This window comes from Phyllobates terribilis, unplaced genomic scaffold, assembly GCF_046119375.1.
Source record: "Phyllobates terribilis strain yellow unplaced genomic scaffold, ASM4611937v1 Scaffold_1__5_contigs__length_1240528914, whole genome shotgun sequence".
Lineage (NCBI taxonomy): Eukaryota > Metazoa > Chordata > Amphibia > Anura > Dendrobatidae > Phyllobates > Phyllobates terribilis.
Window position 1 is genome coordinate 98,995,560 of NW_027362761.1, and position 71,724 is coordinate 99,067,283.

General features: G+C 44.5%; 3 protein-coding genes across 4 annotated transcripts; 2 read left to right on the forward strand and 1 right to left on the reverse strand.

Annotated features, from left to right (window-relative positions):
- Positions 1 to 7,829: 7,829 nt before the first annotated feature.
- On the forward strand, positions 7,830 to 12,534 carry NDUFB6 (NADH:ubiquinone oxidoreductase subunit B6). The gene is made up of 4 exons (XM_073664912.1): positions 7,830 to 8,141; positions 9,304 to 9,396; positions 11,633 to 11,677; positions 12,374 to 12,534. Exons 1-4 carry the CDS (start codon positions 7,962 to 7,964, stop codon positions 12,443 to 12,445), a joined length of 390 nt encoding a protein of 129 aa, XP_073521013.1. The 5' UTR covers positions 7,830 to 7,961; the 3' UTR covers positions 12,446 to 12,534.
- An 11,649-nt stretch (positions 12,535 to 24,183) lies between these two features.
- SMIM27 (small integral membrane protein 27) lies at positions 24,184 to 26,817 on the reverse strand. 2 transcript variants are annotated; one of them, XM_073664946.1, is made up of 3 exons: positions 26,566 to 26,817; positions 24,958 to 25,076; positions 24,184 to 24,830 (listed from the first exon to the last, which is right to left on the reverse strand). In XM_073664946.1, the coding sequence occupies exons 2-3, from the start codon at positions 25,045 to 25,047 to the stop codon at positions 24,723 to 24,725; spliced, it is 198 nt and encodes a 65-aa protein (XP_073521047.1). In that variant the 5' UTR covers positions 25,048 to 25,076; positions 26,566 to 26,817; the 3' UTR covers positions 24,184 to 24,722. The 2 variants fall into 2 exon arrangements, with proteins under 2 accessions (XP_073521047.1, XP_073521057.1); XM_073664956.1 differs by lacking the exon at positions 24,958 to 25,076 and having other exon boundaries at positions 26,566 to 26,808.
- On the forward strand, positions 26,572 to 44,084 carry TOPORS (TOP1 binding arginine/serine rich protein, E3 ubiquitin ligase). Its single transcript, XM_073664873.1, has 2 exons — positions 26,572 to 27,001; positions 40,974 to 44,084. Exons 1-2 carry the CDS (start codon positions 26,918 to 26,920, stop codon positions 43,896 to 43,898), a joined length of 3,009 nt encoding a protein of 1,002 aa, XP_073520974.1. The 5' UTR covers positions 26,572 to 26,917; the 3' UTR covers positions 43,899 to 44,084.
- Positions 44,085 to 71,724: the final 27,640 nt, after the last annotated feature.

Below are 71,724 nucleotides of genomic sequence, written 5' to 3' on the forward strand. Positions count from 1 at the left end.
CTCAAAAGGAGTGTTTCTTTCTGGAAGCACCTCATTCCAGGAGGAGTTGATTGAATTTCGGGTATTTGTGGATTGTGGTTCTACACTCAATGTGATTGATGAGGGTTTTTTGGTAAAATTTAAATTAGAATCCAAACTTTTGTCATCTCCTATTTCTGTTGTTGCTGATGATAGCTCTCCCTTGAAAGGTATTACTCACAAGGTTTTTGAATTTCCCCTCACCATTAATGGTATCCACCAAGAGAATTTGGATTTGGCGGTATTAAATAATTTGCCTGCTCCAGTGGTTTTGGGGTTACCTTGGTTAAAATTGCACAATCCTGTACTGGACTGGTCTACCAATGAAATTAAGTCTTGGAGTCCTAAGTGTTATGATAGATGTTGTAACGGTCGCATTGCTGCTGTGGAAAGAGGGGAATTACCTGTACCTATTCAGGATTTTTGGAAGGTTTTTTCTGAGGAGGAGTCGCAAGTTTTGCCCCCTCATAGGGACTATGATTGTACTATTGAGTTTGTCCCTGGAGCAACTCTTCCCAAGAGTCGCTTATTTAATCTTACTATCCCTGAGAGAAAGGCCTTGGAGGAATACATACAGACAAGCTTGGGCGCCGGTCACATTAGATCTTCTAAGTCACCTGTGGCTGTTGGATTTTTTTTTGTAAAAAAAAAAGGACGGCGGTTTACGTCCATGTCTGGACTTTCGCGAAATTAATAAAATTACAGTACGCAATTCCTACCCACTGCCATTAATTCCTGACTTGTTCAACCAGTTAGTGGGGGCCAAGTGGTTCTCTAAGATTGATCTCCGGGTGGCATACAATTTGTTACGTATGAAGGAAGGTGATGAGTGGAAAACTGCTTTTAACACTCCAGTGGGTCATTTTAAGAATCTGGTTATGCCCTTTCGTCTTACCAACGCACCAGCATTTTTTCAGAACCTTATTAATGACATCCTAAGACCGTTGATCGGTAAGAATGTGGTGGTGTATTTGGATGACATTTTGATTTTTGCGCCGGATCTGGAGTCTCATTGGCAGAGCGTACGTGAGGTATTGCAGTTGTTAAGCGACAATTCACTTTTTGCTAAGCTGGAGAAATGTGAGTTCGCTGTGCAGAGAATTAGTTTTTTGGGCTACATTATCTCCAGCGAGGGCTTTGAGATGGACCCGGTGAAGGTTCAGGCGGTGCAGGAATGGCCTAGGCCTATTGGTTTGAAACCAATACAGAGATATTTGGGTTTCGCCAATTATTACAGAAAATTCATTAACAATTTTTCTATAATTGTTAAGCCGCTGACCGATCTCACCAGGAAAGGTGCGAATACGGTCCAGTGGACTACTGAGGCCATTGAAGCTTTTGTGTATCTCAAGGAGAGGTTCAGTTCTGCCCCCATCCTTATGCAGCCTGATGAGACCAAGCCTTTTTTGGTCGAGGTTGATGCTTCTTCGGTGGGGGTCGGTGCTGTTTTGTCTCAGGAAAACAAGGATGGAGTACATCCCTGTGCTTTTTTTCAAAAAAATTTTCTGAGACCGAACTTAATTACGATGTCGGTAATCGGGAATTGCTGGCGATTAAACTCGCATTTGAACATTGGCGTCATCTCTTGGAAGGTGCTAAATTTTCCATTCAGGTTTTTACTGATCATAAGAATCTGATCTATCTTGATGCTGCCAAGCGCTTGAATGCCCGTCAAGCTAGGTGGGCACTTTTTTTTTCGCGGTTTAATTTTTCTGTTACTTACATCCCGGGTACCAAGAATGTAAAAGCTGATGCTTTATCTCGCAGTTTTTCTCCCATGGTTGGTACCGAGGAGGAGGAGAGCATTTTACAGGAAGGTGTTGTGATAGCAGCATTGGACTCCGTTTTGGAAGATGGGATTCTGAAAGCCCAGGAGGATGCCCCATCTAACACTCGCCATGGGAATTTGTTTGTGCCTAGGAACTTTAGGAGAGATTTGTTTGTGGAGTGTCATGAGTCTCGGTTGGCAGGTCATCCAGGAAATTCGGAGACTAAGAGACCTGTAGGTCGCAGTTTTTGGTGGCCTGGGTGGCAGAAGGAAGTCATTAAGTGGGTGCGTCAATGTACTGTGTGTGCTAGATCTAAGTCTTCACATGCTCCTGCTGCGGGGTTGCTTTGCCCTCTGGAGGTTCCTAGTGCTCCTTGGACGCATCTTGCTATGGCTTTTATTACTGACCTTCCTGCCTCTGAGGGTTTCACTGTTATCTGGGTGATCGTGGACCGTTTTAGCAAGATGTGTCACTTGTTTCCCTTCATCAAACTGCCCTGTGCCAAGACACTCGCTAAGGCTTTTGTTAAAGAAATTGTCAGGCTCCATGGCGTTCCTACCGACATTGTTTCCGATAGGGGACCTCAGTTCGTGGCTCGTTTTTGGCATGCCTTTTGTGACAGGTTGGGAGTCCATTTGTCATTTTCGTCTGGTTATCATCCGGAGTCTAATGGACAGACAGAAAGAAAGAACCAGGATGTTGAATAGTTTTTGCATGGTTTTGTGGCTGACAATCAAGAGGGGTGGTCTGAGTTTCTGCCACTGGCTGAATTTGCTCTTAACAACCATACATCCTCTTCTGCTGGGTGTTCTCCTTTTTTTTGTTGTACTGGGAGACATCCGTCGTTTGGGTCATTCTCCAAATTGGTATCAGCTGTGCCGGAGGAGGAGAATTTTTCCGGTGATTTGGAGAGAGTTTGGACTGATGTACGTCGTAACCTTCAAGAGGCTAACAAAAAATCCAAGAGGTACTTTGACAGGAAACGTCAAGAGGTTTTGTTTACTGTTGGTGACATGGTTTGGTTGTCCTCTAGGAATCTACGGTTGAGGATTCCTTCTAAGAAATTGGGCCCGAAGTTTGTAGGTCCGTTTAAGGTGCTTCAGGTAGTTAACCAATCTGCTGTTAGGTTGGAGGTTCCTACCTCCTGGAAGATTAATCCGGTGTTTCATGTTTCCTTATTGAAAAAAGCTGATGTTTGTGATAGGGACGCCACTGTCTCTGTTCCTCCGGTGGAGGAAGACGGTGAATATGAAATTTCTCGCATTCTTAATTCTAGATGGTATAGAGGGATATTGCAGTATCTCGTCGCTTGGAAAGGTTTCGGTCCCGAGGATAACTCCTGGGTAAGGGCGGATGATGTCTCTGCTCCTAGACTTGTCGGAGCGTTTCACAGGAGGTTTCCTGATAGACCTGGGCCTGGAGGATCCGGAGGATCCTCATAGAAGAGTGGATACTGTTAGAACCCTCCTGTTAGTTTTTTCTATTTTGCTGGTCACATGACTTTTTGCCTATATAATCCAGCTCCGCCCTCCTGGCCTTGCTGGACTTCAGTGTTACTTTTACTCTTAGGCTAGCCACGTGCTTTGTACCTTTCTCTGTAGTTTGCTTGGTCTTTGACCACTTGTACTTTTGTTTGTTTGTTTGTCTTTGCTCTGCTACAATTTCTGCTAGGAGGTGTCCAACTTTATCCCAGTCCTTAGTTCTTGTAGGGACCCTTCCCTTATATCTATAGGTCTGCGTTCAGACTAGCCGAGGACTTAGGCTGGTCTGTTCACAAGGAACAGGTCCCCCGCTGCATCGTAGGGAATCAGCTTAGTCCTATTGTAGGGACAGTTTTCCTATCTTTCCTTAGTGTTTGTAGCAGTTCATAACAGGTTAGGGTTAGGGTTGGGGTTAGGGTTGGGCTAGGGTTGGGCTAGGGTTAGGGTTGGGGTTAGGGTTGGGCTAGGTTTAGGGTTGGGGTTAGGGTTGGGCTAGGGTTGGGGTTAGGGTTGAGGTTAGGGTTGGCGTTGGGCTAGGGTTAGGGTTGGGCTAGGGTTAGGGTTGGGATTTTTTTCAAAAGTTAAAAAAAAAAAAAAAAGATGACGATATGGCAACTACTGTTGAGCGCAAGTGCTCGCTACTTGAGTTTGCATCGGGTGCTCGGTTATGCATTGAGTATCGCGGGTGCTCGAGTGACATGCTTGAGTCTCCGTCCCATATGCTTCGTGGCCAAAAAAACCTTGCGGGGATTGCCTGCCATGCACGAACGATCCCCGCATGTTTTTCTTGGGTGTCTAATAACCGTGAAACATGCAGGCGGGGACTTGAGCATGTCACTCGAGCACCCGTGATACATGGTGCATACCTGAGTACCTGATGCAAACTCAAGTAGCGAGCACTTGCGCTCAAGACTAATGACAACTTATTCAATATGATGGCCTAATGTTATCAAATTCTGTGTCGTACCTCTGGGTTGAAAATGTTCACTATACCCCTTGAGGGGTGTAGTTTCCAAAATCATGTCACTTGTGGGGGGTTTCCACTATTTAAGCACATCAGGGCCTCTCCAAATGCGACATGGTGTCCGCTCTCGATTCCAGACAATTTTGCATTCAAAAAGTCACACAGTGCTCCTTCCCTTCTGAACTCTGCCGTGCGCCCAAACACTGTATTTTCCCCACATATGGGGTATTGGCGTACTCAGGAGAAATTGCACAAAAGTTTTTGGGGTCCATTTTCTCCTCTTACCCTTGTGAAAGTAAAAAAAATTGGGGCTAAAACAATTTTTGTGGAAAAAGTTTGATTTTTTTATTTTCACGGCTCCATGTTATAAATTTCTGCAAAGGACTTGGAGGTTCAGGGTGCTCACCACACATCTAGATAAGTTCCCTGAGGGGTCTAGTTTCCAAAATGGTGTCACTTGTGGGGGGTTTCCACTGTTTAGGCACATCAGGAGCACATCCACTAATTATTCTAGCAAATTTTACAATCAAAAAGTCAAATGGCGCTCCTTCCCTTCCGAACCCTGCCGTATGCCCAAGCAGTGGTTTTCCCCCACACATGGGGTATCTGCTTACTCAGGAGAAATTGCACAACAAACTGCATGGTGCAATTTCTCCTGTTACCCTTATGAAAATGCAAAATTGGGGGCTGAAAAACATTTTTGTGGGAAAAATGTGAACATTTTATTTTTATGGCTCAATGTTATAAACTTCTGTGAAACACCTGGGGGTTCAAGGTGCTCACCACACATCTAGATAAGTTCCCTGAGGGGTCTAGTTTCCAAAATGGTGTCACTTGTGGGGGGTTTCCACTGTTTAGGCACATCAGGGGCTCCCCAAATGCAACATGGCGTCCGCTAATTATTCAAGCAAATTTTACATTCAAAAAGTCAAATGGCGCTCCTTCCCTTCCGAACCCTGCCGTGCGCCCATACAATGTTTTTCCCCAGGGGAAATTGCGCAACAAATTTTGGGGTCCATTTTTTCCTGTTACCCCTGCGAAAATAAAAAAAATTGGTTCTAAAGTAACATTTTTGTGAAAAAAGTTAAATGTTCATTTTTTTCTTCCACATTGTGCTGATGTAAAGTAGACATGTGGGAAATGTTATTTATTAACTATTTTGTGTGACATATCTCTCCGATTTAAAGGCATAAAAGTTAAAATTTTGAAAATTGCAAAATGTTCAAAATTTCAGCCAATTTTCCACTTTTTTCACAAATAAACGCAAGTGATATTGAAGAAATTTTACCACAATCATGAAGTACAATATGTCCCGAAAAAACAGTCTCAGAATCAGGGGGATCCGTTGAAGCGTTCCAGAGTAATTACCTCATAAAGTGACAGTGGTCAGAATTGTAAAAATTGGCCTGGTCATTAACGTGCAAATCACCTTGGGTCGTAAAGGGGTTAAAGGTTCTATTGCTAACTTCTTGTTAGCACTTATCAAAGTATACCTTCAATGTCTTGTGGATTTCATTCCTCATCAAGTGTAAGCTGTGTTTTTATGCCAGGAGGGGATTGTACAAAATATAAGGCAGGCAGCTTTAATGCATACAGTAGTTGGCATGTGTTGGTGCCGCATGTCTGGAAGGTAAATGAGTGTGTATATGAAATGCAGCATCAAGTACGTTCTGACCCCTTAGGCCCCCTTCAAATGTGCGCAAAAAAAACGTCCATGTAAGACATTGCATTTTTTTATCAGCATCCGTGTGTACATTTTTTCAATCCGTGTGTCATCCATGTGTACATGTGCGGCATCCATGTGCCACATACCACAATATAATGTATTCAAGAAATTACTGATTTTTAAGTGTTAAAGATGTGCAAAGATAATAGATCCGCAGCGGGACCCGAAGGTGGCTGTTGGCAAAGGCTATGGAGAGTCAGAACGACGTCATCGCGCCCGCGACGTCAGACGCAAAGGGGGAATGATGGGAGAGGGAGCGTCAGCTGACGTCCCCTCCTCCATCATTGCTTTCAACTGTATCCTGGATGCCGATACAATTGAACTTGCGATGAAGGACGGAAGGGGACCCCCGGCTCACGGGCCCCATGGCAACTGCGTGGTCTTCTGCCACAGGCGGTATGCCACTGCTATGTAGTATCTATCTATTATCTTTGCTCATCTTTAACACTTAAAAATCAGTAATTTCTTGAATGCATTATATTGTAGTACGTGACACATGGATGTCATTCATTTAACCTCTTCGATACCATTGTCAATCACGACAGCAGAATTAATGGGGTTAGGCACAGGAGAGGTCCTTCCAACAGCCAACGTCCCCCTCTCTTACCAGCAATGCAATCATAGAGTGACTATGTACAGTTGAAACCAGAAGTTTTCTTACTGTATGTAAACTTTTGACTTTGCATTAAGTATTAAAAATGCCTTAAAACATTCTCTCTCTCTCATTATTCTGGCATTTGGCAAATATTAAAAATTATGGTAATCCTAATTGACCTAAAACGGGAAAAGTTTATTCTGATTTCATGTCAGATATTGAGAAAAACATGCATATGTGTCTTTTTATATAGTGTATGTAAACTTCTGGCTTCAACTGTATACCTTTTACTGGACTTCATAGGGGATCAGGAATCATACAATAACCTGCAATACTACAGTACTATGAGTATGAGTGATCACAGGTTTAAGGGGACTAAGAAAAGATATCAAAAACATTAAAAAAGAACGTTGGGGAAAACAAGTAGTAAAATGTTATTAGTGACATCTAAAGAAATAAAAAAAATATTTGGCCTCACTGTGTGCACAATTGTCCTAACTAATACAATTAAATCTCTCTCCTATGCGGTGAATGCTGAAGTAAAAGAAAATAGCAAAATCACATCACAACCTTCAAATAGAATAAAGAGTTCAGGAAGTTATTTGGACCCCAAAATGGTACCCGTAAAAACAGCAGCTCACCCAGCAAGAACAAGCCGTCAGGCAACTTTAATGGCCAAAAAATGAAAAAAGGTTATGACCTCAGGATATGGTGACAGAAGCCATTTTTCTTTCGTAATTTTTTATTATTTATTTGAGTAGTAAAACAAAAAAACTATAGAAGTTTGGTTTAAGTATAACCATACTGCCCTATTTCTCTCCCACTTGCGTTTTTCCCATTTTCCTGAACATTTCATGGTAAAGTGAATGGAGCCATAGGGAAGTACAAGTCGCCCTGCAGAAAGACGCGTCCTCATATCACTAGGGAAAAATACAACATATGGCTACTGGGAAGAGGGGAGAAAAAAAACAAAGCGGAAAAAACAGGCTTTTCCTGAAGCCATAATTGGAGTTATGGTTTGTCTGTGAGGTATAGGAAGCGAAGTGTCCCGCTTCACTACTGTGCACCCCCTCCATTTTGGGGGCATTTTCTGTTAATACTGGGGCGTCTTTCTACAAAACTCCAACATTTGCAGTTTATATGGCCATAGCTGCTCCACCATGTCACTGCCAGTTCCTCACTCAGTCTGTGAAGGTCTGTCCCATGCACGGCCTCTCACTATGCGCTCTATCACTACAGCAGAGCATAGCACTGCAGTAATACCAACGAACGAGCAGCAGAGGGAGACATCGCACAACTTGCATGGCCGTGACGTCATTGCAGTGCGCTGAGCCGCTGCGTGCCCTCTGGAAGGCTCCGAAGTGTCACCGCATAAGGGCGCTGGGCTCGGTGTGTCGGGTGGGCAGATATGGCTGTTAGTCCGGCAGACGCGCAGCTCCGGCAGCAGCAGCTGAGAGCGCTCCGGAGGAAATGGCTGAAGGACCAGGAGCTGAGCCCTCGGGAGCCCGTCCTGCCCGAGAAGAAGCTGAATGCGGTGGACAGGTTCTGGGCCAACTTCCTGCAGAAGGACTCTCTGTGGAGGAGATATGTACGTGAGGGGAGCGGGGTTATCCTGGTGCCAGGCCTGGGTGTGTGCCCTCTGACTGCAGCTGAGAGGGGGGGCCTCCACAATAATGGGCACAGGGGATGGATGGGGGAGATGGGTGTATAATGGGCAGAGGGGATTTATATAATGGGCACGGGATGGACGGGGGAGATGTGTACATGACGGGCACAGGGGATGGATGGGGGAGATGTGTACATGACGGGCACAGAGGATGGATGGGGGAGATGTGTACATGACGGGCATGGGGGATGGACGGGGGAGATGTGTACATGACGGGCACGGGGAATGGACGGGGGAGATGTGTACATGACGGGCACGGGGGATGGACGGGGGAGATGCGTACATGACGGGCACGGGGGATGGACGGGGGAGATGCGTACATGACGGGCACGGGGGATGGACGGGGGAGATGCGTACATGACGGGCACGGGGGATGGACGGGGGAGATGCGTACATGACGGGCACGGGGGATGGACGGGGGAGATGCGTACATGACGGGCACGGGGGATGGACGGGGGAGATGCGTGCATGACGGGCACGGGGGATGGACGGGGGAGAGGCGTGCATGACGGGCACGGGGGATGGACGGGGGAGATGCGTGCATGACGGGCACGGGGGATGGACGGGGGAGAGGCGTGCATGACGGGCACGGGGGATGGACGGGGGAGAGGCGTGCATGACTGGCACGGGGGATGGACGGGGGAGAGGCGTGCATGACGGGCACGGGGGAGAGGCGTGCATGACGGGCACGGGGGAGAGGCGTGCATGACGGGCACGGGGGAGAGGCGTGCATGACGGGCACGGGGGATGGACGGGGGAGAGGCGTGCATGACGGGCACGGGGGAGAGGCGTGCATGACGGGCACGGAGGATGGACGGGGGAGAGGCGTGCATGACGGGCACGGGGGATGGACGGGGGAGAGGCGTGCATGACGGGCACGGGGGATGGACGGGGGAGAGGCGTGCATGACGGGGGATGGACGGGGGAGAGGCGTGCATGATGGACGGGGAGAGGCGTGCACATGACGGGCACAGGGGAATGCAACAGTTATATGAAGCGGTTGTGGATTTGATGTGGCACCAGCCTGGCAAGGACACATTGGTGCCCCATATTCCCAGTATTATTGTGTGTTTTTCGCCCGCAGACGTTCAGGACATATAACCTCGGTGTTCAGGGAGTGACAAGGATTCTGATCCCAGCTTGGATCATTCATTACTATATAAAGTATCACCTGGAGGTAATGTGTGCAAACCTCATTCACCAGATCTGAACCGTTGCCGTTCTAGCACATTGGATACAGAAGCTGCAAAATATGCTACTCACCCATCACTCTTCTAGAGAGGTTTCTTCTCCACAGGAGAATTGATTGGCTGCAGTGCTAGTGTCATGAGTATTCCACATGCTGCAGCCAGTCACAGGGTTCTTTGGTCCTCATAATGTAAGCAGCACAAGACCTGGATTAAGTGATTGCGCTGCTGCAGCCCCTAAAGTAACACTGGCAGAGAGGCATTTTTGGAACATGGGGCGTGAATGTAACTATTTTTGTTGCTTTTTTTTTATTTAACCTCCCAAAGCCCACAGTATAATAAAATGAAATGATGGAGAGCCCCACTGAAGCTTTCCTGCCTAATTAGAAATGCGGAGGTGTTTAACAGGCCCTGCAGTAGAGGAACACATGTAAACCATTGCATGTCACATTATTGGGGTGTCCTTAAAGGATTTACCCAGTTAGGGATCTCTCTACAACTTTATACTTCAGAGCGGTTCCATTATCTCTTCAGCAGAACTTACAATACAAGCTGATGAATGATTAAATGGATCTGATGAAGCTAATCGAGTTTGTATCATCAGAGGTTTTGCCTGACAGTATGATGCATTTTTTTCAGGCATAGATAGTTTTTAAATAATAAATGGAGGAATACTTCCCTCCTAGTACAGGCCGCTGTGGAGGTCTGCGCTGGCTCCTGAATATGTATGCTCTGTTTACAAGTCACAGGACCGCTGCAGCCTGTGGTTGGCTGCACTGGTCAGTTGACTAGAAGAATGAGTCATAAAAAAAACATCCGTGTTCTTCTAGTCACAGGCTACAACAGCTCTCTGTCATCCAAATGGAGCAGACAGCGGTTCTTGAGCCGCACAGGCATCTGGAGTGGCCTTTGCTGGTCCATGGGTGATGCTGGAAGTATATTTTTGATAAATTTTGCAACTTCAAAAATTCACAAATGATGATGAATTGGGCAAAAACCCTAAACTCTTAAATCACCTTGGTGAAATAACAAAAAAAACAGGTGGGCACATATAAAATAGCTGCAAATAGAAAAATTAAATATGGCGTAAAAAAAAAGTGCAACATTCTAAAACCTCAACAAAACAAACAGTGTAAATGCAATAATGAATCATCCCAAAGTCTTTTAAGCTAATTGGGCATCATCTTCATGAAGACTCCTACAGAGCAGAGGAGCAAGCTCACTTGGCTAAGAAGACCAGATTTCCATACAGGATAGAGGGAACGATATCTCAGGAACATTGAGGGGCATGAACAAAAAGGAAAAAAAACAAAACACCATTTTCAGATAAAAAAAAATTTACATACGACTTCGCTCTGGTGACTTAGTTTTTGCATCTTGGTAGGTATCGGTAAACTAAGTGAGCGGAGCCGAACTAACACTTAAGCGAACGCCATAAAAATACCTCACATATTTAAAAAAAATATATATATTTACATAGAGAGATATATTGGAAAAAGACATAGGTCCATGTCCATCAAGTTCAACCTTTCCCCACCAGTGATATGTTATCACTTTTTTATTTATAACCCACATTGACATTTATGAGGAAATCATCCAGCCCTATTATAAAAGCTGTTATAGTGTCATCACTACCTCTTGTGGTAGGTCATTCCGCAGTCCGACTGCTCTGACTGTAAAGAACCCTATCCTGTTTAGGTGACGGAATCGCCTTTCTTCCACCCGTAATGAATGCCCCCTGGTCCTTAGTATGGTTTTTGGAAGGAATAAGTCGTGTGGCTTACAGAATCCACAGCCCTGATTTTTTTCCGAATTCATTATACCATCAATTAAATTATGTCTTCCAGCAAAAGACAAGCTCTCCTACAGCTGTTTCAATGGAAAAACAAAATAGTTATGGTCTTGGAATTCGAAAAAAAAAGACAAAACTAGTGACGGGTGTAATGTCTGGCCATACAAAAAAGCAAAACAAAAACTCTTGAAAATGAAGTGTATTTTCCACAAAAAACGCTGTGTGTGAAGCCAACAATCCGGCAAACCTGACACCTAATTTAGATAGCAGATACCCTGAGTTGTCATGGTTGGGGGTTGGGTGGAGCAGTCTCTCTTCTTTCTCTCCAGGGCACCACATTTGGCGTGATAGATAGCATTGGAATAGCTTTCCTGCTATATGGGCAGTATATTTGTTTGCCTGGTTGACTAATTGATGATGTTGATTTGTTTCAGACGACCCCATATGCGATAGTTTATCAGAAACCTCGGCTGTACCCTGTGAGTAATCTGTGCTGTTCATTCAGCCATATCTGTCCTTTACATTTATCTCTATGTTTGTTATGGTGCATCTCTGTTCTGATTGCTCATTGAGATACAAGTATCCAGCATAAGTCATCAGTTTATATGACAGTAAGGCCAGCTGCAGACGAGCCTATGAGAAATTGTCACAATTTCATCCAGAAAATTTGGATATATTTTTTTTTTTTATCAAATTTTTCTCTGCGTATCCCTTCTTTTACGTCCGCTGAAAATCCATGTGTGATCAGTATTCATACAACTACATTAAAAAATGTACATGATCATCCATTTTTTTTTTTACGTGCTCATAGACTTGAATATATGAATCTCATCCAAGACTCAGAAGAAAGTAATGCATGCATGCTTTTTGAGCCCAAATGGCAACAAGCCATAATATATATATATTTTTTTTCTTCTTTAATCTGCAGTGTCATCTGTATGGCATCCATTTTCAGCAGTAATTAACATTTACAAGATCAAATCCTCTGTTAATTGCAATGTATCCCTAAAAAAAATCAAATGCTTTATGGGATCTGAGCTATTTATTTGTGCAGCCAAAATGATGAAACAGTCCTGTATTTTTCTTTTGATTGGTTCCATTTCCACATTACCAATAGTTACATATATATATGATTTTTAGTTGGTCTATTTAACCTCCTGTCTGTTTCTTTTTAGGGTGACGTCATCCAGGAGACTGGCCAGGTTATCCCACCCTTTGAGGAACAAAGCAATGGTCATCACCACTAAACAGGCGCTTTAACACTTGTAATATGCTTATTTCAGAGAAATGCATTATCAAAACTTATTTCATCCTAAAATAAAAGATTCCAGTTGTATTTCAGAGTTATGTCTCATTCATTCTGACCTTCAGGGAGTTGAGGAATTATAAGAGGAATAGCCTCTTTATAATTTATTTCTCAAGTGTGCTGGAAACAGCAGAACATTGGTGCTGAACGTTATTTTTCTTACCTTTTCACAAGGCAGTGTTAAAGTATTTGTAAGCCAAAACGAGGACTGTGGTCTTTTTCTTTTTCTCCTTCCCCCATGGCGGCACCACGGAGAGAGGGGATCCGCCCTTCAAGGACAGGAAACCTACAGATAAAAAGGGCGGTGCCTTTCTCCCGCATCAGTTGGTTTCCTGTCCTTGATGGGATCCTACAGTCCGGCATACCTGTGGGGTGCCAGAAGACAGAAGTGGACGTCGTGGGATGCCAGGCCCGGCCAGTCCGATACAGGCAGCGGGAGTCCCCCTGCCTCGGCTGGTGCGTTGTCCTGAGGCGCCACCGCTATGGTCAGTGGGCCTTTAGGGTGTGCGAAGGGAGGTCCAGACGAGGAGTGGATCACGACCTCACCTTTGAGCTATGAACTCTCCTGATGCACGTTCTCTGGTGGGAGAGGCTGCCGTGGGTGGCTCCAGCTCTGCACGTCTGTGAGAGAGCAGCTGTGGACCAGCGCCCCTGTCTGGGGTCGGCAGCTCCAGCTCCGTGCATCAGTGGATAAGCTTCTGTGCAGCTCTGCACGTCCGTGAGAGAGCAGCTGTGGACCTGCGCCCCTGTCTGGGGTCGGCAGCTCCAGCTCCGTGCATCAGTGGAGAAGCTGCTGTGGAACTGCGCAGCTCCAGCTCTGCACATCAGTGGGAGCAGTATTGCTCAGGCATGGACGGAGGGAGGAACAGGCCTGTGACTCGTTCCAGCCCCCGAATCCGTACAGCTGGTGGTGAGTGATCGTCGTGAATGTTTACCTTGTTATGGGGCCCTTTCCTTGTTTGGACTAGGGAAGGCTGAAGGATGTTAGCGCAAAACTCAAAATTGGGTGTGGGTGCGCTCTGTAAGACCCCATCTGGGCTAAGGGCATTGTGCTTTAAAAATCGGCTGGACCTTAGACCTCTAGGCTAAAGTTGGCCACATGTCTGGGTCGCACGGAGCCTCATGATTAGCCGTCAGAATTTACCAAAAAAATAAAGCCTCAATCTGCTCAGTAAATGTTAAACGAACACTGAGGTTTTTTTTACTGTTGTCCTCCAGTCTGTTTAATCCATCCATAGGACGGCACATGGTGTTAATACAGCACATGATCTCTGTGAAGGTCTGCTGTCCAGCTGCGTCTCATCAGTTGGCTCCTTCGGGTGGGGCTAGTCTGACAATTGAGATTTACCACCCAAAGGAAAAGTTTATCCTTCATTCAGATGGATTTCTTTTTTTTTTTTTTTTTTAAAAAAACCTTTATCTGAGCGCAGTGCCTTATAAGCCTCTTTGCGCTCACAAAGAGCACATCATAGCTCTTTATATCACATCATAGCGCGGTGCCTCTCGGCACATCATAGCGCGGTGCCCCTCGGCACATCATAGCGCGGTGCCCCACGATAGCGCGGTGCCTCTTGGCACATTATGGCGCGGTGCCTCTTGGCACATTATGGCGCGGTGCCTCTTGTCAGTGCCTTTTTAGTACCTAATGGGACCTCATAGTGTCTCTCAGTGCTTCAGGGTGCCCCTGTGCCTTGTAGTGCTTTTATAGGGTGTCTGTGCCTCATAGTCCCTCTTCGTAAGGGTACTGGTTCCACAACTAAGTTTATGTCTAACAAAACCAGGTCAGCGACTGTAAAAAATTATCCTAGCCTCTGTTTTGAGACTGAGGGTAGCAGTATTCCTGGCTGGTGCTCAGCTGGCTCGGTGAAATGCCGATTGGAGGCAGGTAACAAGAGCGCTTCCTTAGTTTTGCAAGCTAATAATAAACCTTGTACGTTTTCACCCTTAAAGGTAAGAGGCATCATGTAGTGCTCATACAGCCATTGTGGGTTTGGTCCAATCAAGCGCAGTTTTCTTGCTTTTTACATGTTGCACAGAAGTCGTAAACTTTAATATTTCTGGTCTTGTCCAAGTACTGACTAAATAGGACAGACCCTGACTACTCATATACTGCTCAGCTAACCCAGCTTGATCAAACAAAACAATATTTATCCAAGGTAACCACTGATACTTGTGGAGTCTGGCCTGTGTCTCTGATTAGCTCCAAGACACATACCATCTGCTCTGCTCTCCAGCAGTCTGACTAAGGTGAATGCTTAGCCTGCTCTGGTGCTTAGCTCTCCAGGGGCCCTAATCAAGACTGGTAAAGCTATTATTTAACCCAGTCCTACCTGGGTTTGCTTCAACCCGAAGGGGCTACTGAGATTTCTGAGAGTCAGACCATTGGAAATGGACTCTAGAAGAACTGCTAGTGAATCTGCAGTTCCAGATTGCAATATAGTAGTATACGCATTTAAGGAGGTATACAATCAGGTTCCAATTCACATGAAACATCAAATTCCTGAGAATAGTTCTTGGTATAAATGAAGATTTAGGCTTTCAGTTTGTGTCCTTCCATTCAGATGTTAATGAGCCTTAAGGCTTTATGGAGGATTATAGTAGTTAGGACAACTCTCATATCGAAGGAAGAGGCATTGACAATAGTTTACCTCAACTATTTCAAGATTATCGGCAGACCCATCGAGTGCTGCAAAACTCACTGGGCAGTGAGTAAGAGCCGTAGTCTCCCAAGGTAGAATAAGGAGTCCTGCCATATGTCAAAATTAAAAGCAGTCTGGCCACAACTGTGAACAAGGCAATATTGCTGTTAATAAGTAATCTCTTACATTCCAGTAGGACATGGTCACCATGTAAAGGTCTTGTCATACAATAGAGTAGCTTTATCTTGCATAAACCATTATGGAGGAACTCTGCCAAGATCCCTAATGACACTTATGTCTAATCAGTTCAGATGGCGAAGTCTCACCTTTTATCTTTAACAGCACCTCCTATAAAGAGGAAGAGAATTGCAAGTGGACCTTTTTAGCCGTGGACTACTGGAACAGTATCCAACCTTCATTGAATAAGCAAGGAATGTGAAAGTGAGTTTGGATCTAGGCCCATTTTCAGTCCAAAGATTGCACCCTGGGATGTGAATCCAGTGCTTACGGCTGTAACAAGACTTTGCTTGAACCCATAGATTCAGGGTCTTCACAATAAAGACTATTATCCCGGTGGCCCTGACTTCAGCATGGTAAGTTATGACATTCAAGCTTTTTTGGTTAATCCTTTGTTTATACAGATCCTAGAAGATGGGTCGGTTCCGGAGCTACCTGATCTTCTGAAGATGACTTCCAATTTCCATAGAAGTCAGGAAATTATGCACCCTACTTTCTGTGCTAATCCAGGGAATCCATGGCAGAACAATAAGAAACCTCCTGGGCGGAGAAGGCCGGGGGTACGATAGAGCAGATATGTAGAGCGGCAACCTGGTCTTCCCCCTCTACCTTCTTTAACCTCTGCCGGCTAGTCTTAACCTCTTTTTCGGACCTTTCGGGAGAAGGGTTCTGGAAGCTGTGGCCCCCCCTAATGACTCACTTCTCTGTAATTCTCTCCGTGGTGCCGTCATGGGGGAAGGAGAAAGACGTAGTTACTTACCGGTAACAGAATTTCTCAGAGCCCATGACGGCACCCGTACATTCCCTCCCTTCACGTGTGGGTGCGCACACTTATTAGTTAATTATTGTAGCCACGTGGTGTGTCTGATGAGGTCTTAAATTGTAAAAATTTTTGTTACTAACCTGGTGGTCCTCTCATGCTCTGTAAACAACTGATGCAGGAGAGAGGCACCGCCCTTTTATCTGTAGGTTTCCTGTCCTTGAAGGGCGGATCCCCTCTCTCCGTGGTGCCGTCATGGGCTCTGAGAAATTCTGTTACCGGTAAGTAACTACGTCTTTTTTTTCCGTAGGTCTCACTCCTTATTATGGCTTGCACATACTAATACAGAATACTGCCCTGTGAAAGTGACTTCTGTCTGCACATCTCTCTGGCCTTCAGCACAGCCATTAAACATGTGCGTGCTGGTGATCCAACCTGTAGGACCCACACTAACTCATGAGACTGAGAATCCCAAAGTCTCCTTTGTAAACTGAGCTGTAGTGTGTGTATGCATGACCACGGTTTCATTCACTTCTATGGGACTTCCAGGTCCGCAATATGTCAATCCCATAAAAGTAAAAAGTGCTTAAAAAACCCTTTAGAGACGCACTCCAGAATGTTTGTGCCCTTGTAGTGCAGCATAGGCTATTAATGAATGTAGAGGCTCTTGTGTATAAGGGCCACATAGATTTCTTCTTCCCTTCTGATATTGTTCCCCCTAATGTGGACTACTTTAGGAGGAACCATATCATATGATACTTTTGGCATTGCAGAGGGGCACAATCTTAGCCTAATGCACTTGCTCTGCTCCAATCATGACAAATGGCTGCAGCGATAGATCAGTGACATAGAACTGTTGTCTAACTGCAGTCTTTTGATGCAGTTTCAGTCTATCTCCTCTGACTACTGCTAGTGATAAGTTTCTCCCTGTCAGCACTTACATTAAGGAGATATGTGTCACCCTGGCCTGGATGCCACAAGTGTAATAAAGCTGTGTCTGAGAGCAAGGGGGAGGTTCTCTAGTCAGGGGAACATTAGCATGCAGTACCTCCAGTCTCAGGCCAGTAGGGGGAGCAGGCTGCCCCTATAAAAGCTGGTACTGGGGGCAGGGTTAGGGAGAACTGGATGACCTGTCTCAGCACTGAGACGTGTCCCGGAGCAGAGCAGGGACAGAAAGTTGTATTGCACCTAAGAGGAAGTGTGGCAGGAGGAGAGCCACAAGCCAGAGACAAGAGGCGAAGAGAGCCTGTCTTGGCAGATAAAGGACTTAATTTACCAGACTTTGGTGTCTGAGGCTGTGAGGATTCCACGTTCTGCAGCAGATAACCAGTCCGCAAGGGACTGTATATTCCTTGGCCTAAGAAGCCTGAAGGCCCTGCCACAACAGAAGGGACCAGGAAAGCCGTACCAGGCCGGGAGCAGAAAGGAACCCACGTTGCAGGCCATACAGGCGAGAGTACACGGAGAGCTCGGAAACGTGGGCTGTTACCCTATAAGGAGGAGATAGCCAGAAGGAGCGCAGAAAGCACGGTAGGCCTACACCCTCACCCTGACCAGGGCCAATCTCCCAATTGCTCTCAGACATCCAGGTCCCCTCCTAGCCGGGACTGTTTATGGGTCAGTTTACCTGTTTTAGTAAAGACCCTGGACTGCAACCTGTTGTCTGTGTGCTCCTTCGCGCCTCCAGCACTACCGGTACTGGGACTCTCACCACCATCCCTCCCACCATCCATTATACTGCCCTGGGGCCGCACTCTTCCCGTGGGGAGTCACATCATCCCAGCTGCATACATCATCAGCCCCAGCGGACTGCCTTGCAGCGGCGGTTCCTAATGACCGCAAATCCACGGGTGGCGTAGTCGGACATTATCAATAGTGCATAGCAGACTACCACTGGCCTGACCACCCTGAGCCACGGAAGCGGGTTGCCACTACTACTCCCATCGTTTCCCTATTGCCCGGATCCGAGTGCCCCACGGCCCAGGGGGCGAGTCAGATACAGGAGACTGGCTAAAACTGTGTTATGTAGAAATGCGCTGGAGATTCTGGCAGTGTAAGAGGAAATCTATTATTCTGCATCTAATAATTGTATGAACTATTATCACATAGGCTTGCATAGATAAGATAGAACTGATATGAGCAGCATGGGGACATACAGAGGAACAAGGAAGGTTGAATTGGTTGCCAGAAGGGATTTCATAGCTGATGGAAATGTTTGGAGAAAATAAACGGTACAGGTAGAATGCTGCTAGTAAACAAGTATTATATGCTCACAAAATACTGAAGTGCTTTCAATATTTTTATTACATGCATTCAGCAGTAGCTACAATTTGGATGAAATAGTTAAAAAAAAAAATCCATAATCATCTATTTTTTTTTACACTGATTGGAGGTGTGAGGTAGTTTATCCCCCTCATCAGGACGTAAATTACAGTAATAGTCTAGGGCAGGGTTCCCCAACTCCGGTCCTCAAGGCCCACCAACAGGTCATATTTTCAGGATTTCCTTAGTGTTGCTCAGGTGATGGGATTGTTGCCTGTGCAGGTGATGTAATTATCACCTGTGCAATACGAAGGAAATCCTGAAAACATGCCCTGTTGGTGGGCCTTGAGGACTGGAGTTGGGGAACCCTGGTCTAGGGCAAGGTTCTCGGGAGCTCCATGTGTGGCATCTGTGTCCAACAGCAGTGAGCGAACTGCTGCTGTTAATCTTCGACAGTTGCATTTAAATGAAGCCCCCCTCATTACCTGCTGAAGGCCTCATGGCTGCCATTGTCATACCTGTGAAGCCAGCTACAGGCTGAGCTACAAAGAAAGCCATGATTTTTACTATATACAGCATGATAAAGTACGTCAAACGATTGCAGATTCAACTCCTCTTAACGCCCAACGACGGACACTGCACGTCATGAGCAGGTGTAAGTTCCCGCTCCTTGCCGTGCAGTGTCCGTCATGGCTTTAAACTGTCACAGCGTGTAAACACGCAGTGACAATAAGTGCCGACAGCTGTCTGTGACAGCTGAGCGGCAGGGGCAGACGTGCAGGGACCCATGTCATCGGTCCCTGTACCCAGATCGCTGTGATCGGTCAACATGATCGCGCAGGAGATGCTGAAATATCAGCGTCTCCTGCCCGATCAGTGCCGGAGGTTCGTGCCAGAGCTCCGGCACTAAACAGCCAGGAGCAGTGTCAGCACCGCCCCTGGCTGTTAACCCCCTGAATGCTGCGATCGAGAGTGGGTTCGCAGCATTCAGGAGACAGGCAGAGGGACGGGAGCTTCCTCTGCCTTCAGATCGGCGAAAGCACGGGGGCCCGACCGTTGCCATGATGACCTGGGGTCGTCAAGCTACGGAAAGCTGAAACCAATGCACAGCATGGTCTCAGGAGCTTTCACTATAGGTATAATGTACTGCAATGCTAGTGCATTGCAATACATTATACCTATGGAAAAAGTGAAAGTCCCATAGTGGGACTTAGTGTATAAGTTTAAAAAAGTAAAAAAATGTTAAAAAATAATAGAATATATTACACTAATAAATACAGATTTTTAGGTAAAAAAAATCAAAAAAAGTACACATATTTAGTATCGCCGCATCCGGAACGACCCGATCTATAAACGTGTCACACTAGTTAACCCTGTCAGTGAACAGCTTAAAAAAAAAAACACATGAGAAACTGCTTTTTCATAAAACGCGATCAAAAAGACGGATATAAATAAAAAATGGTACCGCTGAAAACGCCATCTTGTCCTGCAAAAATCAAGTCGCCATACAGCTCCATCAGCCGAAAAATTAAAGTTACAGCTCTCAGCATACAGCGATGCAAAGATAATTATTTTTTCTATAAGTTTTTAGGTAAAAGCGCAAAAACATAAAAAAATTACATAAATGCGGTACCGCTGTAAACGTACTGACCCGAAGAATAAAGCTGCCTTATCAATTTTACCATACAAGTAACAAAAAAAAAATAATAATAATTCTGAATTGCTGGTTTTTGTTCATTCTTCCTCCCAAAAACCATAATAGAAAGTGATCAAAAAATTTAATTTGCCCAAAAATGGTACCAATAAAAACGTCAACTCGTCCCGCAAAAATAAGCCCTCATATGACTCTGTCGGCCGAAATATGGAAAAATTATAGCTCTCTAAATATGGCGATGCAAACATTAGTTTTTGCAAAAAAAAAGCGTCTTTTAGTGTGTGACAGCTGTCAATCATAAAAACCAGATATAAATCTGGTATCTCTGTAATCGCACCGACCCGAAGAATAAAGTCGTCTAATCACTTATACCGCACAAGGAACGGAGTAAAAAAATAAATAAAACCAATTCTTCACCTGCTGCAGATTTGTTTATTCTGCCTCACAAAGATCACAGTATTGCTTGGCTCACATTTATCCTGCGCTCTGCGCTGAGCGCTTGTATCGGGGTTTCCGTGTAAATCTCTGAAATACGTGATTCAGACGGAAACCCCTGACGGAAGATTCCCTGTAATGAGGCAGATGAAGGCACTGTGGACACCGTCTGACCTATGATTCGGCGGAGTCTGTATTTTTAGGCGTAGATAAAAGCGCAGTTGGCCACAGTTTTGTGCACCTCTGAAAAGAAGGACAACGCTGAACAGAGGTCATACGGAGTCCAGAGTAACTCTGCTGCCTCATTACAGTGAATGGATCCCGCAGGGGTTTCATCTGAATCACGTCATTCGTAGATTTAGATGGAAACCCCAAAGTAAGTGCTCAGCATAGAGCGCCGGATCAACAATATGTAAAATGTTCCCAATAAAAGCCCACACTCAGGTCTGTCATATATTAATGGAAATATAGGGGGCTTCCACGTTACTGGTAGTACAAAGGCTCCGGAAAAGCTAAATGGCTCCTCGCCCCCCAAAAGAAATTCAGCAAATTCTGTGCTCCCAAATCCAAATCCCCCTCCCTTCTGAGCACCGCAGTGTGTCTAACCCACATTTGGTGTCCACATGTTTGGCAGTGGTGTAATTTCCAAAATAGGGTCACTTGAGGGGGGATTCTGCTCTTCTAGCACTTAGGGGCTGTGTATATGGAGTCCGCAAACTATTCTAGGAAAATCTGCGCTCCAAGAGGCAAATAGCGCTCCGTCCCTCCTGAGTGTTGCTGTGTGGCTAAGCAGTACTGTACAGCCACATATGAGGTATTGCCACATTCAGCCGAAATTATGGGACAAATTTTGGTGCCATATTTATCCATTATCCCAGTTTGAAAATGTAAAATCTGGGGCTAAAACTAAATTTTTGTGGTAAAAATGTACGTAATTATTTTTTCTTCTCTGCCCAATGGGATAAAATTCTGTGACACACCCTTGGTGTCAGTATGATCATTGCACCCCTAGATGAGTTCATTGAGAGGTGTAGTTTGTAAAATGGGGTCATTTATGGGGGAATCTGCTGTTACGGCACCTCAGGGGCTATCCTAGTGGGTCATGGCACCATAACAGTAAAATCTGCACTATAATATGGTGCTCCTTCCTTTCTGACCTTTGCACTGTGCCTCAAAAGTAGTTCCCAATTACATGTAGGGTATTGGCGTACTCAGGAGAAATTGCACAACAAACTGTGACGTCCACTTTCTCCTGTTACTCTTGTGAAAATAAAAAATTTGGGGCTAAAAGAAAATTATTGTGATTTTTTTATTTTCACGGCTCTGTTATTAACTTCTGTGAAGCACCTGGGGGTTCAGGGTGCTCCCCACACATCTGGATAAGTTCATTGAGGGGTCTACTTTCCAAAATGGTGTCACTTGTGGGGGTTTCCACTGTTTAGGCACATCAGGGACTCTCCAAACGCGACATGGCGTCCGCTAATTATTCAAGCAAATTTTACATTCAAAAAGTCAAATGGCGCTCCTTCCCTTCCGAACCCTGCCGTGCGCCCAAACAGTGGTTTTACTCCACATATGGGGTATCTGCTTACTCAGGAGAAATTGCACAATACATTTTGAGGTCCAATTTTATCTGTTACCCTTGTGAAAATTAAAAAAAATTGGGTCTAAATTTAATTTTTTGTGAAAAAAAGTTAAATGTTCATTTTTTTCTTCCTCATTGCGTCAGTTCCTGTGAAGCACGTGAAGGGTTAATAAACTTCTTGAATGTGGTTTTGAGCACCTTGAGGGGTGCAGTTTTTAGAATGATGTCACTTTTGGTTATTTTCTGTCATATAGACACCTGAAAGTGACTTCAAATGTGATGTGGTCCCTGAAAAAAAAGGGTTTTGAAAATTTTGTTGGAAAAATGAGAAATCGCTGGTCAACTTTTAACCCTTATAACTTCCTAACAATTTTTTCTTTCCCAAAATTGTGCTGATGTAAAGTAGACATGTGGGAAATGTTATTTATTAACTCTTTTGTGTGACATATCTCTCTGATTTCAGGGCATGAAAATTCAAAGTTTGAAAATTGCTAAATTTTGCCAAATTTCCGTTTGTTTGTTTTTTTCACAAATAAACGCAAGTGATATTGAAGAAATTTTACCACAATCATGAAGTACAATATGTCATGAAAAAACAATCTCAGAATCAGGGGAATCCGTTGAAGCGTTCCAGAGTAATTACCTCATAAAGTGACAGTGGTCAGAATTGTAAAAATTGGCCTGGTCATTAACGTGCAAAGTGGCTCGGTCCTTAATTGGTTAAAGGGACTAAAAAATAAAAGGTTTTAAAACAATTCAAATCAACGCTTTTTCCATAGTAAAATAAAAAATTGGTATTGCTGTGTCCGTAAAAGTCAGATCAAAATCTAGAATTCATTAACCAGTATGGTAAACACCATAAAGAGGGGGGAAAAAAAAGTCAAAATGCTAAAATAGCAAGTTTTTTTTTTTAGAATCCCTTCACATCCCTAAAAAAATGTATTAAAAAATAATCAAAACGTCAGATGTGCCCCGACTACCTCTCAGTACACACCCTATTGGGACATACAATGGGGATACCAGAATGGGGAAAGACTCTGTAACAGCACTCCTGCTCTAGCAAACGTCGCATTTCCATTCATTACATGGATGGCCATTCACTTTAACGCTACAAATACATGCAGAAATCTGCTTTCCCAGCAATAACGGCATATACAGTTTTCATGAGGCATCAGTCACTTGGAAAGGCAGAAGTGTAAAAACAGTAAGCTCCGACTCTCCTCAAAAATAGAATGGAATTAAAGGGTGTTCAGGATCTATCCCGAGAACGGGGCATGGTTGTACACTGCTACCAAAGGAGAGGTGGTCAGAATTCACATTAATTTGTATAGAAATTCCAATATCTCCACTAAAAAAGCAAGATTGGTCCCCTTTCTCAAGGTAGATGCAAGTCCAATTAATTGGTTTGCATATGCTATGCATTTCTCATATCCCACGCATATGCTATAGAGGTATCAGATGGAAATACCCCTTTAACTCTGAAAAACCATTCACAATGTTTATAAAGCCTTAAAGGGGTTGTCCAGAATATTGTCAGAAGTCTACAGTAACTCTGTGACTGCAGACTTTTGAGTCCTCATAGTGTGCACGCTGTCAGGATTCTCTGGTGTCAGCTGCAAGAGCCAGTGGTCACGTGCCGACTAGATGTGCTCGGGCTTGGTTAATTGAGCAAGGGTGTGCACGTCTAGTCGGATTTTGGCCGGAAGTATGAATATTGCATACATGCTATCACATGACCACCTGCTTTCGCTGCATGTGGTGCACACACTGAGGATTCAGAAGTCCGCAGTCATATAGACTGACTGTAAACTTTTCAGTTGTCCGGAAAACCCCTTTAATTAGGCTAATATAATGTGGTGACATTTTGATGTCTGTATTACAGCCACAAATCCTGTTCTCATCTGAATTAACAGAATTCTAGGGATCCACAAGTTTTTACGTTGGGGTCAGATCTGAAGTTGGCATAGGATTTGTGGGAGCAACAAGGATGCCAAATGTGGCCTCGTTACGGCCATTTAAATGAGGCCTAAGAATTCTTCAGCCTCTATGATGTGAATAGATAATTTGTACGTCTATCTGCCCCCAAAAATTATCAAGAGAATGTATATTTAATAATTCATCAAAAATATTTATTTGAAAACAGATTCAAGTTCATATCTACATCAGGGGTTTTGATAAGAGCTTTAATCACAGGTTTCAACATTTTTAACTGAAAAAAAAACAGTGCAGCGTGCAAAGCTACTTCTTCTGAGAAATTGAGGGAACCTCAACAGATCCATTTGTAGCCCATGGGGTCCATTTGGTGAAGTCTATGTCAGTCATATGACATAACAGTATGTTACAATTTTCTTTTCCATTCTCAGAAAAATCCCAGCACAGATGTCAATTGAGCCTTAGAAAAACATTGATCGGTGTAATTTTAGATATATAAAAAGCAAATATATTTCTAAAAAATGCAGATTCCATTTGCGCATTCTATGAAAAAGAGGTGTGATCAGTTTGTGGGTACCAAGGTAAGGACTGGTATTCGTCAATATGGAGACTATTAAATTCTCTTTTCAGTCTGGTCTATCTTGTAACACATGGTGATGGAGGCTTTTCCTGGAGACTGTGCAAAGTGATAGTCCAACCACAAGGATGGCGGAGTCAGGTTAAAATTTGATTTGGATATTTTTGCTGCAACTGCCATAGCGCTGCCAGTCTTACGGCATACAGGACGTAGCCCCATGAGATGACCACAATACAGAGGAGAACCTAGAAAGATACAAAATTGTCAATTGGTTATAATTATCAGTTATCTCATTGTCAACACAGGCAGGATGATAGTGAAAAGTACCACCCGTACATACAGTAGATAACATCTAATTACAGCTCTGCTCACCTCCTCCATGCACAGTGACATCAGCACGTCACCAGGCTTGTCCACGCTGGACATACACATTGGATAACAGTTGGGGGGATCGGACAGCATCGTGTTGTGTTTGGGGGCCTCCTGACTGTCTAGATGTCATGAGATAGAAGGATCAGGCATCTTCACAACACATTGATGGGTGCAAATAATAAGCACAGCTTCTAGTGTGGAATCCAATGCCACGCAGATGCACACAGTAAAGCCGTACGGGGACTATACGTATCTGTGTGCGTAGACCCTACAGTAATTGTACCGCGCAGTCTGTACTAACCTATCTCTAGACAGAGTATTGCAATCACACCTTAAGAACTGCCACAGTGTTGAGAGATTCCTATACAGTACGGACACTTGGGACATTGTGCAGGTCCACACGGCCAAGGCATTAGAATCCAGTAAGTGAGACGCCTCCTGGCAGATCACTAGTATGCCATTGTTGTGTGGCCAGTGGAAGTCTGACTAACGGGAGTCCCAGCAATCCCATGACCAACGGAGCCCCTTAGAACGTTCTCAGGCACAGCACCACTATTCTTTGCGAGTGGTGTAGAATAGACAGAACAGCAAATTTCAGATAAAATTCTAGTACTATTATTCATTAGATTTAATGGGTCACTGCTGAGAACTGCAGCACAGCTCCTATGGAATAGTCACTAGATTACACCCTGTTCTGGGAAATACATTATGAACAGCACTCGGAATCATTTGAAAGTTATCCTCTATCCATAAGTTCCCTATCGCTGGTGTCCAATCGTTGGGACCATCGCCGATCCATAGAACTGGAGCTCTGAAGGATCCCTTGTGAAAGGAGTGGATGACGATCATCAGTACTGCCGTTCCATTCATTCTTATGGAAGTGCTCTGCTATCTCCGGGAGATCCCATTAAGAATGAATGAAGTCGCCGTGCTCATGATCGACCTCTGCCCCATTCACAGGGGATCCTTCAGAGCCCTGGTTCTCGGGGGGCCAAACCCCCGACAATTGGGAAGGCGTCCTCTATCCCATGGATACGGAGTAACATCCAGATTTAACAGCAGCCCTTTAAGTGTGCATATAAAGGAAGGCCTTAGACTAGGCTGACAATGATGTCAGATGGGTCCATCCCATGACGGGCACAGATGGTGCCAGGTAGACCTCCAGTCACTACAATGGGCCCCTCTTTCTAGCTGTAAAAATGGTGGCACGTGTGACGTATCGGCCTAACACAAGCTCCCACGTAAGTGTGAACGTAGCCTTCTACTTTTCCATCTTGATGGGTCCATCTCTTGCTCTGACTCAAGAATTGCATGTGTGAACACAGCTTTATAAAAATGTTTGTGGCTAGATTGCCCTGCAACTAAACTAGTGCCCAGAAAAGCTGCCCTAAGGCTGAAGTCACATGTTATTAAGCCATTAAGCCACTGTACAAACCCTTAAAACCAGATCTGTCAGCTGCCGTCATTTTACCAGGAAAACATATACAGAATGCTTCTTTTAGTAGAAATGACAGAATTTAGCATTAACCAATAAGATTACAGCTTTCATGGGAGGCAAATAAAAGCAGCAATGTGATTGGCTGGCGCTCTAGCACTGAGAAGTCTCACCAGTGACTGGAGCCTCTCCACGGCTCTGTGGCTGACGAGAATCATGAGCGCGGTGAACCGTGAGCTCGGTGCTGGTGCCGCTGCCGCCGCCGCTTCTCTAGGCTGACGCTCCTGCGCTATAGCAACGAAAAGGAAGCGCCGCTCATAGTGACCAATCTATGACGTCACAACCCCGACCTGGGGGAGGCGGCCATCTTTAGACCTGACAGACGAACAAGAACCTCCTGCCTGCAGGGGGCAGTAAGCGTTGTGTGCAGTTGTGCCGGTCAGTGTGGTGCTGCTCTCTATCGCTGGTTCCCGGTGACTGTACCCAGGAGGGGCGGAGAGTGGAGGCTATGTGACTGGGTGTCGTATGTATCAGCAGAGCGCCAGCATGCGGGAGAAGAGGAGCAAGCGGCGGAGAGCCGGGAGGAAGGTGGCGGCAGCGGCGGCGCCGGTAAGTGCAGTGTACACTGCTGCTCCAGCACCGGGGCCGTGACCAGCCCTCAGCAGCAGTCTCTGGGCTTCCTGTGTACATGGCAGCCTCTTCAGCACATTGTCTCCTTTCCCAGATCTCTGCTTGTGGGCAGAGGATGTGAACACTATGCTTTATGTCCTCACCGTGTACCCAGAGCCTAGACCTGTTCCTAGGAAGTCTATGGCCGTGTTCACATTAGTGTGTGAGGCAATGAGACACCCTGGTCGTCTCAGCCATCTCATCCCTGTAATGGGAACCAGTGCCCAGTATCCAGCACCCTACAACTCCTTCATAGGATCACAGCTCCCTGCATACACAAGGCTATGGCCTTTATAATCCTCCCACGCCCTATACTGGATGGCATAGTCGCCACCTCTCCTGCATTGATTGACACGGCTGACATCTCATATGTCAACCTCAGCCTGTTCAACTCACACCTGTACAGTAGGGAACAAGAGCTGTCAATCAAGGCAGTAGAGGCGGGGACAGAAGAGGTACCAGGCATAGTCCGGAGACGCCCATCAGGCTGCTCAGCACTGATTAACATATGGAGAGGAACAGCTAAAGGGCATTTTCTTAGGTATGCTAGAAAAGCTGTGACCTCATGAATGGGTTATTAAAGACCACCCAAGTGTGCTGGACACAGGTTTTATAGGGAAAACCTGGTGATAAATTCCCTTTGAAGATAAACTGCAATATGATTCATGCTGCCCAAGCCTGCCCAGTATGACGCCGAGCCTGCTGGATTGCAGCCAGATATATTATTATACTCTGAAGCGCTCTGGTGTTAAAAGATCCGGCTTGAAACCAGATTAGTAGTATTCTTCCCAGCCGCGCTCTAGGTGATTGACAGGTCTCTCCGTATGTACACATGAGGGAGAGACCTGTCAATCTAGCAGCGCTGGGAAGAGGCGGCCAGGGGCAGAGCCAGGCTAGTCTTGTCCTTCCCTGTGGTCCCCAGCATACTTTTGTAGGCCACACCTTGCATGTGAACAGAGCCTTATTGCTTGCCAGTGGTTGCATAATTGTACAACTGTCACCTAAAAGGGAATTTCCCTTAATGAAATGATATAATTTGTCCACTATAAGCGTCTGATGAGGGATCTCTCTCTGATCACTTAGTTGGGCACACTTAAATTCCCTATGTGAATGGAACGGTAGTGCGAGCGTGTGTGGCCACCAGTCTATCTGCCACCATTCTTCTAGTTTCAGAAAAGTTTTAGCCCCAGGTAAAATTTAGTGTTAAAAGATGTCCTTTACTCTTCCACGCCGCATCCAGCGCTGAGCCTCCCCCATTGTTCTGGTGTCTACTGTTTGCAGCACTGACATGATATAAACAGTGCTGCTGCCAATCATTGAGCTCAGCGACTCGTGCTGTCTACATGGGCAAAGCTGCTGAGCTCCTCGAATTAGCTGCAAGGCTTGATGGTCACACACACTACTACTACATCATGCCACAAATCTCGTGATCAGTGGTAGGCACAGCGGCCCCAGGGATTTATCTCCTGTCCTGTGGATAGGTGATAAGCTTTTAATATAGGAAAGCCTGTTGTGGAGACTTTCCATATTCTGATATTTCATCCAGGCACTAGATATCTCTTTAGCAGCACTCCCAATGTTACCCTACTGGAATCAGAGGTGGTTTCCAGTGCCCAAATGATCAAACCCCCAAAGTGTTTTTAGATTCTGTAAAGTCCATTTTGGGGGTATGAAGCACTGAGAATTCAGGCTAAGCCATCTACTGAAATGTTAGAAGATGATGCGAGGAATGCACTACTTATTTCTCCTATGAGTCCGCAGTCAGATCTGTTAGGCCACATTTATCAAACCTATCTTACACTAAAAAAACTGTTGCTCATAGTGACCAATCAGAGCCAAGTTTTCATTTTTTATTTTTTTTTTTTATTTGCTCTGGAGACATCCAGAGATGCTTGATAGGATTGAGATTCACAGAATTTGGAGGCCAAGTCAACACCTTGGCCTCATCCAGATGTCCGTGTTCATTCACATACACCAAAGGAATGGTATGAATTCCATCAGTGTTCGGTCAGCGTGTCAGTTTTTACTAGGAGTGTTTTTTGCTAATGGATAAATAAATTACAAAGCTTCTCCCTATCCCCTACAATGTTAATCATGGAGAGTACACTGATGCCATATGTGCGGTGTCTGATTTTCAGACCCATAGTCTTGTATTGGTACTTTTCCTTCGTGATGTTGGTAAACTGACACAACTCCGTGACTTTTGCACAAACATGCGGTCTGCAAAAAAAACCGACAGGCCTATAGACTATAATAGGCAGGTGTACTATTCGAGAAAAGCACTGATAGAACATGTGTGAAAATGAACGTCTGAATGAAGCCTTAGGGCTTGTTTTCACACATAGATGGCACATTGACGGACTGTAGACAATGTTCTAGCGCACCTGTCTACAATATGGACGGGCACACGGAGTTAATAATATACGCATTTTGTGGATGTGACTTGTCTGTTTTTTTTTTTATACAGTTGTCTGAATTTGACCTTAACTAAACCTTTGAAATTTATTCCCCAAAACTTCTGAATCTTGACACCTCACCGATCACTCAAAACCCTCCTTGAGAGGTGCGCGTCTCAGGAGACATGAGTGCACATAGAATGGGCTAGAGATTCAATGGCAAGCATAGACTTCATAGCCTATTGACTCTGTAGCCTGCTCTGTGTGCACTCAGCCAGGAGCTGTGCCCTCCGCTCTCCTAAGCTTCGCACTTCTCAGGAGAGTTTTTAAGTGATCTGCTTGTAATTATCAGGGAAATGAAATGTGGTTTATATTTTTTATTGTGAAGGAAACAACATATAGGACAAAACAGCTGTAAACTTCATCAACCCTCTAAAGTCAGTACTTTGTGGAGCCTCTCTTTGAGCCAATTACAGTTGCAAGTCACTTTTTAGAAGTCTCTATGAGCTTTCCACATCTTGCCACTGGGATTTTTGCACATTCCTCAAGGAAAAATGCCTCCAACACCTTGAAGTTAGATGGTTTCCTCTGGTGAACAGCAATCTTCAAGTCTGACCACAGATTCTCAATTGGATTAAGGTCTGGGCTTTAACTAGGCCACTCCAAATCATTTACACGTTTCCTCTTAAACCACTCGAGTGTTGCTTTAGCTGTATGCTTTGTCATTGTTTTGTTGGAAGGTGACCTGCTATCCCAGTCTCAAATCACTGACTGAAACAGGTTTTGCTCAAGAATATCCCTGTATTTCGCACCATCCATCTTCCCCTAGACTCAGACCATTTTCCCTGTCCCTGCTGCCAAACAGCATCCCCACAGTGAAACATGGTGGTGGCAGCATCATGCTGTGGGGATGCTTTTGTGTTTCTTGGGGTGATGAGCTATGTTTGGTTTGGCGCCAAACATAGCGTTTACCTTGGTGGTCAAAAGTTCAATTTTGGTCTCATCTGGCCACAGCACCTTCCTTAATACATTTAGGGAGTCTCCCACATGTCTTTTGGTAAACTCAAAATGAGTCTTACAATTCTTACGTGTAAGGGTATGTGCCCACGATGCAGATTTGAAGCAGAAATTTCCTGAGCTTTTCTGCATCTCCTTGGCAGAAAAAACACATGTGGATTTTACATACCGTATATTCCGGCGTATAAGACGACTTTTGAAGACTGAAAAATCTTCTGTCTAGTCTGGGGTTGTCTTATACGCCGGTAATGCTTTTGAACTTTCAGAGATTGACATGCGGGGATACTCTGGGGGTGTTAATAAGCTGCCGTGGCCGTATCCCTGCCATGTCGGAGTTAATATAAGGTGGAGGGAGTTAAAATACGGCGGCGGTAGGTCCAGACAGTCAGCGCTTCTGTGCTGAAACTGACACATCGCTGCGTATTCCCAGCTCCGGACACAGCGCAGGGCTTCTGTGCCGACAGCTTTCACTTGTCACAGAAGCGCTGCGCTGTGTCCGGAGCAGGGAAGTTCGCATCGCTTCTGTGACAATATATGAAAAGCCGGCAATTCAGCAGCGGCATAAGCCGGCACCCGACAATTTAGAATAGAAAGAATAGAGCATCACACATAGATTAGATAGATAGAAACATGTCAGTCACATATATATGAAGTACAGTGACAGTGTTGCTTACTGTACTTGTCATTTAGTGTAAAGGATTTATTAAAACAAATAATAGTGTTTTCATGCACCGTCTCTTTAAAAAAGCCGGCCGGCAATTCAGCATCTGTACCCGACAATTTATAACAGAAAGATAGAGCATCACACATAGATTAGATAGATAGAAACATGTCAGTCACATATATATGAAGTACAGTGACAGTGCTGGTTACTGTACTTGTCATCTAGTGTTAAAATAACGGATTTATTTAAAAAAAAATTGGCGTGGGGTTCCCCTTAATTTTAGTCTCTAGCGGAGGTTAAGCAGACGGCTGGGGCAGATGTTTGAAGCCTGGGAAGGGGGTAATACCCACGGAGCTTCCCAGGCTACTAATATCAGCCCCCAGCTGAATACATAGCCTTTACTAGCTATTAAAATGGGGGACCCCCCCAAAAAAATGACGTGGGGTCCCCCCTAATTTAATAGCTAGCAAAGGCTAGGCAGACAGCTGGGGGCTGATATTAATAGCCCAGGAAGGGAGCCATGAATATTGGCCCCCTCCCAGGCTAGAAACACCAGCCGTCAGCCGCCCCAGAAATGGCGCATTCATAGGATGCGCCAATTCTGGCACTTAGCCTCGCTCTTCCACGCTGCCCTGGTGCGGTGGCAGGGGGTAATAGGGCTGGGGTTGATGTCAGCTTATAATGCCAGCTGACATCAAGCCCAGGTTAGTAATGGAGAGGCGTCTATAAGACACCCCCATTACTAACCCCATAGTCAAAGTTAAAAGAAAACACAAACACCCAGAATAAAGTCCTTTAATTGAAATAAACACACAATTCTTTATTGTTCTAAATTAAACCATACTTACCATTACGCCCATTCCAGCTGAAGCCAACGATCTCCTGCAATAAAAGTAAAATAATAAAGCAACCTCATCCTTACCTCTCCATGGTTCCCAGGACCGGTCCAGCTCTGCTACATTCACATGACAGGCTGGACCGCAGCAGAACGCTGCCGTTCAGCTTGCCATGCGGCAGACACTGAGAAGCGCAGGCATGCTTGCGCTCCTCAGTGTCTGGCTGTGACGGCATCCAGATGAGCCGACAATGAACTCAGCTCACCTCCTGGACGTCCGTCACTGACAGCGTGGGAAACTTCTACTGCGCATGCGGGGAGCAGGAGAATTTTCCCACGCTGTCAGTGACGTGCATGAGGTGAGCCGAGTTCATTGGACATGATCTCGGCTCATCTGGATGCCGTCACAGTCAGACACTGAGGAGCACAAGCATTCCTGCGCTTCTCAGTGTCTGCCGCATGGCAAGCTGAACGGCAGCGTTCTGCTGCGGTCCAGCCTGTCATGTGAATGTAGCAGAGCTGGACCGGTCCTGGGAACCATGGAGAGGTAAGGATGAGGTTGCTTTATTATTTTACTTTTATTGCAGGAGATCGTTGGCTTCAGCTGGAATGGGCGTGACGGTAAGTATGGTTTAATTTAGAACATTAAAAAATTGTGTCTTTATTTCAATTAAAGGACTTTATTCTGGGTGTTTGTGTTTTCTTTAATTACTTTACTAGAAATTCATGGCGGTCATGTCTAATATTGGCGTGACCCCATGAATTTCGGGCTTAGGGCCAGCTGATAATGCCAAGCTGGCCTTAACCCCTTTATTACCCAGTGAGCCACCGCACCAGGGCCCTGGATGAGTTGGGTACAGCGCCAGAAGATGGCGCTTCTATGAACGCGCCATTTTCTGGGGTGGCTGCGGACTGCAATTTGCAGCGGGTGGGGCCCAGAAAGCTTGGGTCTCCCTGCGCTGCAGATTCCAGCCCCCAGCTGCCTAGTTGTACCTGGCTGGACACAAAAATAGGGCGAAGCCCCACGTCTTTTTTTTTTTAATTATTTCATGAAATAATTAAAAAAAAAAGGGCTTCCCTATATTGTTGTGTCCGGCCAGGTACAAATAGGCAGCTGGTGGTTGGGGGCAGCCCGTTCCTGCCTGCTGCACCTGACTGGACACAAAAATATGGCGAAGCCCCACGTCAACATTTTTGGGAAAAATTAATTACAAAATTAATAATAATTTAGGGACTGCATCTTTATTAACCCCTCAATTGTCATTTAGTGTTAAAATAAAGGATTTTTTAAAAAGAAAATTGGCGTGGGATCCACCATCATTATAGTCTCTAGCGGAGGTTAAGCAGACGGCTGGGGCAGATGTTTGAAGTCTGGGAAGGGGGTAATACCCACGGAGCTTCCCAGGCTACTAATATCAGCCCCCAGCTGAATACCTAGCCTTTACTAGCTATTAGAATGGGGGACCCCCCCAAAAAATGACGTGGGGTCCCCCCTATTTTAATATGTTTATGAGTGACAGTTTTCCTGCTATATACCTGCATGTCATAAGAATTTAAATTAAAAAAGGACCATGTTAAATTCAAGTCTGTTTTTTTTTAATTTTTACCGGTGTTTGGTATGCGTTGGAAAAGGGGTAGTCTTATACGGTGAATATATCCTAAACTCTATATTTTAACAGGAAAGTAGGGGGGTCGTCTTATACGCCGGAATATACGGTACTTTTTTTTTTTTTCAGCGTTTTTACATTCTTTTATGCATGCGTATTTTTCAAGCGGTTTTTCAAGCGATTTTGAGCATCAATTGGAAAAGTGCTTGACAAGTTGGTCACACAATATAAATCCATGCAACTGGCCAACTTATGAGGAGATTTCTGCTTCAAATCGTGCATCTAGTATAAATAAAAATAATTAAAAAGAAAAAAAAAAACAACCTTATACACACCTCTGCGGCGTCCTCTCTCCTCGGCGGCCCGCGGTGTACTGGCAGGACCTTTGGTGACGTCTCATTTAGTCAGCTGATGGTCACGCGACTGCCAGTACACCTCGGGCCGCCGGGAAGAGACCGGGGGCCGCCGGAGAGGTGAGTGTGAACAATTTTTTTTTTTACTTTATAATTCTTTTTTAACTTACAGGTACAATGGTACCCAGGTTGGATGAGAGTCTCCTCTTCTCCAGACCTGTGTACCATCCGCGCATTGAACCGCATAATATCCACATGTATACATGCGGATATTATGCGGTTCAATGCAAGTCAATGGCGGCGATTTCGCTGCGGAATCGCTCCCAAATTGGTTGTGCTGCGGATTTTTCCGCAATAATCCGCTGCGGAAATTTCCACAGCATGTGCACAGCACATGCGGATTATCATTGAGAAACATGGCAGACAACTTAACAAGCCATTTTAATGCATTTAAATCTGCATCGTGGGCACACAGCCTAAGTAAAGTCTCTTTTTCTGCCCACTCTTCCATAAAGGCCACCTGTATGGAGTGTACGGCTTATTGTAGTCGTATGGACAGCTACTCCAGTCTCTGCTTGGGTACTCTGTAGCTCCTTCAGGTTTCTGTGCTGCCTCGGTTTAATGCCCTTTCTTGGCTGTTTGTTGTGGTACCATGTTCTTTCCATTTCATGATAATGGATTTGATGGTTCTTCAGGGGATCATCAGAGATTGGGATATTTTTTAGAACCCAACCCTGCCTTTGTCGCGGTCTTATTCGGAGATCTCCTTGGTTTCATGGTGTTTGGTTAGTAGTGCCTCTTGCTTATCCCCTTAGGGTCCGGGCCAAATTTATTAAATCTGACACTTGTCACTTTATGCAGTAATAACTCTGGAACACTTCAACATATCCCATTGATTTTTGAGATTTTTTTTTGTGACACCTGATACTTTATGATGATGGTAAAATCAAAACATATCCTCCTAAATTAATTTATTTATAAAATATATCAGGAGTTTGAAAATTGCACATTTTTTCAAATTTGTCAAACTTTGAATGATTGTCCCTTTTAATCCAGATAGTCATGCCATACAAAAACAATAGTAAATGACATTTCCCGCATATCTGTCTCGCCCTCTGTAAAATGTTTTTTATTTCGTTAGCATTTTATAAGTTTTAAAAATGTAGCAGTAACTTTTCATTTTTTTTCAAGGAAATGATACCACTTTAAAAAAACTGCACCCCTCAATGTTCTCAAAATTGTGTTCAGGTAGTTCATTAACCCTTCAGGTGCTTTTTAAGAATTAATGCAAAGTGGTATGACAGGAATGAAAAAATTTATTTTTACCACCTAAATTTTGATAACTTTTGAACAGGTCGCTATAGCCGCAAGACTCTAAGGCCGTTATTTGGCCGGGAATTGCCATGGCAAGCATCAGGACCACACAATAAAGATCTCTTGGTGTCAATTGGGTTAAAGATGGAGCCCCCCCCGCACTCTGTTAACCATCTAGATGCCGTAGTCGCTATTGACAGCAGCATTTAAGGGGTAAACAGCCATAGTCGGTGCCAACACTGATCGTGCTGATGCAGCAAGTTATCAGCTATAGTGACCCGTCATAGAATGCTGGTGTCTCTATCACAGGTCAGAAAGACGTACTGGTGGTCACTAAGGGGATAATGGGGTTGCAGCCTCTGTGGCCTTTCTGATAAGGTGTGTATATACTGACAGACCATGTGACACTTAGATTGCACAACGGTGGGCTTCCTTTCACTAAGCCTGTGACTTATGAAGGGAATTTCTTGCACCAGAAATTTTTATGTGCTTCATAGCAAAAGGGGTGAATACATATGCACATGCCAATTATTAGTTATTTGTTCCCATAAATTTAATTTATGCCTATATTTTTCTCACTTCACCAACTTAGACTATTTAGTGCTGATGCATCAGACACAAAGCGGATTACAAAAATATTTAAACACCAGTTGTAATGCAACAAAATAGGTAAAGCCAAGGGAGGTGAATACTTTTGCAAGCCACTGTATCTGTGCTCTCTCGCCTCCTTGATTAACAGCTCGGACTTTGCAGGATGAAGGCAGAGATGGATGGGACAGTGCACTAAGCCACTTGGGCACCAGTTCATCAAGACCAGTGTTCTTTCTGGTCTTAATGAATCGCACGCCCCTCATCAACAGCCGCATGCGTCTTAATGAATGAGGCACGACTTAAAATTGGCGTACACCTTGCCATAAATTTTACTCCAGTAAGATTTGTGACTTAAGGTACGCCATAACGCATCATGACTTAGACAGGCGGGCACCGCCACAACAAAATCCGCTTCAAATTCCAGATTGCTCATACAGCCATGGATTTAAAAAACGCATCAGTAAGCGACATGGCACCTACTGAAGCAGGTTCTGCATGGATGGCCAAACCGCAAGCAGACCCACAGCAGTTCAAACTGCAAAAATCTGAGAGTAGGCCCCAGATTTCTGCTGTGGATTCTACTGCCAACTCTGATTATTCTACAGGAAGAGTCTGCCATGTGTAAAATGCAAAAAAATCAACATAACATACAACAGTACAGTGATTGGCTGAGATTATACTCCTTCTTGATTTGATGAGTTATATCTTATTAAATTCCACCAGCCATCTGATCTGAAAATATTAATTTTCAAGGCTGAGAAACCAGATTTGGCGTTTTGCAAGGTGCAGGTGTATGTGGGAGTGACAGACAGATGATGAATGTATGATGACCTATTGTGCATCAAGGCCGAAACGATAATAAAAAAACAAAGCGTTGTAAACTAACCTGCCAACATATAGACCTAAGAATACTACGCCATTTAGTTTTTTACATAATTGGCATCACCACATCTGTAAGGACCCTAATAATAAAACAATCACAATATTTGTCCTGCCAGCAGACAGCGTAGAAAAGAACACAAAATTGCTGTTTTGTTTTTTTTTTTCACTTAAAGACAATAATGATTAAAAAAGCCATAAGTCCTCATGCAGCCGTGTTGAGAGGAAAAAAAAAAAGTTGAGTAAACGAATGCATGAACACAAGCAAATTCTGTTCACAAGTCAAGTGTTTTTATAGTGAAAGAATGAAAACAATTAGAAAAATGTATATCTGCAAAATGGGAAGGACCTACAGAATAAATGTAACAAAAGTTATACATTACATGTAACCCAAAGTAGCACCAGTTAAAGATGACATCAGTCCTGCAAAAAAATATCAAAACCCTCATGTAGCTAAGTCAATAGAAAAATAAAAAGACACAGATTTTAAAATGCAGATAAGGAAAATAATTGCTGCACCATTTAAAGGGGGTTTCCTATTCCTGGAATAACTCTGTCCTTCAGTGGCAGTTGTTTTTTTTTTTTCTTTCCGCTTTAAAAACAAAACAAACAAACAAAAAAAAAAACGTGTGTCCAGCGCTTACTTTCCAGTGCTGCTCCTAGTGTCTGTTTCGTGTCTAGCGGTGAAGAGAGTGCTTGACCTGTGGACAGCAAATGAAGCAGGTCGTTGTGGGGTTTTTTTAAGTTGGGGGCAGGGCTTTTTTGAAAACCTTAAAACCCCTTTTAATGATACAGCGATAGTTTTTTGTTTTTTTTCTTACCTGCATTTTGTTTTATTTAGAACAAACTGCAGCCAAGAAATGGGTTTTCCAAAATGGAAAATATTATATAATATGTATTATATAATATTTTTGTGGATTCAGTATAATCTGGGTTTCATCATTTAATCTTCTGCCCTTTCTGGGACTTTCAGTCCAGTGGGCTTTTCTATCAGTGATTTACAGATATCTTGGTATATAAGTGAGCACACAGAGATGGCTGTCAGTCATTGATGGGATCATCCACTGGACCGAAAATCCCAGGAAGAGCAGAGGTTTATTATGCGTTCCTTATATAGCGCCATCATATTCCGCAGCGCTTTAGGCTGTGTGCCCACGATGCATTTTTAAGCGTTTCCGCAGTGGCAAAAACGCTGCAGAAACACTTAAAAAAACGCATGGTAGAAGGCCTGCCATGTCCCCCAACGATAATCCGCATGTGCTGTGCACATGCTGCGGAAATTTCCGCTGCGGGTTATCATTGCGGAAAAAAACACAGCACTACCAATTATTTTGCGGAAGCGCTGCGTTTTCGCCGCCATTGACTTGCATTAGAACACATGGATTACACATCACTATATATGTAGATGCGCATTCCATGCGTTCTAATGTGCGGATGGTACCCAGGTCTATTGGAGAGGAGACTCTCCTCCGGACCCGGGTACCATAGAAAACTGTAAAAAAAAAAAAAAAGTATATACTTACCTTCTGGCGGCCCCCGATGCGCTCCTCCTCGCATGCTGGCAGTTCGCGATGGACTGAAGGACCTGCGCTGACGTCAGCAGGTCCTTCAGTGTACTGCTGCCGGCAAGGGAGAACGGAGGGGAAGCAGGACACCGGGGGCCATCAGAGGGCAAGTATATATTTATTTTTTGACATTCTGTTGGGTCACACTATATAAATCCATGCCGTTTGCATGGATTTATATAGTGTGACCAAGATGTCAAGCACTTTCCAAGTGATGCTAAAATCGCTTGGAAAGCGCTTGTCAATCTGCATGCAGAAATGCATGTGAAGAACGCTTCACATCCGCATGTCCCTGGTAGGAAAAACGCATGTACAATCCGCATGCGTTTTTTCTGCCAGGGAGATGTAGAAACACTCAGGAAAAAATCCTGAGTATTTCTGCATCGTGGGCACATAGCCTTACAGACATTATCATCAGTGTCCACATTGGGGCTCACAATCTAGATTCTCAATCAGTATGTCTTTGGGCTACCCGAATGAAATCCACGCAAACACGGGGAGAACATGCAAACTCATTGCAGTTGTTGTTCTTGGTGGGATTTGAACCCAGGACCCCAGTGCTGCAAAGCAACAGCATTAACCATTGAGCCCAATCTAACCACTGAGTCCAGGTTTATATATAACATGATGCCTGTAAATTGGACTGCATTTTCATGGTGAAGGTTTCCCTTTAAGTCATACAAGGATAAACCAAAGTGTGCTCTCCTACATGTCGGCCTTCCCATTCTGTGTGCTCTCCTTACATGTCGGCCTTCCCGTTCTGTGTGCTCTCCTTACATGTCGGCCTTCCCGTTCTGTGTGCTCTCCTTACATGTCGGCCTTCCCGTTCTGTGTGCTCTCCTTACATGTCGGCCTTCCCGTTCTGTGTGCTCTCCTTACATGTCGGCCTTCCCGTTCTGTGTGCTCTCCTTACATGTCGGCCTTCCCGTTCTGTGTGCTCTCCTTACATGTCGGCCTTCCCGTTCTGTGTGCTCTCCTTACATGTCGGCCTTCCCGTTCTGTGTGCTCTCCTTACATGTCGGCCTTCCCGTTCTGTGTGCTCTCCTTACATGTCGGCCTTCCCGTTCTGTGTGCTCTCCTTACATGTCGGCCTTCCCGTTCTGTGTGCTCTCCTTACATGTCGGCCTTCCCGTTCTGTGTGCTCTCCTTACATGTCGGCCTTCCCGTTCTGTGTGCTCTCCTTACATGTCGGCCTTCCCGTTCTGTGTGCTCTCCTTACATGTCGGCCTTCCCGTTCTGTGTGCTCTCCTTACATGTCGGCCTTCCCGTTCTGTGTGCTCTCCTTACATGTCGGCCTTCCCGTTCTGTGTGCTCTCCTTACATGTCGGCCTTCCCGTTCTGTGTGCTCTCCTTACATGTCGGCCTTCCCGTTCTGTGTGCTCTCCTTACATGTCGGCCTTCCCGTTCTGTGTGCTCTCCTTACATGTCGGCCTTCCCGTTCTGTGTGCTCTCCTTACATGTCGGCCTTCCCGTTCTGTGTGCTCTCCTTACATGTCGGCCTTCCCGTTCTGTGCGCTCTCCTTACATGTCGGCCTTCCCGTTCTGCGCGCTCTCCTTACATGTCGGCCTTCCCGTTCTGCGCGCTCTCCTTACATGTCGGCCTTCCCGTTCTGCGCGCTCTCCTTACATGTCGGCCTTCCCGTTCTGCGCGCTCTCCTTACATGTCGGCCTTCCCGTTCTGCGCGCTCTCCTTACATGTCGGCCTTCCCGTTCTGCGCGCTCTCCTTACATGTCGGCCTTCCCGTTCTGCGCGCTCTCCTTACATGTCGGCCTTCCCGTTCTGCGCGCTCTCCTTACATGTCGGCCTTCCCGTTCTGCGCGCTCTCCTTACATGTCGGCCTTCCCGTTCTGCGCGCTCTCCTTACATGTCGGCCTTCCCGTTCTGCGCGCTCTCCTTACATGTCGGCCTTCCCGTTCTGCGCGCTCTCCTTACATGTCGGCCTTCCCGTTCTGCGCGCTCTCCTTACATGTCGGCCTTCCCGTTCTGCGCGCTCTCCTTACATGTCGGCCTTCCCTTTTATTTTTGTATTGCATAGGCAGTTGTTGGAGTACATCATACATTCCAGAAAGCTGTATACAATTAATCAACCATGTCAACCTCTTTGCTGAACCAAGAATTTGCTATCCATTTATGCATTTTGTTGTGTTGTACTTTGTTAGAGTGGAAAGGAGGGGGGTGAGGGATTGTATTTTCTGATGTTTTGTTTAAAATAAGAACATTTTCAATAAAAAAACATGATTTAAAAAAAAAAAAAAAAAAAAAAAAGATAAACCAAAGCTCAGCATTAGTCACTGCAATACCCAAGTGGTATTTCTATGAACAGATGTGTTGAAAGCAAAACCATACCATGCAATATTTAAATCATTGCTTTGTTTGAAATCTCAGACCTGGATATTGGGTTAGATATTTAGGAGTCAAGTAGTGACTTGCATTGTCACCATGAGTGCAGCAGAAATGTGAGGGAATTTTGTTCAAAAGGCATGAGTCATTCTCTCCAGGAGCTTGCATTAAGCTGAACTCTTCTGCCACCTTGTGGAAAGATGGATTATTGTAAGTGTAAAGTATCTCCTAGTCTTCATACTAATCTCGCTTATAATAATAAAAAAAATTGTACACTTCACAAAATTGTAAGGTTATATCAGACCTTCACTAAAGTCCATATGCTTACATGTAATATTTTTGTTTTACAGATGCTCCCATCAGGTGACTTTGCAGTGGATACCGGCATTTCACCAAAGGCTGGTACAAGCAAATTACAAAGCCAAGGAACACAAGCTGATGCCTCTCCTGACTCTAAGTGCCCAATATGCTTAGATCGGTTTGATAATGTTTCCCATCTTGACCGGTGTCTGCACAGATTTTGCTTCCGTTGCATCCAAGAATGGGCGAAGAACAAAGCGGAGTGTCCACTATGCAAGCAGCCATTCAATTCTATTTTTCATAGTGTTCGTGCAGAAGATGACTTTAAAGAGTATGTATTGAGGCCCACGGTAAATGGCTCATTTGGGAGTCCTGATGGACATAGGTTTCGATATCGCACCACTATGACAAGAGACAATTATTTATCCCTGAGGTCATTAAGGTCGTCTTCTCGAAGAACATTTACACCCCCAGACAATGGTCTTCTTTTTGAAGGAATTTCAAATGTGTCGTCACAGCAGAGGGGTAGTGATATTCATCAGATGATGCGAAGGCTTGCCACGAGAAGACAAGCCAGTTCAGAGGGACGAGTTACGAGACAGATTCAAGAGCAAGAGCTGGTAAACTTTCGGAGATCACTTTATCGTGCTGGATTACGTGTCAGAAACATACAAGATGGCGGTCGTTACCGTGATATAACTGCTGAATTTTTTCGCAGAAATCCTGCATGCCTCCACCGGTTAGTACCCTGGCTGAAACGGGAGTTGACTGTATTGTTTGGCTCGCATGGCTCTCTTGTGAACATTGTACAGCACATCATTATGAGGAATGTGACATTGTATGACATGGAAAGTCAAGCTTTTGTAGAGGATTTGCAGCCTTTTCTCCTGCATCGTACTGATCATTTCATTCATGAGTTTATCAACTTTGCTCGTTGTCCTTACAATATTGATGCTTATGATCAGCATGCAAACTATGATTGTCCTGCTCCTTCATCTGAAGAAAGCCGATCAGAGTCCTCTGTTATTACAATATCGCCTGATGAAGTAAATGCTAGAGAGCCAGATGTGCCTTCGTCTTCTCTGGATGTTGGACAAGCTCCTTGGGATGATGAAACGCCAGGACCTTCATACACTTCTGTTGATCAACCAGTATCTTGGACAACAAATATTTCAGATGAACAGGCATCAAGCAGTAGACCGACTGCTACCGATGCAAAAAGTGCCACTGAAGAAGTGCAAGAGAAGGCTGTTTGTTCAGATGACTGTGTCATAGTAGGCTTTGTTAAACCTCTTGCAGAAAGAACCCCAGAACTTGTAGAACTGTCTTCTAATTCAGAAGGTTCCCTCTGTGAAGTAAAGATTGAGAAGGCTAAAAAACCTCAAATCAAGCCATTCACCTTGATTGAAAGTAGTGGTTCAAGTAGGTCATCATCTGTTATTTCATCACAGTCAAGTGAGGATGCATGGAAACCTAGCCGCAATCAAAAGGGATCAGGAGAAAAATCCCACTCCAAAAAAAAGAAGGCACTCAAGTCAAAGGAAACTTCTAGAAATCTTCATGGCTCTAGAAAAGAAAAAGGGCGTACGTACAGAAATCAATCTTCAAGACGCAGGACACGGTCTCCTAGCTCTGACTGTTATTCTCGGTCATCTCGTAATAAGGCTTATGAGTGTCGCAGCAGAAAGCATCGCAAGAACAGCCCAAGAAACAAAAAATCTCCTGATAAGAGCCGGCATAGAAGTTGGCGAGCAAAAAAGAGGTCCAGGTCTAGAGATCGGAGTTTATCATGGAGAAGTAAGACTGTGTCATTGACTAGTGAAAGTTCAAGAGAAAGAGGTGGCTCATGCTCTACAAATAGAAACCTTAGCCGAGGACGATCATGGAGCCAAGATAGTGACAGTGATTATACTCCTGACAACTATCGGAGTACTTATCAATGGGAATACACTTACTACAGCAGAGACCGAGACAGAGATGGCTATGAGCAGTCCTTCAGAAAACGTGCACGTGGTCGTTGTTCTAGACCATCTTCCAGTCCAGAATACCGTGTGCAGTCTCACTCTGCAAAAAAAGATTTGAGAAGAAAAAAGAGCAGCACTTCTGCAAAACAGCATCATCGCGATAGAGATCGCTCCAGAAGTCGTTCATGTAGTCGAACAAATACATCAGGAGCAAGTATTCAACGTGATAAACCTGGAGGAAAGCGAAAGTACAAAACACGTCATCTGGAAAAGAAAGATGGCAACCAGGAAGTGGAGGCTAAAAAAGGCTACAAAGACTATCAGACTGAAACCTCTTCAAATGAGCCAAAGCGGAGGAAGAAAACGCGAAGCCCTAGCGTTGAAATAGTGTATGAAGGCAAGACCATGGAGGGCTCAAAGTACCACAAAAAGAAAAAGAAGCACAAGAAGAAGCATAGGCACCAACAACCTGCCAACTCTTCAATGTCTTCTCCCATTATTATTACAATTGATAGTGACAGTGATATGCCAGCTGTAGAAGAGACCATTTCCATTGACACAAATACTGCTATGCCCGATAATAATCATAAGGACTCTGTGCAGTCTGCACCTAACCTGTCACCGTCTACCTCTACAACAGCAGATATTACACAAGCGGTTAGTGAAGAACCAGCAGGACCCTCATCCAAAGACTGTGATATCTTATCAAGTAATGGACATTTGGATGCTGCCACGGGCATACTAGATGGTTTACATTTTGATGATAGCTCCAATGAGCCTTCTCTCCCAACAACCAGTAGTCCAGATGAAATAGAGTCGCCACCTTATGTGGAAGCAGCCATGGCTGAACTGCCTCTACCAGAATCCAAGTCTGAACAGGAGAATGCAACATCCATAGCGCCTACTTTTCTAATGGACTCCCAAGATAATCTTTCTGAAACCTCTCAAGAACTATTTGCTGACACAATCAGTGAATTACTGGAAAGTTTGACTACACCAACAGTTTTATGAACCGGTTGTTGAAAATAAAGACACATTCTCTTTAGAATAGTTTTTACAAATTCCTGACTTTATATTACTCAAGTCTTCTGGTGTTCTTTTGACCACAGGCAAGCTGCATGAGTTCATGCGTGGGTACACCTTACCAAAATGTATATCTACAAGCCTAATTTATCCTTCAATTGTGCATTGAGATAATTTTAGGTCCTAAATTTTGATAAGATTTTTCAAGGGTTTTGATCTCCCTTTTTTTTTTTTTTTTTTTTTTTTTTGTTGAGACAGATCTACAAACTGAATTCATTCAGAACCTCCCTGATTCCGCTATGCCTCCCAAATCAGCACCATAAAGCTACAAAACCCTATTCCTACATTACAACAGGAATAGGCTTATGAATTATCCTCATTAACCAGGACTAGTTTAGAGGGGCATTTTTTTCTAGCGCTCTTGTAATTTCTCCCAGGGGGGGGGGGCTGATGGATGTCCTCCTCACAAGTTATAGGACCCTTTGGACTGATGGAAATCTCGTGCATGCATAAACCACCTGCCTGCTTAGCAATATGTTGATGGCATTGGGGCAGCATTCCCCTGACTTCACTGTGCATGCCCAGGCAGGATGGCGTGGGATTTCCAACAGTCTGAAGATGCCATAGCTTGGAAGGGGGATGTAAGTCAAGCTCCTCTGGCCGTGCTTATAGGATCTGAAACCCAACTAGTTTTGGGAAAACGCCACTGTGCCAGACTAGTGCTGGCTAATTATCAGATTGAGCGAAGTTGATATAAATTTTTTTTTTTTTTTTTAAGAAAATGGAACCATTTATGTAAGGTATGAATATACTTATACAGTGCTGTGGTTATGGAGGCATAGTGGATAGGTTTTCTTTAATGTATTTCAGACTGAGGCATGGATCAGTTATCTATTGGATTGGAGATTAATGCTAGCTCGAGGGGGTGTATGACCGATGTGCTTTGCAGTTTCCCATCAGTGCTGTAGACTATGAATGTAGTGACATGTTGCATGTTCTCCTTTTCCATCCAAACTTCTCTTAGCAGCAAACTTGCAACGAGGGACTGGGGTCCCACTGGTTGTACCCCCACAGAGCCAGCCTGAAGCATTTATCACCTATGCACTAGATGTTGATACATTTTAGATTGATTGGAGTCCAAATAATAATCTCAAATTGAAATGTTAGTAGCTGTATGAACACTTAATGTGCAAGATCCATGGACTGTGTATATCTGCTTTTGCACTTCACTTTTAATTATTTAAATAGGTGTGGGGAACTATGCCAGATATAGCTGAAATGTGAGTGAAACAGAACTTTTTAATCTGCAATCATTTTGTACTCCATATACACTGTCTGTATAGAAATTGCCAGTAGATACTCCCTCTCATAATTGACTTATGGGAAAGATCATACAGTACAGACCAAAAGTTTGGACACACCTTCTCATTTTAAGATTTTTCTGTATTTTCATGACTATGAAAATTGTACATTCACACTGAAGGCATCAAAACTATGAATTAACACATGTGGAATTATATACTTAACAAAAAAGTGTTAAACAACTGAAAATATGTCTTATATTCTAGGTTCTACAAAGTAGCCACCTTTTGCTTTGATGACTGCTTTGCACACTCTTGGCATTCTCTTGATGAGCTTCAAGAGGTAGTCACCGGAAATGGTTTTCACTTCACAGGTGTGCCCTGTCAGGTTTAATAAGTGGGATTTCTTGCCTTATAAATGGGGTTGGGACCATCAGTTGTGTTGTGCAGAAGTCTGGTGGATACACAGCTGATAGTCCTACTGAATAGACTGTTAGAATTTGTATTATGGCAAGAAAAAAGCAGCTAAGTAAAGAAAAACGATTGGCCATCATTACTTTAAGAAATGAAGGTCAGTCAGTCCGAAAAATTGGGCAAACTTTGAAAGTGTCCCCAAGTGCAGTTGCAAAAACCATCAAGCGCTACAAAGAAACTGGCTCACATGAGGAGAGCCCCAGGAAAGGAAGACCAAGAGTCACCTCTGCTTCTGAGGATAAGTTTATTCGAGTCACCAGCCTCAGAAATCGCAGGTTAACAGCAGCTCAGATTAGAGACCAGGTCAATGCCACACAGAGTTCTAGCAGCAGACACATCTCTACAACAACTGTTAAGAGGAGACTTTGTGCAGCAGGCCTTCATGGTAAAATAGCTGCTAGGAAACCACTGCTAAGGACAGGCAACAAGCAGAAGAGACTTGTTTGGGCTAAAGAACACAAGGAATGGACATTAGACCAGTGGAAATCTGTGCTTTGGTCTGATGAGTCCAAATTTGAGATCTTTGGTTCCAACCACCGTGTCTTTGTGCGACGCAGAAAAGGTGAACGGATGGACTCTACATGCCTGGTTCCCACCGTGAAGCATGGAGGAGGAGGTGTGATGGTGTGGGGGGGGCTTTGCAGGTGACACTGTTGGGGATTTATTCAAAATTGAAGGCATACTGAACCAGCATGGCTACCACAGCATCTTGCAGCGGCATGCTATTCCATCCGGTTTGCATTTAGTTGGACCATCATTTATTTTTCAACAGGACAATGACCCCAAACACACCTCCAGGCTGTGTAAGGGCTATTTGACCAAGAAGGAGAGTGATGGGGTGCTACGCCAGATGACCTGGCCTCCACAGTCACCAGACCTGAACCCAATCGAGATGGTTTGGGGTGAGCTGGACCGCAGAGTGAAGGCAAAAGGGCCAACAAGTGCTAAGCATATCTGGGAACTCCTTCAAGATTGTTGGAAGACCATTTCCGGTGACTACCTCTTGAAGCTCATCAAGAGAATGCCAAGAGTGTGCAAAGCAGTCATCAAAGCAAAAGGTGGCTACTTTGAAGAACCTAGAATATAAGACCTATTTTCAGTTGTTTCACACTTTTTTGTTAAGTATATAATTCCACATGTGTTAATTCATAGTTTTGATGCCTTCAGTGTGAATGTACAATTTTCATAGTCATGAAAATACAGAAAAATCTTTAAATGTGAAGGTGTGTCCAAACTTTTGGTCTGTACTGTATATAGATTTCTCCTATTCGGTCTTCGAGTTTAATTTACAATATGGAACTTGTGACATCTTGGCATATGTCCACATATGGCAGATTTGTCCCATAGATTTCTGATACTGTAATATGCATTGGAGTCTTAGTTGTAGAATTATTTTACAACAAAACTATATCTGAACACTTCACTGATCATTTTATAAAAACTTTGGATTTAAAAAAAAAATACATACAGTACAGACCAAGTTTGGACACACCTTCTTATTTAAAGATTTTTCTGTATTTTCATGACTATGAAAATTGTACATTCACACTGAAGGCATCAAAACTATGAATTAACACATGTGGAATTATATACTTAACAAAAAAGTGTGAAACAACTGAAAATGCGTCTTATATTCTAGGTTCTTCAAAGTAGCCACCTTTTGCTTTGATGACTGCTTTGCACACTCTTGGCATTCTCTTGATGAGCTTCAAGAGGTAGTCACCGGAAATGGTTTTCACTTCACAGGTGTGCCCTGTCAGGTTTAATAAGTGGGATTTCTTGCCTTATAAATGGGGTTGGGACCATCAGTTGTGTTGTGCAGAAGTCTGGTGGATACACAGCTGATAGTCCTACTGAATAGACTGTTAGCTGCTTTTTTCTTGCCATAATACAAATTCTAAGTAAAGAAAAACGAGTGGCCATCATTACTTTAAGACATGAAGGTCAGTCAGTCCGAAAAATTGGGCAAACTTTGAAAGTGTCCCCAAGTGCAGTTGCAAAAACCATCAAGCGCTACAAAGAAACTGGCTCAAATGAGGACCGTCCCAGGAAAGGAAGACCAAGAGTCACCTCTGCTTCTGAGGATAAGTTTATCCGAGTCACTAGCCTCAGAAATCGCAGGTTAACATCAGCTCAGATTAGAGACCAGGTCAATGCCACACAGAGTTCTAGCAGCAGACACATCTCTACAACAACTGTTAAGAGGAGACTTTGTGCAGCAGGCCTTCATGGTAAAATAGCTGCTAGGAAACCACTGCTAAGGACAGGCAACAAGCAGAAGAGACTTGTTTGGGCTAAAGAACACCAGGAAAGGACATTAGACCAGTGGAAATCTGTGCTTTGGTCTGAGGAGTCCAAATTTGAGATCTTTGGTTCCAACCACCGTGTCTTTGTGCGATGCAGAAAAGGTGAACGGATGGACTCTACATGCCTGGTTCCCACCGTGAAGCATGGAGGAGGAGGTGTGATGGCGTGGGGGTGCTTTGCTGGTGACACTGTTGGGGATTTATTCAAGATTGAAGGCATACTGAACCAGCATGGCTACCACAGCATCTTGCAGCGGCATGCTATTCCATCCGGTGTGCGTTTAGTTGGACCATCATTTATTTTTCAACAGGACAATGACCCCAAACACACCTCCAGGCTGTGTTTTTGTTCTGTTTGACCAAGAGGGCGCGTGATGGGGTGCTACGCCAGATGACCTGGCCTCCACAGTCACCAGACCTGAACCCAATCGAGATGGTTTGGGGTGAGCTGGACCACAGAGTGAAGGCAAAAGGGCCAAGTGCTAAGCATCTCTGGGAACTCCTTCAAGATTGTTGGAAGACCATTTCCAGTGACTACCTCTTGAAGCTCATCAAGAGAATGCCGAGAGTGTGCAAAGCAGTCATCAAAGCAAAAGGTGGCTACTTTGAAGAACCTAGAATATAAGACATATTTTCAGTTGTTTCACACTTTTTTGTTAAGTATATAATTCCACATGTGTTAATTCATAGTTTTGATGCCTTCAGTGTGAATGTACAATTTTCATAGTCATGAAAATACAGAAAAATCTTTAAATGAGAAGGTGTGTCCAAACTTTTGGTCTGTACTGTATAAAATACATAGCATGCTAAAGAGTTCCAAAGTGGCTGCAAAGTCATTCTCATTGACATTAAACAATTTAAAAATTTTCAAGGTTTTTCCCTCTTATTGTTCCAAATTTTATAGATCATGGCAAGGAAAAGTCAGTTTTTAACCCCTTCCCAACACATGACTTTTACCTCATATGCAGGTTCCGGTCTCTAAGTGTGTGGAGCCGAGCTCTGTCCGCTGCTCCTGGCCGTGGCATTTCCAGCCCCGGGGGTGTGTAGTTTTAAGCGACAATCGTCCCTGACCCCACCATGACGGCCAGGGGTCTACTGAAGAACCCCGTGCCCATCCTGATGGTACTCCTACGGAGACCAGCCTGTGGTATAAGCAATTGGATGTTCACAGGTTCAGCAACTAAAGGAAGAAAAAAAAAGGTTTTAAAAGCTATCTCTAGATCTGTAAAAGTCTGATCTATAAATAATATCAAATGAAGAGCCCCTTGGTAAACATCATAACGAGAAAAAAAAATATTTTCTTTGAGGTTGCTGCAACACAGCAATAAAAGATATCAAAATGTCATATTTATCCCAAAATGGTACCAATAAAAAAAAAAAAAAAGTTCAGGACGTAAAACATGCTGACACACAAAAAAAAAATTCTTGCAATTTTTCTAGGTTTTTTTTTCCGCACTTAGATAAAAATAAAAAAAAATATTACAAGCTTGGTATCACTATGATCATACAGACTTGGACAATAATAATGCCAGGTCATTTTTATCACACAATGAACACTAAGAACAATACTCAAAAAAACAATTGTAGAATTGTAATTTTTTTTATGCAATTTCACCGCACCTGTCATTTTATTTCCATTTTACAGTATGTAGAATGGTAAAACGATTGGTGTCATTCAAAAGTACATTTGGTCCCCAAAAAACCTCCTTTATACATCTGCGAACGGAAATATTTAAAAAAAAAAAAGTTATGTCTCTTGGAAAAAGAGGAGAAAAATTAAAAATTCCCTGGTTGGGAACGGGTGAAGAGCTGTAATTAGATCCATATACACTGGAGATAAGCCGCTTCTTCTCCCCTTTGAACACCGGCACCCTCTGCTGAATAGCGCTTACTTGTATGTGGGGGGAATAGCTTTCGGCTCTTGAACTTGTATGGCCTGTTTCACTGACTTTCTATTTCTGTGCTCCCAACTGAACAGTAGCTTTGAGATTTATAGGTTTGACATTGGACATCTTCAGGGTATCCCTGTCGAAAAAGACTGTTATGAACACAAAAGGATCAAGTTCATTTAGAAAAGTAAAAAACTCATGAGTGCAGAGATATCATCTGCTCCTGGTGGATCAAGTCAATACCACATGCTTTATGATTATTGGAAATTCAGCCATTGTAATGTAAATGCATCTTTTTCCCTGTCCTATACTTCAGAATCAGACTACTTGAATGAGCAATGAATTCTCACATCTCCCCCTATTTAGAAATCTTTGGAGATTTTTATGTACCACTTTTTACAATTATGTAATTTTTTTTTTTTAATGAATGTCTATTTTGATATACTCAGGGCTCTCAAAGCTAAAAAACAAAACAAAAAAGCACCACCATGAAAATACAATCCTAAATACATGACCACATGTATAATGTTTAAAGAGAACCTGGCACCCGGTTTTTGCTATGTTTTGAGAGCACCATATATTAGGAGCAAAGTCCCTGAATCCAGTGATGTCACTTACTGGACTGTGCTGTTTCAAAACAATCAGCATTTTATGGCTATGTGCCCACGATGCAGAAAATTTCTGCAGCATTTCTGCATCTCCCTGGCAGAAAAAACGCATGCAGATTGTGCATGCGTTTTTCCTGCAGAATACATGCGGATTCACATGCGTTTCCGCATGCAGATTGACAAGCGCTTTCCAGGCGATAGCATCACTTGGAAAGTGCTTGACAACTAGGTCACACTATATAAATCCATGCAAACAGCATGGATTTATACAGTGTGAACCGTAAAAATTAAAACAAATAAAGCTATACTCACCCCCGATGCCCAGCGTGGCTGCAGCGCTCGTTCCTGTCTGGTTCCCGGCTGCCGGCATATCGCGAGACAGAGCGGTGAAGGGCCTGCGGTCACATGACTGTGACGTCACCGCAGGTCCTCAAGCGATGCCGGCATTCAGAGAGAGCCTTCGGAAAGGTGAGTATAAACTTTATTTGTTATTTTATTCTTTTTTTTACAGGTAGAATGGTACCCAGGTCTGGATGAGAGTCTCCTCTCCTCCAGAACTGGGTACCATCCGCACATAGAGACGCATAGAAGCCGCTTGTAAAAATGTACAGTCGCGGTTTCTATGCGTCTCAATGCAAGTCAATGGCGGGGCTTCCGCTGCGCTTCCGCAAAATTAAATGACATGCTGCGGATTTTTGTACGCAGCATAAACGCTGCAGAAAAATCCGCAGCATGTGCATAGAACATGCGGAATCCCCTTGGGGACCATGGGGTGCGGATTACCTAGCGTTTAACAAGCGTTTATGCTGCGGAAATTCCGCAGCATAAACGCTTGAAAAACGCTACGTGGGCACACAGCCTATCAGTAGGAGATTATCATCACAGGACAACTTGGCACGTGCAGGGTAGTGCAACCATGTCCCCAGCACTAATTTGCAGCTCAGTCACTATATAATGTACACAGAAAGCTGTGGTGTGGGTGAGGTTATTACAGCTCAACAACTGAGCTCTGCTCGATCTGAAGCAGAAAAAACTATCATAACTGTTGCACCTGGTAAACTAAGTGATACATCACAGGAATCCCGGTGTTTGTCCCTAAATTGTGGTGCGATCAGATTACATAAAACACCTGCTGACAGGTTCCCTTTGACTAATGCTGAATATTAGTCTGTAATATTTCTTCAGAGCAATTCTGCTGGTTGTTACAGGACCCTGTCAATCAAGCATGTAATCATACAGCTATTCTATTTTTCTACATCTGATTATTGCTTAGATCCTGGTAAAAATACTAGACTTTCCTTGAGTTAGGTCACCAGAGCATGCACTTTCAGATGTTGGGCAACAAGGAATGTTGGGAGATTTGCAACCCTAAGATATGCAGCGATAAATTCTAGAATACAAACTTGAATTCGTAAAGGGTTACCGCAAGGGTATGTGCACACGTTAAGGATTTGCAGCAGACTTTTCTGCACCAAAAAAAAGTTGTCTCGGCAAGAAAAAGGCTAAGTAAAATATGCACAGATTATGCAGCATTTATTCCCATTCATTTGGGTCAAAAACTCTGAAAGAATTGACATGCTGCAGTTTTGAAGCAGTTTCAAATCTGCAAGGAAAAAATAAGCAGCGTGAGATTCAGAAATCTTTAACTTTGCTGGTAAAGTAAAACGTTTGTATGCAGCAAACGTTCAATGTATGAACAAGCCCTAAGAATGCAAAGTATCATCTATCTGTAAGATAGGTGATAACTTGCTGATCATGAGGGTCTGACCAATAGGATACCCACCGATCCTAAGAATGGGGCTTTGAAATGCTACGTTGAAATGGAAAGGTGGTTGCACACAATACTACCTGTTTGCAGTTTGAGACTGCCAGTAATAGCAGGTTGTCTATGTATTTCAGAGCAGAACCCCCACCAATCTGCAAGTCATCTCTATCACACAGACTTGCTATCTTAGAATATTCCTTTTAAAGGGAATCTGTCAGCAGGTTTTTTCTATGTAATCTGAGGCAGCAGGAGATAGTGGCTGAAACACAGAATTCAGGGATGTGTCACTTGTCAAAGTATGTGCTGTTGTTTACTAACTGTGAAGGATTTATCACTAAGATTAACATTGCTGGACTAGCCCTGCAACCCGCTCCTGTGACAAGCAGCTCACTGTCTATGGACTTTGTACATGGAGAGCCTGGTGTGGGTGGGGTTAGCTTTCTCAGCTCTGCTTCATTCTAATTCTAAAAGCTCTGATTGTATCAGATCGGCTGCACCCAGTTAATACCCAGCAATACATCATTGGATTCAGCTTCTCTCTGCCTACATGCTGCTCTCAGATGAGGTGGTAAAAACTTGCTGACCGATTCCCTTTTAAATAGGATTGATGATCTAACAATATGAATAGACTTTGTGAATTCTGGTGCTTGCATTTATGGGAAAAAGCTAAATAAATGTCTACATTTTGCCAGTTTATGTAGTCATTGGACAGTGGGCATTGTTTTCATGGTCGTCCTTTTTTGTTGTGTGACTTCCAGTATTCCTGTGAGATGTAAATATATGTATTTTAATTCTGCCTTCCAGTGTATATAATGTTATATATGGCTATTCTTTGAGTGTACTTTTCTGTAACTTTTCTACTGTAATTGTTACCTGCATTGTGTATTATCATAAAAGGTCAGCAAGGCTAAAGATTATCTGTATTGGGTTTTTTTTTTTTTCTTTCTTGCAAGGCTTCGAGTGAGTGTGTATTTTCTCTGATCTACCGTATTATACAGCCCATAGTCTAACTGAATCAACTTTTATCCAAGGATATCAATTAACCTCTTCATGGCCTATGATGTATAGATATGTTATAGGTCACGTCTCTCACTTTGATAAGGGCTCTGGTGCTGAGTTCGCATCTTTTTTGGTACGTGATGGCTGATTTGATCAGCTGTCATCTGCGATCCACCTGCGACTGTTAACATGGTAAATGCTGCTGTTAATCTGACACTGGCATTTAACACTATCGTGCCGGAAGCGCATCAGCGCCCCAGTGACATGATTGCGGGTCGCCGATGGATTGACATACAGTGGTGGCCAAAAGTATTGGCACTCCTGCAATTCTGTCAGATAATACTCAGTTTCTTCCTGAAAATGATTGCAATCACAAATTCTTTTGTATTATTATTTTCATTTAATTTGTCTTCAATGAAAAAACACAAAGAATTGTCCTAAAGCCAAATTGGATATAATTCCACACCAAACCTAAAAAAGGGGGTGGACAAAAGTATTGGCACCCTTTGAAAAATCATGTGATGCTTCTCTAATTCGTGTAATTAACAGCACCTGTAACTTACCTGTGGCACCTAACAGGTGTTGGCAATAACTAAATCACACTTGCTGCCAGTTAACATGGATTAAAGTTGACTCAACCTCTGTCCTGTGTCCTTGTGTGTACCACATATTGTGCATGGAGAAAAGAAAGAAAACCAAAGAACTGTCTGAGGACTTGAGAAACCAAATTGTGAGGAAGCATGAGCAATCTCAAGGCTACAAGTCCATCTCCAAAGACCTGAATGTTCCTGTGTCTTCCGTGCGCAGTGTCATCAAGAAGTTTAAAGCCCATGGCACTGTGGCTAACCTCCCTAGATGTGGATGGAAAAGAAAAATTGACGAGAGATTTCAACGCAAGATTGTGCGGATGGTGGATAAAGAACCTCGACTAACATCCAAACAAGTTCAAGCTGCCCTGCAGTCCGAGGGTACAACAGTGTCAACCCGTACTATCCGTCGGCGTCTGAATGAAAAGGGACTGTATGGTAGGATACCCAGGAAGACCCCACTTCTTACCCCGAGACATAAAAAAGCCAGGCTGGAGTTTGCCAAAACTTACCTGAGAAAGCCTAAAACGTTTTGGAAGAATGTTCTCTGGTCAGATGAGACAAAAGTAGATCTTTTTGGAAAAAGCATCAACATAGAGTGTACAGGAAAAAAAAAGAGGCATTCAAAGAAAAGAACACGGTCCCTACAGTCAAACATGGCGGAGGTTCCCTGATGTTTTGGGGTTGCTTTGCTGCCTCTGGCACTGGACTGCTTGACCATGTGCATGGCATTATGAAGTCTGAAGACTACCAACAAATTTTGCAGCATTATGTAGGGCCCAGTGTGAGAAAGCTGGGTCTCCCTCAGAGGTCATGGGTCTTCCAGCAGGACAATGACCCAAAACACACTTCCAAAAGCACTATAAAATGGTTTGAGAGAAAGCACTGGAGACTTCTAAGGTGGCCAGCAATGAGTCCAGACCTAAATCCCATAGAACACCTGTGGAGAGATCTCAAAATAGCAGTTTGGGGAAGGCACCCTTCAAATATCAGGGACCTGGAGCAGTTTGCCAAAGAAGAATGGTCTACAATTCCAGCAGAGCATTGTAAGAAACTCATTGATGGTTACCGGAAGCGGTTGTTCGCAGTTATTTTGGCTAAAGGTTGTGCAACCAAGTATTAGGCTGAGGGTGGCAATACTTTTGTCTGGCCCATTTTTGGAGTTTTGTGTGAAATGATCAATGATTTGATTTTTGCTTCATTCTCTTTTGTGTTTTTTCATTGAAGACAAATTAAATGAAGAAAATAATACCAAAGAATTTGATTGCAATCATTTTCAGGAAGAAACTGAGTATTATCTGACAGAATTGCAGGGGTGCCAATACTTTTGGCCACCACTGTAACAACCGGGGGTCTGCAGAAGAATTCCCCCTCCTCCTCCCGTGTTTGTCATTGCTGATCTGCTATAAACGCTGGCCCATGGCCGACGTTCAGATGATTTCTGCTTCACGTAGTAGGGCTGAAGCCTTGCTACGTGTAGAACAAGCGGTCAGATGATTGCAGCTTCAAGTGTCCTAAGACTATTGAAGCAATTAAAAATAAAAACAAATATAAAAGTTCAAATCGCCCCCCTTTTGGCCCCATTCAAAATATAACCATTAAAAAAACACATTTGGTATTGCTGCGTTCAGAAACTCCCAATCTATCAATATATAAACTAAAATGCAATAACTGGCGATCAAAACATTGTATCTACCCCAAAATGGTATCAATAAAAACCATCAGCTCTGCACCGCAAAAAATTAAGAAAATAGGCACTCACCCGGCCCCAGATCCTGAAAAATTGAGACGTTATGGGTCTCGGAAAATAACGCGCTTTTATTTAAAAAAAAATAAAAATTTGTGATTTTTTTTTTTTTCACCACTTAAATAAAAATGACCTATACATGTTTGGTATCTGCGAACTTGTAATGACCTGGGGAATCATATTGCTAGGTCAGTTTTAGTATTTTAGTGAACATGGTAAAAAAAAAAAAAAATTGTAGAATTGCACTGTTTTTTTGCAATTTCACCGCACTTAGAATTTTTTTTTTCCCCCGTTTTCCAGTACATTATATGGTAAAAGTCCTGCAAAAAAAACACGCCCTCACTTGGCTGTATTAACTGAAAAGGTTATGGCTCTGGGAAGAAGGGGAGCAAGAAAAACAGAAAATCCCAAGGTCGTGAAGGGGCTAAGACCCCCCCCCCCCTACCTTTTTAATTGACGACTTAAGCCATACATGAATGGCCACTTGCCCAAGCTACAGAGCTGCAACTGGTTGCGCACATATCTCCATAATTTATTTTTTAAAGTATGGTCTTTTTTCCTGGTTCTTTTACACTAAAATATAAAGGCTCTGCATAAATAGCAATTCCTTTAATATCTTTATATCCTTTTGATAGCAGAAACATTCTGAGAACAACCATAAGATCTGTGGGAGTATTTTCTAACCATTTTTTGCATTAGGACTACCAATTACTTTAATCCCTTTCTTACTGTGATTACTCCTTACCAGGTAGGTGTCTGTAACTTCCGCTGATCTTTGCAGTTAAAACTCATAACTGTGGCATCTAAATTTAAGCAGGGGCTCCTTTTTGTTATTGCTGGGACTCTACTCAGAACCCCTATTAATTCCACAAGCGGGGCTTCATAGGAGATCATACCCCTTCCCTAAAGTCGGAAACATTAAAAATATAATATTTTTTCCACTTGGTGAAGGCTTTAATAAAAAATAAAAAAAAAAAGCCAGAATTCCTAGTTTTTTCACTATACCTTCACAAAATAAAGGTGGAGTTCAATCTGATCAAAATATATCATATACCTCAAAATAGTTACAACCAAAAAGCACAGTTTGATCCCACAAGAAACAAGCCAGAGCATAGCTGTATTTGGCACAATTAAAAAAGAAAAAAAAACTGCTCGCATCATTTACACTTCTGCATGTTTTTTCAAATGGATAACAATCTCCAGTGTTCAAGAAGACGAATGGCCTGGACTGTCGCTGGCCTGGCACCCCTGGGGGCCGGTTGCCATAGTGACATTGCCTCCCTCACAAGGGGTAATGCCATGCCTGGAAGCAATGAGGGGTGCCCTAATCAGGTTTACTAGCATACAACACTTTCCTGGCTCCAGACCAGAAAGGGGAACTCCTCCCCTTAGCAACTGGAATCTGGAGGCGGGGTTAGGAAGAGTGAGTTGAGAGGAGTTGAAGACAGGACAGCGACGAGGAAGGACCTGGGGAAGGGAGCTGTGTACAAGCTCCCCCAGAGGAGAGAAGCGCAGAAGAACCGAACACCGGAGTCCGAGGTTGTGGGGCACTGAAGGCCCAGCAGCAGAAACCGGAGGGCTGGAGACTGCAGGTCTCCTGGCCCCATCAGACGCCCGGAGGCTCAGCAGCACATAGGGCCCAGCACCGCTACGTGGGAGCGACACTCCAGGAAGGCCCGAGCTGCCTGCCATACGGGTGAGGAAAAAGACGTTTTACTCAGGGATGAGGGCCACAGCATAGCTTCAAGCAACAGGGCCAAAGAGAATAGCGCAGAGGGAAGGCCTACAACTCCACCTGGCGTGGTGGATCCCCAACTTGCTTCCAGGCCGCCCGGACCTCCACTACCAGCTAGTACCCGTGCCCCGGTCTGCTCTGCCAAACCGCAAGTAAATATAAGAGGAAACCGCCATTAAGCTGTGGACTAGTCATTATCTGCACCATCCCCTGCACTACACCACACCAACAACATCTACCTCATAAAATCATCATCTACACTGCCCTGGAGCTAAGCTCTGCCTGTGGAGAGCTGAACCAACTCTGCTGCGTCACCATCAGCTCCAGAGGATCTGCACCGCAACGGCGGCTCCATATAGCCGCATACCACAGGTGGCGTCACGAACATTAAACTATAAAAACTTTATTCCCCCTTTACTTTTCCCCTTTTATTGACTGCCCTGGGTCACGGACCGAGTCACTGCTACTGTGACATCCCCCAGCATCGACCGGCTACCGAGTACCCCACGGCCCAGGTGGCGCGTCACTGACCTGCACACTACTCTCAGGGCTGTGGAATTGAGTCTGAGCCCATTTTGGTGGAGTCGGTATAAAATGGACCGACTCCTAAAATATATAATAAATTGGGTACAGTAGTTCAGTGCAGTTTGTGGGGAATATTTTTTCATAAGAATTTGGGAAAGTTATGAAATGTCCTATAAATGTCTGTCCTATTCCTGATCTAAGGGTCTAGACTTTTAGCTGAGATGAATCTGTGCTACAGTAAATCTATCACTTAAACATGAGCCATGTATGAGGGAGTCGGAGTCATGGAAATTGAGGAGTCGGAGGTTTGGTTTACCGACTCCACAGCCCTGCTTGTAATCAACATTATTGGCACCACTGAATATCAAGTATATTACGTCACTAGCTCCTTGCTTTTGTTTTGTTTCTTCTTCCCCCCCCCCCCTTCAGATATTGGATGGGCTATGATGAGGATGATCTCCTCCTGATCGGACCTTGTCATTACAGGGTTTTCCTCCCATAGTGGTTCTACAGGACGACTTCCAATTTTTTGAAACGAGACTGTAAAAGCTGCAAATGCATCATAGATATCAGGCCAGATGTAAATTTTAATGACTCAAGGATAAAACTTTTTTGAATCTCAGGTATAGCACTACCAAACGGAGTCTGGAACGCATGTCTCAATTGTAAGTATTGGAAGAAGGATACATGAGAAAACCCGAATTCCTGTTGAAGTTTGTTGAAACTTTTGAGCGTTCCATTATCTAGTATATTATCCACAGTCTGTATTGCTCTCAATTCCCATCCCCCAAACCCTTTTAATTTACCAACCTCTGCCCATTTATGGTTATGCCACAGTGGAGTAAACTTGGTGAGCCCAGTAATTCCCATCAATCTCTTCCCTCTGTCCCATACCTTATATGTTAGCGCCAGGTTTGGTCTGTCCCCATCTAGGCACCCCGTAACTCCCTCCAGTATATGAATAGCTGAGAAGCATTTTTTATCTTGCAAAACAAGACTACTGGCCTTACACATACCTTTCCTTGTTTCCTAACCATGGAAATGCTGCAACAGTGAAGCCACAAAGTAGATCCACGGGTCTGGTATCACCAGTCCACCTTCCGTTTTTTCCTCCTATTGAGTTAGCAACTCAATCCTTGCTCTACGTTTGCACTAAATTAATTCTCTAAACATTGTCTGCACCTTACGAAATATAGGGGGTGGAATCAAACATGGGGAACTGTGCAGCACATATAGCAATTGGGGCATTAAAATCATTTTGATAAGATTACCCCTTCCAATTACTGGTAGAGGGAGTTTACACCAAGCATTTATTTTGGATGTAAATTTGTCTCACAAAGGATTAACCCCATTCTGACGTGGGGCATAATAATATGTACCTGTGCCCTGGGCCTTATTGACCAGGGATGTATTATTACACCTTGGCGATCGTTCCCACACAGAAGCTGATTCTAACAGCTGACACCCGGTACTATTCGCCAGGAGCGGTCCCGCACCGTTCCCGGACCGTTCCCGGCACATTAACTCCCGAAATGCTGCGATCGAAGTTGATCGCAGCATTGCGGGAGCAGACAGAGGTAGGAGAGACCCTCGTACCTTGGATCAGAGACCCCACGCTGTGTGCGCGGGGTCCTGATAGTTGCCGTGGTGACCCGATGTTGACATCTAGGTCACCAGGCATCAGGAAGTTAGATAGATCGTGCACTGTGTACGATCTATCTAACTTGTGCCACGGAGCTGACAGCATGCATAGCACAGAGATGCTGCTGCTCCATCACTATGCTATACAAGCAATCAGCCTGCAAAAAATTAAAGTTCCATAGTGGGACAAAGTATAAAAGTGAAAAAGTGCCAGAAAGTGAAAAATTGTAAATATATATAAAAAAAAATAAAAACATAATATTGTAGGGATTTGTACTCACTGAGCCGCGTTGGAGGTAGGCACAGGTTCACACAGTGATGCAGTCCGTGGGTTCAAACAAACTGGTGGTTTATTTAGTGTCCATACACCAGTGAGGAAACAAAAGTAACAGCCTTTTCCTGGCACAAAAAGGAATAACAGAACAAAGCTCAAAATAACAAGTCCATGGCAGCACAGCTTCAGCCATTTAAACAAAGTGCTTTTTCTCCGCCTATTGCAGAGTCTGAGAAGCACATGCAAGGTCTGCTAACCTTGCCCAACACACACAGACTGACTGAGACAGGCGCAGCTGTCTTAAATCAGCCTTCCAAGACCTGGACTGGAGGTAAGTGAGCAGCTGTCCACCCCCCCCCCCCCCCCCAGGTCTTTCAGCTGCTCTTAAAACCCAGCCCTGTAATCCAGGCCCATTTAATCCTCTCAGCACTATGTGTGCTGGAGCCTGCTTCTCCGGGTCCTACATCACCGAAGCTTGGTACTTTGGGGACACATACCTCCCGTCCACGACTTGTCCGGCAGCCACCTTACAATATTATATATATATACAGTACAGACCAAAAGTTTGGACACTTTAAAGATTTTTCTGTATTTTCATGACTATGAAAATTGTATATTCACACTGAAGGCATCAAAACTATGAATTAACACATGTGGAATTATATACTTAACAAAAAAGTGTGAAACAACTGAAAATATGTCTTATAGTCTAGGTTCTTCAAAGTAGCCACCTTTTGCTTTGATGACTGCTTTGCACACTCTTGGCATTCTCTGATGAGCTTCAAGAGGTAGTCACCGGAAATTGTCTTCCAACAATCTTGAAGGAGTTCCCAGAGATGCTTAGCACTTGTTGGCCTTTTGCCTTCACTCTACGGTCCAGCTCACCCCAAACCATCTCGATTGGGTTCAGGTCTGGTGACTGTGGAGGCCAGGTCATCTGGCGTAGCACCCCATCACTCTCCTTCTTGGTCAAATAGCCCTTACACAGCCTGGAGGTGTGTTTAGGGTCATTGTCCTGTTGAAAAATAAATGATGGTCCAACTAAACCCAAACCGGATGGAATAGCATGCCGCTGCAAGATGCTGTGGTAGCCATGCTGGTTCAGTATGCCTTCAATTTTGAATAAATCCCCAACAGTGTCACCAGCAAAGCACCCCCACACCATCACACCTTCTCCTCCATGCTTCACGGTGGGAACCAGGCATGTAGAGTCCATCCGTTCACCTTTTCTGCGTCGCACAAAGACACGGTGGTTGGAACCAAAGATCTCAAATTTGGACTCATCAGACCAAAGCACAGATTTCCACTGGTCTAATGTCCATTCCTTGTGTTCTTTAGCCCAAACAAGTCTCTTCTGCTTGTTGCCTGTCCTTAGCAGTGGTTTCCTAGCAGCTATTTTACCATGAAGGCCTGCTGCACAAAGTCTCCTCTTAACAGTTGTTGAAGAGATGTGTCTGCTGCTAGAACTCTGTGTGGCATTGACCTGGTCTCTAATCTGAACTGCTGTTAACCTGCGATTTCTGAGGCTGGTGACTTGGATAAACTTATCCTCAGAAGCAGAGGTGACTCTTGATCTTCCTTTCCTGGGGCGGTCCTCATGTGAGCCAGTTTCTTTGTAGCGCTTGATGGTTTTTGAAACTGCACCTGGGGACACTTTCAAAGTTTTCCCAATTTTTCGCACTGACTGACCTTCATTTCTTAAAGTAATGACGGCCACTCGTTTTTCTTTACTTAGCTGCTTTTTTCTTGCCATAATACAAATTCTAACAGTCTATTCAGCTGTGTATCCACCTGACTTCTGCACAACACAACTGATGGTCCCAACCCCATTTATAAGGCAAGAAATCCCACTTATTAAACCTGACAGGGCACACCTGTGAAGTGAAAACCATTTCCGGTGACTACCTCTTGAAGCTCATCAAGAGAATGCCAAGAGTGTGCAAAGCAGTCATCAAAGCAAAAGGTGGCTACTTTGAAGAACCTAGAATATAAGACATATTTTCAGTTGTTTCACACTTTTTTGTTAAGTATATAATTCCACATGTGTTAATTCATAGTTTTGATGCCTTCAGTGTGAATATACAATTTTCAAAGTCATGAAAATACAGAAAAATCTTTAAATGAGAAGGTGTGTCCAAACTTTTGGTCTGTACTGTAGTCCAGGTCTGGGAGGAGATCCCACAGGAGACCATCCGCAACCTCATCAGGAGCATGCCCAGGCGTTGTATGGAGGTCATACAGGCACGTGGAGGCCACACACCATACTGAGCCTCATTTTGACTTGTTTTAAGGACATTACATCAAAGTTGGATCAGCCTGTAGTGTGTTTTTCCACTTTGATTTTGGGGGTGATTCCAAATCAGGCCTCCATTGGTTAATAAATTTAATAATGATTTCCATTGATGATTTTTGTGTAATTCTGTAAAAAAACAGTAAGGCTGTGTGCCCACAATGCGGATTTAATGCGTTTCCGCCGCGGATTTCGGCGTCCCACGTATCGGACGCCTGGGTGACGCGGGTTATGTCGGCAGGCTATTTTATAGTTTCATTCTCGACCCCCGGACAGGTTTCGTCAGTCACGCATCCCGTCCGAGCCCAAGCTGGCTGCCGCACTGCTGCGGAAGGTCGACTCTCTTCTGCAGCAGGGTGTGGTGGTTCCGGTTCCGCTGGAGGACCGGGGAAGGGGGTTTTACTCCAACCTTTTTGTGGTACCCAAAAAGGAGGACAAGTTTCGCCCCATTCTGGACCTCAAAGAATTGAATTTTCATGTCCGGACCCGGAAATTCCGTATGGAGTCTCTTCGCTCTGTCGTGGCGGCCCTGTCGCAGTACGATTTCTTGGTGTCGATCGACATCCGCGACGCCTATTTGCATGTCCCTATCGGCAGGGCTCCCCAGCGCTTCCTGCGTTTCGCCATAGGTCAGGCCCATTACCAGTTTGTGGCCCTACCATTCGGGTTGGCCTCGGCGCCCAGGGTTTTTACAAAGATTCTGGCGCCGCTCATGGCGCTCCTTCAAAGGCAAGGAGTTACGATTCTCCCCTACCTGGACGACCTGTTAATTGTGTCGCCCACAGCGGAGGAGGCGGTGACAGCTCGCGATCTCTCCCTTCAGCACCTGGAGGACTTCGGGTGGCTGGTCAATTGGAAGAAGTCGTCATTGGAGCCGTCGCAGTCAATCCTGTTCTTGGGGATGAATTTTGACACGGTACGGGCAGTGGTGTCCCTGCCTCCGGACAAACAAGCGAACCTTCGTCACCATGTCCAGGCTATGAGGTCGGCGATGGCGATGTCCCTTCGGAAGTGTATGCGCCTTCTGGGTCTGATGGTGACGGCAATGGAAGCGGTACCGTTTGCACAATTTCATTCCCGGGGTCTCCAAGATCTTATTCTGACCCGTTGGGATCTATCGCCGGCTTCGCTGATCGGGCGCCGCCCTTAAGCAGCAGAAACAGACACAAACAGACAGCATGGAGGGAAGCCAGAGAGACATTCTGGACTGGAGATCAAGTGCGCGCTTTTGCACAGTGGGAGATGGACCACTATGCAAGGATGCCGCCAGGTATGTTACACCTTACCTGTAAAATCCTTTTCAGCGAAGGAAGGAAGGGAGACACAGCACCCTCCCATGGCAGAAATGTATTATTGTTTTCCAGATGCGGCGCGACTCCTCTCTGATGGCGGTCATCTGGGCTGGGGTCGGCGCGCTAGGGCTCTGTTCCAGCATTGCCAGCTCATCGCAGTTGTCAGGTCCAGTGAGTAGTCCCTGGGGCTGTGTGTTTTTTCTGTTATATGCATAACCTGTTCTCTCGCATTTCTGAATTTTCGGAAGGGGTTGTGTTGTTCCGCTGGTGTTGTCTGCTCTTCCTTAGCTTGTGTACGGACTGAAGGACATGGGAGTAGGAGGAGCCTAAGCTGGAGGGGCCGGTCGTCACTTTTTCTAATCTGAGGTGAACTATCCTGTGGGGCTCCGCCTACCCACTAGTAATGACTGTGTCTCCCTTCCTTCCTTCGCTGAAAAGGATTTTACAGGTAAGGTCTTACCAAAATCCGTCTTTATGAACTATTTTGCATGACATATCGCTCTGATTTAAGGGCATGAAAATTCAAAGTTTGAAAATTGCAAAGTTTTCAGATTTTTTTCACAAATAAACACAAGTGATATCGAATAAATTTTACTACTATCATGAAGTACAATATGTCATGAAAAAAACCTATCTCAGAATCAGGGGGATCCGTTGAAGCGTTCCAGTGTTATTACTCCATAAAGTGACAGTGGTCAGAATTGTAAAAATTGGCCTGGTCATTAACGTGCAAACCACCTTCGGGTGTAAAGGGGTTAATGAAGTAAAATATGAAAAATAATGTAAAAGGGTTTGGTATTTCCACTTTTAAAACACTAGGGGATTTGCTCACATGTGTGACTTCTCCGCTCCCGTTCTGGGTGTTTGTAACAGGATAAGAAAGGATTAAGTTTAGAATCACCGTGCAGAGCCATTTTGTTGGTGATTGCCACTAATACTTACAAGTACAGTGTCACCGAGGACGGCCGGCAGCACCGATTCTGTTAGATGGTGCTGCTAGCTATATCATAAACTGGGGTTAGATACGTGGAGTGAATCACATGTACGATTAGTTATGCCTAGAGTAACACACGCTGGTATTAGATACAGGGCTAAATGTAGTTTCACATGATGGAATTAGATATTGAGCTCAGCGGAGTGTATCACACAGGATGGGATTAGATACACAGTATCTAATGTGTGACCCCGCTCCGTCGACTTCTATAGGAGCAGTGTAATGTGTGACCCCGCTCCGTCCACTACATTACTACTCCCATAGAAATAGACAGAGCGATGTCACACATTACACCACTGCTACCATATAAGTGGACAGAGCAGGGTCACACATTACACCCCTGCTCCCATAGATGCGAACGGAGCTGGGTCACACATTACACCACTACTCCCATAGAAACGTACTGAGCGGGGGTCACACATTTCACCACTGCTGCCATAGAAGCGGACGAAGCGGGGTCACACATTACAGCACTGCTCCCATAGAAGCGGACAGAGTGGGGTCACACATTACACCACTGCTCCCATAGAAGCTGACGGAACGGGGTCACGCGTTACACCACTGCTTCCTCAGAAGTGGTCGAGCGAGGTCACACATTACAGTGTAACGAGGTGGCACGGGGTGGTAGTCATGGGCGAGTCTACTGAGCAACCTTCAGCGAGCACCCTGGCACCTCGCACATGAATAAACGGATAGAGTCAGTGCTTTTAAATAAAACCAACTTTACTGACAGATTGCAGTGTACAGGCAGGTGCAGCAGAGCAGCAGATATTCTCAGGCCCAGGTTTTATGCAGGGACAATAAACCGTTTCTCTACCTTCCGACTCAGTTTATCACAGCAGGCAGACTTTCACCTTCAGCACACCCTCTGTTCTGGTTGCCGCTTGTCCTGGGGAAGCTGTGCTACTCGGATAAGGCTCCTATCCCTTTTCCACAGTCCCTGTTCTCTCTTGCTGTGCTACTCAGATATAGGTATATATATGTACATCCCTTTTCCACAGCCTCTGTTCGGTCCTCAGCTCCTGCTGAGGGCTGTCGACACTCTCTCTCGCGCACCTTCTAACCCTGGCCTGGGTCTATGGCTGCCGGACTCTGCTTAGTGCCTAGTCTCTGTCCTCAGATCCACGCACCTTCTAACCCTGGCTCAGGTCTCTGGCTGCTGGACTCTCTGGTACTCACATGGACCCTTGATGTCTCGTGTACTGGCCTTTTCTCCTAGTGCATTTACACCATCACTGGTCCTTACTCATGGGCTTACGGCCCCACTGCCTCGACCTGTCCTCGGTCCCGACCGGTCACGAGCAGGTCCTCACTCGTGGGCTTACGGCCCCCACTGCTTTGACTCCTTCTTTGCGGGGACACCCCCGTCTTCAAGCTCCCTTTCTCTGGAGCTCTTCTCTGACACCTTGTCCTGGGCATGGCCGCCAGGACACTGCTCCTTGACTTCCTGTCTCCTGTCTCTAAGCTCACTGCCTCTGTTCCTCCCTCTGGCCAGCTCTGCCATGCTGCTGTAACTAGGCAACTACTGTACAATACAGGGAGAACACATAAAAGCATCAACATTACATTAGACATTACACTCAAACGGGGACAACTACTGCTGCACGTGGGAATAATAACAGGGAAAAGTCCTTCTTAAAGGGGTGGTGGTGTCCATCCCCCTTACACCACTGCTCCCCCAGAAGTGGACAAAGCGGGGTCACCCATTACACCACTGCTCCCATAAGAAGTGTACGGAGCAGTGTCACACATTACAGCACTGCTCCCTTAGAAATATGTAACCCTGCTCTGTCTATTTCTATGGGAGAAGTGGTGTAATAGAATAAACATCCTATAGATATATAATTTCACAAGCCCCTACAAATAATAAACTTGCATCCTTTAGTGCCTTTCATGTGGCACTAAAGGGTTTACCCTAATAAGTGGAAAAAAACAAAAAAAACAATGCGGGTTCCCCACTATTTTTGGTAACCAGGCAAGGTGAAGCAGACAGCTATGGGCTGATATTTACAGGCTGGGAAGGTCCTTGGTTCTTGCGCCCTTTCCAGCTTAAAAAATAGCAGCTCACAGCTGCCCCAGAATTTGTGCATCACATTAGATATGGAAATTCTGCCGCTTGGCCCGCCTTTTCCCGATTGCCCTGGTGCGGTGGTAATCAGAGTAATGATAGTTGGGGTTGACGACAGCTGTGAATTGTCAAAAATCACATCTGGCATCAAGACCTGGTGCTAGTAATGGAGAGGTGTCTATCAGACACCCCCATCACTAACCCAGTAATGAACAAAAAAAAATACACAGACAGAAAAATAAATTTTACTCGAATAAAGACTCCCCGACACTTTCCCTGGTTCACCAATTTATTTTTGAAAAAAAAAAACAACCATGCAGGTCCGCCGTAGTCAATGGCGTTCTCACGACGATTCCTGAATTCAACGTCCAACAGCTATGGAGCCTTGTTCAGAGAATGATGCAGCAGCCACTCCGGGTCCCACTGCGCTCCACGAAACAAGGCGGCTGTGATGAGCAGTAACCTCAGTAACTACACCGCTCATCAGAGTCGCTGAGCTCTCTGTATAATGGCCCCATATAGTGCCCCACAGTCTAATTGGCCCATATAGTGCATCCTGGTATATGGCCCCTCCATCCTGGTACAGTAGTGTTCAAAATAATAGCAGTCCAATATGACTAACCAGATTAATCACCGTTTTTTGGTATAAATTATATTACCACATGTCAAACAATTTACCAGTTGGTGTAGTAGATTCTAAGAAAACCAACAGAGTCCGCATTCATGATCTGCAGGTTTCTGAGTCTGTGTATTTGAATAATTAATTGAAAGGGGGTTTGTTCAAAATAATAGCAGTGTGGAGTTCAATTAGTGAGGTCAATCATTCTGTGAATGGATGGTAAAAAATACGCGGTATAAGGAGCGCTAGGGAGTATTATAAAAAATATAAGGTAGCAAACCTTTATTATAATTTAGTATAAAAATTCCACAACGCGTTTCAATAGCATCAAGCCATTTTCATCAGGTGGTATAAAAGACAGGTAGGAAGTGACAAATTTATAAAAGGGAATGCACCAATAACGCAGAAGACAATTAACCCTGCTAACAGTTAACCCTTAGACTACCTGCAAGAGAAATCACATCCTATACTAATAACAAGAATATGTAAAAATAATATACATATAAAAATAATTATGAATGAAAAATGTGAACAAAATAAACTAAAATTAAATAGAAATACAGAAGAAATCCGAAAAATAAATTACGCAACCACATTTTCAATAGTTAAATTTAACCCTTCCGGGGCCACGGTACCAAGTTTAAAAATCCAGTAACTCTCTTTTTTGATAAGGTTACCCAATCGATCAGGGACCGCGTCTGTCACCTGATCGATTATGGTGAGCCTCAAAAATTCTGGATTTTTATAATGTACTTCGTTAAAATGTTTGGACACGCTATGTAACTGGTATTAGTGATGAGCGAGCATGCTCGCTACTGCTCGGTTCTCGCCCGAGCATCTCACTACTCGAGATGCTCAGCGCTCGCCGAGTATTTCCGGGGTTGCTCGGCGGGAGCTCTGGTCCCCTCCCTGCATGTTTGGCACTCTTTAGACCACCAATCAACATGCAGGGATTGCCTGCCACTCACTGTAATGCCGTAGCCATGTTGGTTGTGGCATTACAATGATTGGCTGGCCGCATAGCGTCATCGGGTCTATATCAGACCTGGCGCCGCCATGTTCGTCACAGTCACTCTGGAATTAGACAGTGTAGGGAGAGGTGCTGATGCATCAGGGAGAGATTTGCTTGTGTATTAGGTAGTGTAGGGAGAAAAACCGTACATTACACATATCCATATAAATAAACAGTCCTTTTGAGGACTAACTAATCCATCTGCAGAGATATCAGGCAGGCAGAGCATATAGCAGACTGCAGTGCATATAGTACAAGAGGCTGCATTCCAATTCTGCCTTCTGCTGCTGTTAGATATTTCTATACAAAGGCCCAGGTCTCAGGGGCCAGGAATACTTTTCTTTGGATCTTAATCCTCATTATTTGCTTAAAAAGCAATCCAGAGAGCACAGTTTTCCTGCGCCATTTGCTTGTTGGCACTGCAGAATACAGCCAGGTCCTTTCTATATTACAGCACTAGAAATCCAGCTATTTAAAACTCTGTTTTCTCCATCACACGGATCACATATAAGTTCGCTCCAAACTCAGTCATTTGTAGTGAGCGTGGAAGATACGGTCCTCCATTTAAAATGGGCAAGGCACGTGGCAAGGGACGGGGAACTGGACGTGATGGTGATGGTGCATGCTGAGGCTGAGGACAAGGCTGTGGGCAAGCTGAAATTGTGCCACAACAAACACTCACATCTTCTCGCCTGACCTTCCTGTCCCAATTTCTAGGGGACCACAGCACACCACTATTGAACCCAGAGCAGTGTCAAAAGGTTGTTGGTTGGATAGCGGATAATGCTTCCAGTCATTTAGCCACTACCACCACCCAGTCTTCCACACGGTTAAGTCTCAGTAACCGTGAGTCTGGACCGCATATTCCTTTCTGGCTCACAGACTGATGTGTGATATCCCCACGCGTTGGAACTCTACACTGCAGATGTTGGGAAGGATTTGTGAGCAGAAGAGGGCTGTTGTTGAGTACCAGCATCAACAAGGCCGTCGGTATTCAGTTCAGACTCCACACATAAGACCTCAGGAGTGGACATGGATGTCAGACATATGTACCATCCTCCAAAACTTTGAGGACTCCACCAAGATGATGAGCGGCGATGACGCCATAATTAGCGTCACCATCCCGCTTCTCTGCTCACAATCAAAGAGCATGCATTGCAGGCGGAGCATGATGAGATGGAGCAAGGAACCATACAGGGTGATTACACACAGCCAAGCCTCATCTCATCCCAACGTGGATTGGGTGACAATGAGGAAGAGAAGGAGGAGGAAGGACAGGAGCTAGTTTCATGCACTATAGACAGTACTACCTGCACAGCTGTCATACCGTCTGTTCAGCGTGGATGGCCAGAGGACAGGAGGGAGGAGGGAGGAGGGGGAGGATGAGGATCATCCTCTTGGTGAGGACACGGAAGTCTTGCCTGTTAGTAGTCTGGCATGCATGGCTGAGTTTGTGTTACCCTGCCTTTCCCATGACCCTCGCGTTGTCCAAATTTTGGGTGACAGTCATTACTGGTTGGTGACACTTCTAGACGCACGCTACAAGGAGAACTTTATATCTCTTATACCTGAGGCGGACAGGTCTACAAAAATGGGGCTGTACCAGAAGGCCCTTGTTGCGGAACTATTAAACAAATTCCCATTTGAAAACGCTGGCGGCAGAGGGCACACTTCGTTGGACAACCAAGGAGTACAGGCCAGAGAGACAACTCCAATCCAGCAGAGGCAGGGGAACACTGTCAAAGTTCTGGGAGAGATTTCTCAGAACCTCCCATTGCACAGGCCCTGAGGCACGGGGTACTCTCACAAGGAGTGCAAAGTTTTGGAAGATGCTGAGGGAGTACCTTGCCGACCGTACCAACGTCCTCCGTGATTCCTCTGTGCCTTATAATTATTGGGTATCCAAGCTGGATACGTGGAATGAACTGGCTCTCTATGCCTTGGAGGTCTTGGCCTGCCCTGCCGCCAGCGTTTTATCAGAGCGGGTTTTTAGTGCCGCTGGTGGAATTATAACTGATAAACGCATCCGCCTGTCAACTGAAAATGCTGACAGGCTGACTCTTATAAAAATGAACAAGGGCTGGATTGGGCCAGACTTCTCAACACCACCGAATGATAGCAGCGTAACAAACTCAAATCCAGTGTCTTTTTTTGGGAGGTATATTCCCATGCACCTCTTCACACCCACACATGGGTATACGCTTCCTGATTTTGGCTATTTGCTCTTGTCCTCCTCCATCTCCTCATCCTCCACCACCATATCACCAGGGTGACCGTGGTCCGTGATGCAACACCCACATGATTTTTTTAAAGGGTGTTTATGATGCCCGTAAAAAAAAAAATTTATACAGTATGTTCATGTATACCCCCCAGGGGTAAATGTTTGTCAGCCCATACACTTAGTGCATGGGCATTACAAGTATAGGAGGCCCGCTCCTTTGTAATGGGAACATTTTTTTTTTTATGAAGCCCTCCTCCACGTCTCTTCCAAGGGGCATTGGAGTGCCTCCAAATTTTTGGCAGCCCTTGCATTCACTGCATAGGCCAACACTATGGGAGACTCTCTCCTTTCTAATGGGAATTTGTCATTACTGTGGCCCTGCTCTATGTGTCTTTAAATTCTTAGTGCGACTTTTCCTAAAATTGTTCAGCCGTTGGACTCACTGCACACCCTATAACTGTATAGCAGACCCTCTCCTTTCTAATGGGAACATGTCGCACTTGTTACTGTGGCCCTGCTCTGTGTGTCTTTAAATTCTTAGTGGGGTTTTTCCCAAATATTGGCAGCCCTTGCAGTCACAGCATGGCCATTACCACTATAGGAGACCCGCTCCTTTATAATGGGAACATTTTTTTTACTGAGACCCTCCTCTATGTCTCTTCAAAGGGGTATTGGGTTGCGTCCAAATTTTTGGCAGCCCTTGCAGTCACTGGATAGGCAATAACAGTATAAGAGACCCACTTGTTAATGGGAACAACAAAGCATAGCCGGCTGATGGCTCTCTAACAATAGCGAGGGCCGACTGCTGGCCTTTTAAGAATAGTAAGGGCCGTCTGATGGCCCTATAAAAATAGGCTTTATGACTTTCAGAGTCCCTCCATCATAAATAAAACAGGATGTGTCTGATGATGTGTCACACACCACATTGCCAGATAAGGTTGTAAAATGTTAAAATGACATTTCCCGGTGAATGCATTTGTCTTAAAAAAATAACGTAAAAAAAAACAAAACAATAGTATAAAAAACAGCGTCACCAATTTAACCTCAATGTAATCACATTGTTCGGCTCCTGCACCTCCTAGTCCATTTCCGAAATGACCACATCAGTCACAAGCTGACAGCACTGCAGCATTGCCTTGGCCAAGCGGCAACGGGCTGTGCTGAGCATAACATGCTTAGTGCTTAATTGACAAACCGCCCAGCGCTGCAGAGTTGTTGAAAGCTGTAACACAGCAGCCTGATCTGTGGCTCTCACCGCTGAACATACAGCCAGGCATGGTCGTGTGTGACAATGGGCAGAACTTGGTGATGGAGAAATGACACCCAGAGTAGATACTGTTTCCCTCTATGCCAGTCCTTTCACCGAGCTAAATACAGCGCTCATCAAAAAAAGCTGTGGACTGGCTCCGTACCGTCCCTGGCCACATTCACCTGTCCACGTGTTTGTGGGTAGGCAGTCCTTCCCAG

Coding starts and splice junctions, on each gene's coding strand:
- NDUFB6 (XM_073664912.1), top strand. CDS start 7,962: ATGGCTGTTAGTCCGGCAGACGCGCAGCTCCGGCAGCAGCAGCTGAGA. Junction 8,142..9,303: donor ACTCTCTGTGGAGGAGATAT/GTACGTGAGGGG, acceptor TTTCGCCCGCAG/ACGTTCAGGACATATAACCT. Junction 11,678..12,373: donor AGAAACCTCGGCTGTACCCT/GTGAGTAATCTG, acceptor GTTTCTTTTTAG/GGTGACGTCATCCAGGAGAC.
- SMIM27 (XM_073664946.1), bottom strand. CDS start 25,047: ATGCTGTCCGATCCCCCCAACTGTTATCCAATGTGTATGTCCAGCGTG. Junction 24,831..24,957: donor TGTCACTGTGCATGGAGGAG/GTGAGCAGAGCT, acceptor GTATCTTTCTAG/GTTCTCCTCTGTATTGTGGT.
- TOPORS (XM_073664873.1), top strand. CDS start 26,918: ATGTATCAGCAGAGCGCCAGCATGCGGGAGAAGAGGAGCAAGCGGCGG. Junction 27,002..40,973: donor TGGCGGCAGCGGCGGCGCCG/GTAAGTGCAGTG, acceptor TTTGTTTTACAG/ATGCTCCCATCAGGTGACTT.